We start from the raw sequence: 72,089 nt of genomic DNA on the forward strand, positions 1-72,089 counted from the left end.
TTAATCATCGGCTGTTGGATGTCAAACATTTGGTAATTTTCGACTCGTAGTCTTCGTGGAAACCCGCTACATTTTTCTATTTGCAGCAAGACATCTTTTATATGCACCATCACACAGACAGGATAGTACATGTCACGGCCTTTGTTACATCAGTTGTGGTGCACTGGTTGGAACGAGAAATAGCACAATGAGGCCACAAACGGGGATCGATCCTAAACCGACCGCGCATCAAGCGAGCGCTTCACCACTGCGCTACGTCCCGCCCCACACATTTGGATAAGGTTAAATCAGCGAGAAGCTTGTCTGTGACGTTTAAACGAGAAAATACCATCTAAAAATAACTAGAGCTTGTATCGACAATCATTACTTCTCAGACGAACGTGCGTTTTTAGAATTATGAAAAATGCATTTTGAGATATTGCAAACTAGAACCACTTTAGGTGTACAAAAATTAATATTCTAAATAATAAAATGTAATTGCTTCTAATTTAAATTATCACAAATGTTTTTAATAATACGTAGAGTCTGTCAGTTTAAAACCTACTTGATTTTAGTAGCAACTTAAAGGTCCTATGTCAAAGTTGAAACTACAATATTTCGTTATTTTCGCATTCATTTGTAATAAATAATTACCAATTAATCGATCCCACGTATAATCTTTCCATAATTAACTCAAAAATAATATTTTTTAAAGTCTTGTACTAGACGACAAGAGGGGATTCCCGAATATATATATATATATATATATATATATATATATATATATATATATTTATATTTATATTATTTTTTTATTTTTTTTTTTTTTTTTTTTTTTTGTCAGCTGTCTGGAAATAATTTTTGACATCCATTTTGTTTTGTGACTTAAGTCGAAAAGACGAGACGTAAGTCTGATCAGCAGGTGGCTTAAACGTTAATTGAAAAAAAAAACCCCAAAACCCCAAACAACAACAACAAAAAAACAAAACAAAACAAAACAAAAAACAACCCAAACAGACAAAACTTAAATCTAAGTAGGTTAATAAATATAACTTAAGTTTTCTAATGAAACGTAAATCAAAATCGTAAAAACTTAATAATTGTAGCTCATTTAAGTCTTTTTTATCACTTAAGTCTCTTGATAACACATTGATTTATTCATCATTGGCTACTGGATGTCAAACATTTGGTTATTTGACATATAGTCTTAGTGAGGAAACCTGCTACATCTTTCCATTAGTAGCAAGGGATATTTTATATACACCATCCCACAGACAGGATAGTACATACCACGGCCTTTGATATACCATTCGTGGTGCACTGGCTGGAACGAGAAATAACCTGATGGGCCCACTGACAGGGATCGATACAAGACCGATCGCGCACAAGTCGAGCGTTTTACCACTGGGCTACATCTCGATCTTTGATATATACGAGCCCGTATGTTTTTAATTTTTAAAATATATTTTTAATGTATAATTATTGTTTATGTCAACGTAAGAGAAAAAGAAAAACAGTGTTGGAAAAAAATGTCCTATTTTCGCTGTGAAAATTGCATCAAAATTTATATGATGATATCATAGAAGGCTATCACGGGAATGTCATTTTGGCTTCAAAAGATATCTCGTATATATTTATATATTGTGTCATTTTGGTTGCCACTAGACGGCGCATATAGGCTAGTTCGTCACGTTTGACTGGTTGGTTATCTACAATCGTTTATGACATCATTCACAGTACATGCAGACAGACAGACAGACAGACATATTTTTTTATTTAAGTCTCGCCATATGTATACAGGTTTAAAAACATTAAAATATAAAAAATACAGGGATAAAAGTACACACGCCACTCCATACGGAATTACGAGAGACTGACATTAAAATAAAACCTATATATATATATATGTATATACACACACACACGCACGCACGCACGCACGCACGCACGCACGCACACACACACTATATTAATATAATGCTATATATACAAACACACCAAATAATTATTAAATGATATAAAAAAAAAAGAAAAAAAAGATAGAGAATAAAAAGGAGGCTTGACGTCGAGTTGAAGTAGAACATCATTTTGTTAACCATATTAAAATATAAATAATACAAATTTACAACAGTGCGCGACATCGGGCCAAAATAAAACAAAACAAAACATGTGCATTTCTGATAAGAAGTCATACTGATTGTCAAAAAAATCATAGCTAAATATATTAAATTAAAACATAAGTCAGTATACATGGGACACACGGTTAAATCATGGACCTCGTCTTCCACACAATTATTTTGACACATAGGACATATGCGCTGTTCCACTGGAAGGTTCTCATAGCGCCCAGTCTCAAGACGATTTGGGGCAACCCCGCATCTAAATTTTGCATAAGCACTCCTGTATTGTTTGAGCATCATCACAGTAACATAATGTTCAATACCGTATTGGTTTTTGAACAAACGGTAAGAGCGCAACCTGCTAACGTTATTTGCAATGGCATTAGACCACGTGTCGTTTAATTTATGTATATACGTTTCTAAAACGTTGTTAACCAATGCTATAGGTATTATACTATTTACATTAAACAAGTGATCCATATTGAGTTCCTTGAGGAAAAGGCGTGTTGTGTAGTTTGAGTTTGTACATTGTCTTGATTGTAGGTTTTCAGCCCAGATAAAAACGTGCCCGTTTAACCTTCCCTGGTTCATGTTGACGAGCCTCCTCCACTGACCCAGAACTGCTTTCCACTGAGACACAATTAAGTGCTGCCAACCAACATCACCGTTTACCGCAGCATTTGGTGTATACATTCCTACACCCAGGGAATATCTGGCCGCCCGAGTTTGGATTTTATTAACAACACTGTACTATCTAGTTCCCCATACCGATGCACCGTATGTAATCACTGGTAAGACAGTTGCATTATAAAGTTAGGTAAAAACTGTGTACGGCATAGCGCCCATTTCTTTACATCACCGAGTGCTCTGCTGGCTGGCATTGCGACTGCTTTAGCAGTGACATTAAAATCTAAGTTTTCATCTAAAAAGAATCATAAGTATTTATATCTATCAGCCAAGTCCAACACACTATATCCCCGCATGTAAACACTGTAGATATTTTAACCACTGAGTTTTTTCGAAAATGAATTACATTCGATTTGTCAACATTAATCATCATTTTGTTTTTCTGACACCATATATTCAAACAATTCAACAAATGACAATTCAACAAAGCTTGCAAGTCTGTTTCATTCTCTGCTAAAAACACCAAATTATCGGCATAGAGTAAAACAGAAATTGTATCAGAATCTATGTTTACACCTTTTCTGAGAGCTTTAATGAATGTGGCTAAATCGTTAATGTACATAATGGAGGGAATGAGCGAAAGTAAGCAACCTTGCTTTACACCACAATTAACGGGAATCCATTCCGTGTTAAAACCGTTAATTCTTACACAGCTCGATACGTTTGTCCACCGTTTGTCCACCGATTCGGAAGGAGACAGAGAGGGAAACCGCGACCCATTGTTGTGAAGTTCCTGTACTATAAAGAACTCCAAATTGTTAAAGAACATGCATATCAACTGAAAGGTAAGCCATATGGCATTAACGAACAGTTTCCTGCAGTGATTGAGGAACGCCGGAGAAGGTTGTATCCCACGGCAAAGAGACTCAGACTAGGCGGCCATAAAACAAAAATGGTGAGAGATAAACTGTTTGTCGACGGAAGACCATACGACGAAACGACATTCACAGACGGCCGTTCATACAGAGACGTTGTGCAAGGCAGCACGAGTGAGCCGCGACAGACAAATCAAAGTCGACAGATTGAACAACCACAACAAAGCAGAGTTCGCGACGACGGCAGAAGACCGACACCAAAACGACAGCGTGCTTCGTCAACACCAACCGCTGAGAATACCACCGAATCAGAACTGAGACATGACGTAAACAAGACCGACTAGGGGTGCGCGGAGGGTGACTTGTCTGTACTCTCATGGAACGTTTGCAGATCACTGGAAGACAAATTAAAAGACTCACAGTTTTTAGAAATAATAATTAATTATGATATTATTTGTCTGTACGAATGCTGGACAGAAGCCGGTGAACTTTCCTTACCTAACTATATTACTTATGATGTACCACGAAAACAGGGAAAAGGGGGAGGGATAGTGATATTTATCAAAGAATGTTTGAAAGAATGTTGTACGTTAGTTGAGAAAGGGTGTGATAGCATTGTTGTTCTAAAAATCAAATGTAATACTGGTTGTTTTAGTAGATCAAGAGAGAAAGACGTTTATTTATTCGCTTGCTATATACCACCTGTCAACAGTACTTACTATGATCATAATGATACTGACTTATTCATAACCCTTGAAGCCCAGATAGGGATATATTCTGAGTTAGGAGATGTTATCGTAATTGGAGACTTCAATAGCAGAACTGGCACTGATCTGGACTACATTAGCAATGATATACTACCGGATTGTTCAATTTCAATATTAGGAAATATATTCGAATACTTACCTGATAATAATGATATCGCAACACGCTTCAGTGAAGATAAAACTGTCAACCATTTTGGTAGAAAACTGTTATCTATTTGTAAAAACAGCGGTTTACGGATTGTGAATGGTAGGCTTGAAGGAGATAAGAATGGTAGTATTACATTTTATAACACAAATGGCACAAGCCTCATAGATTATTTACTTGTTGGTGAATCTTTTTTCAGACACATCAAAAATTTTCAATCCGGATTATTTAATTGTTTCTCAGATCATTCTCCTGTTAGTTTTAAAATAGCTCATTTAGTTAAAAATTCGATCACCGAGATTAACAAAATTCAAACACACACCAGTATAAAATGGAATGATGAAAACAATTTTATAATCAGTGGCGAAATCGCTGAAAACATTGATATGTTACTAAATACTTGTACTATAAATGATAAAAGACAGAAAAACGTAAATGAATGTGTAGACACATTTGTACAAAAACTTAATGAAATAATTTTACCTTATTGTTCTGTAACAGAGTACAAATCAAATTCAAAGAAAAATGCGAAAGCCATCGTTATACCCGATGACAAACCCTGGTTTAACGAGACGTGCAAGAAATGCTATCTTGATTATAAGAAGGCTATACAAACGTTTAATGCAAATAGAACTGCTATTAATCGAATTGAACTTGTGCGTGCGAAGAAACTATACAAGACATTGCAATATAAACTTAAACGAAAATATAAATGTCAACAAGGTAATATGCTTAATTATCTACGAAAGCATAACCCTAAAACATTCTACAAACATTTTCAAAAACGTAAGCAAAAGGTTAAAACTGATTTAGGTAATACTGATTTTTTAACGCACTTTGGTAACCTTGCTTCGTATGAACCAACTATTAACAATGAGGTGGATTATTTTTTATCTAATTTTGATAAAACTACCTACGACCTAAATTGCAATGTGCTGGATAGCGAAATAACAGAGAAAGAAATAACTATTGCAATACACAAGCTGAAGAAAAATAAAGCATGCGGTTATGACAATGTTTTAAATGAATACTTTATTAATTGTATAGACGTTTTAATGCCATGCCTGCTTCTACTGTTCAATGGTATTTTTAACTCGGGTCATTTTCCCCAAAACTGGGCTGTGGGATCTATCGTTCCTGTTTTTAAGAAAGGTGATAAGAACGACCCGGACAATTATAGAGGGATCACGTTAGTGAGCTGCTTAGGAAAATTATTTACCTCTATATTAAATGAAAGGCTCCTAAATTTTGATGAACAAAACAATGTCATTACCGATGCTCAGTTTGGTTTTAGAAAGCAGATGTCGACCATTGACGCTATTTTTGTATTACAATCTTTAATAAACAGAACTCTGAAAAATAGGAAGCGATTATATTGCTGTTTTGTAGACTACAAAAAGGCTTTTGATTTTGTAAACAGACAAAATTTGTGGTATAAATTAATTCAACAGGGCATAGGAGGAAAATTGTTATCTCTTATAAGATCTTTATATGATAATGTTAAGTGCTGTGTAAAATATAATGACGTAGTTTCTGATTATTTCGTATGTAGAAACGGTCTATTACAGGGAGAAGTACTATCACCAATATTATTTTCCATGTACGTTAATGATTGTGAAATGCAATTTTTATCAGACAGTTGTCCATATGTTGAAATACAAACGTTAAATATATTCTTAATAATGTACGCTGATGATATGGTACTTTTCTCCGAAACTCCAGGCGGATTACAATCAATGTTAAATTCACTTGCAAATTACACCCAAAAATGGGATCTTACCGTCAATACAAATAAAACAAAAATAGTTGTCTTTAGAAATGGGGGAAAAGTAAGAAAGAACGAGAAATGGTCATATAATGGCCACCAATTAGAAGTTGTAGATGAATTTAATTACCTTGGATTATTACTTCGTTTCAATGGCAAATTTAATAGTACACAAAAAAGACTTGCTGAACAAGGACTCAAAGCCCAATATTGGATAACAAATATCTGTAGTAAGAATTTCTTTAATATTGAAACAATGTTAGCCGTGTTTGATACTTATGTCAATAGCGTTCTTAGTTACGGATCTGAAGTCTGGGGTTTTCACTCAGCTCACGATATTGAGAAAGTACATATACAATTTTGTAAAAAAGTATTGGGTGTGCATAAAAGAACATGCAATTATTTTGTTTATAACGAATTAGGGCGATATCCTTTAGCAATTATCAGAAAACTTAGAATTTTTAAATATTGGATAAAGCTTAGTAGTACCAGTAACTGTATCTTAAAAGCTATATATGAGGAAATGTATCAGTACGGAGATACCTGGTTAACGAACATTAAACAAGAACTAGATACGCTTGGGCTAAGTTATATGTGGGACTCGACCAATATCAATTCTAGTTTTTATGTCATAATAAAAGAACGAGTATATGATGTTTTTAAGCAAAATGCCTATAGTACAATAAGGACATCGCCAAAGGGATTGCTATATCAGCACTTATTATTAAATGGATTTACTTTACAAACCTACCTTACAAAACCAATAGAATCTCGCAATTTAAGACAAATAACAAAAATGAGAATTTGTGCACATAAATTAAATATTGAGTCTGGTAGGTATAAAAATATCGAAAGGGCACAAAGAATATGTACTTTATGTAACTGTAATGAGATTGAGGACGAATTTCATTTTATTCTTCAATGTCCAAGATACGAAACTTTAAGAAAGAAATTCATTAAAAAATACTACTTTAAGCATCCCAGTACTTTGAAATTAATACAACTCTTATCAACCGGAAACAATAAAGAGATAAACAACCTAGGAAAATATTTATTACAAGCAAACAGAACTAGGGATCAACTATTACTGGAAATAAACTAATATGTTCTCATTTTATCATTACCCTAGCCGCTGAGGATAACCTGTAAAATAACTTATCTTTATTCTGTTTTGTTTTGTCTATTATATATGTGTGTTTGTGTGTTTGGGTGTGTATTTGTGTCTGCGTGTGTGTGTGTGTGTGTGGGTATGTGTGTGTATCTATGTATATATGTAAGTCACTCTCCACCATTGTTCCGCACTATTGTATATATTAATGTTTGTTCATTGTTATAATGCTGATAAGTTGAACAACTTAAAGCAATAAAAGAACTTGAACTTGAACTTGTATACAAAGCCCGTAGCGCTTTCATCATATGCCCCTTCACTCCCATGATGGCACACACTCCAAACTCCAACCCCACCCACACTCACGATGGGATTTTCGATTGTATTTGTATTGTTTGTCTTTTAAGAACATCTTAAAGGTCCTATGTCAACGTTGACGCGACAATATTTTCGTTGTTTTCGTTGTTTTCACATTTATTTGTAATAAATAAATACAAATTAATCCTTCCGTAATCAACTCAATAATAATAAGATGGGTTTCCCAAATAACTTGCAGCTAAATATAGCGTGGTTACAATAGCTGAAGCTATTAACTTTGTTTCAAAACAAAATTGATAAATATTTTTGGCGGGAATCGACTTTATTGCAACTTTGACATAGCATCTTTAAAAATAATATAGTACAAACTACTGGTGGTGAAATGCTAACGAACTTTTACCTAGGTATGAGATATTTCAAACTGTGACTTAAACTTTTGTTAGTCAGCAACATTTTAAATGTCACGTATTGATTTACACACACAGCCGGAAAGCAACAAATCGATATTTGCAGTAAACCTAGGTGGGTGGTTTTTTTTACATTTTACACGGAGTCGCTTATGTCCTTTTTTGTTTGTGTGCGCGCGCGCGTCTCTCTCTCTCTCTCTCTCTCTCTCTCTCTCTCTCTCTCTCTCTCTCTCTCTCTCTCTCTCTCTCTCTCTCTCTCTCTCTCTCTCTCTATATATATATATATATATAGTGGGACTCTGTCTAAACTGGATTCTGTGTAATCCGGATCTCTGCGTAAACCGGTCCATTTCTAAAGCCCCGTCCATCTCTTTGGTATAAATCTCTGCCTAATCCGGTTTCGGTCTACTCCGGACTCCGGATCAGAAATTAAGAATGAAAGAACCGTTCATGCATTAATTACCTCTGTCTACACCGGATTGGAACTTGACTGAATGACGGGCTGCTTAATTAGTTGAACAATGATCGGCAATTGCCAAGTAATCAGGACGCCGTCGCAAGATCAAATACAAAATGTCAACGCACTCGTGTGAAGTTTACTCTAATTGCGGTAGCCCGTTATATCAATCAGATTAATATTAGCGTGTGTTGATACCTACCCGTATTTAACTGGAAATAAGCCCAGGGGGCCAAGACAACTCATTGTGAGCTTAGCATGGGTGGACCACTTTTGTTTAAAAAATAATTATTTATTTATTAAATAGAATTGTGTTTATTACTAGTATCTAATTATCACAAACACACCTTCTATGTTACCATTACTTGTCAGTGTTGTTTATTTACATGCAAAATGTAATGCTGAGAAGACTTACAACAACAACAAACACAATAGCATATACACGTTTGTGACACAGACAGCCAGCTTACACTGTATGTATGTATGCCCACAAATAACTGTCAGGTCAGATGTCGGGAATTAACGTGCTTATATCAATTTAATGTTCAAGCACGCTCGTTGCGAACACGAGTTATGTAACGTAGCGACAAAAAACTATATAACGTGGGTAATGAAAAAGAGGTGCGACTGAGGCTGAGAGTGTACGTATTGGCTAAGCTAGTGATTATATTACAGTAAATAGTCGTGCTAGTTTAAAGTTTGTCTTTGTTTAACGACACCACTGGAGCACATCGATTCATTAATAATCGGTTATTGGATGTCAAACAGCAAGTTGTTTTTAAATGCTATTACACAAAGAGAGCTTACCTTTTAAATACAAAAGGCTAAGATTAGCTTTATAATATATTTCTTCTGTGAGTAAGCGGGTGTGTGTGTGCGTGCGTGCGTGCGTGCGCGCGTGTGTGTTTTGAGAGTGCACCGACTGTATCACTGGTTTGGCGAAACGTTTTCTGTGCCGGAAAATTATATAATGTATTAATTTGCACTATGATGTGCCTTAGATGCCCAATGTCGTTAGTTACATCTGTGTTCCAAACAATCTAGGAATCTGAACTATAAAAAAACGTTCCCGGCGTATCACTGCATAACGCAGCGTTGAAGGAATATTTGGCAAAATAGTGGTTTGATTCTATAAAGATGGTACTCATCACTTAAGGTTTGCATTTACCATAGTTTGACAGCCAATAGCCGATGTAATTGTCGTGCTGGGGTGTCTTTAAATACCTATTCTATTCTATTCTATTCTATTCTATTCTATTGATTCCATGAATGTCTACCTAGTACACCATCGGTTTGAGGACAGGCACTCCCGAGGAAATCCACTTCTGAACAATACATGATATATTGGGTAATAAAACTATGAAGAGGCAGTCAGCAATTTGTTCTTAGTGGTGATTAAATTCGTGAACACAAGTGTCCACTAGATGATAATCAAACACTTAACTGCATTTAAACACCAGTAGCTACATGGATTTGACAGTCGTTTGCTTCACTAGAAACATTTAACACATCATCATAATATCGCGACATTATCTTCGCATCAATTAGTTGTGCGTTATATTTGAAAGTTATTATTTACATCTTCCCAAATTAATATAAAGAAAGAAAAAGAAAAGAAATACGACGAATGAAACGTGTTTGGCTGGGTGCATCTTGTTTAATATTCTGTTTGAGGTAAGTTGTGTACATGCAAGCAACGAAACATTTCAAAGTTTATTATTTGCAATATTACCTTCCTAGAAGGTTTTTGTTTATTGAATTAATTATTTCTATTCATTTATTTAATTAAATGGAAAGCTATTCCAGTGTTGTTTTAGAGTTAGCATATTTAAAATACCAATATGTTCGACGTACAAATATATTGCCGTAGGAAATAAATGACATAGATATATATTTGGATGATGATTTATTATTTTAAGATTACGACGCCATGGAATTAATTAAACGTTCTTTAAATCTATGACTAGATGAAATCGGTTAAAGTTATATTTTTGGCGTGTATTATTTTATCGAAAATGCTGTATACTTGAAACAAAATACGACACAATAATTAATTACCAAAATAACGACATAATATGCATATGTTTTATTTCTTTTATTTGTTTTTCTATTTTTGTGCTTATGTGCAATTAAAGTTCATACTCGCTGTCTTGAACAGATACCGCAGCTATGATAACATGCCCTGCTTCTAATTTGTAACTATTATTCTGCCAGAACTAAACAGGCTAATGCCATTAAATCAGATAAATGTTTGCAACTCATGTTTGAATATGTTTAAGGGAAACCAGCTTGCTTTATGAGTAACATTTTTTTTCTCCCTTCATCAATTTTAAGGGTTAAATAAATAGTTACTCAAGGTAATACAATGCAGTTAATCGATTTTTCTTTTATTAGCTACACATTAACATTGAATCATCACGGACGTTAATATTATACAATGTCACGTTTAAGCGATACACTTCTTGATATGTAATTATCTCTCTATCTATCCATCTATCTATACACACACACAAACACACACACACAGACACATACACACACACACACAGACACATACACACACACATATATATATATATATATATATATATATATATATATATATATATATATATATATATATAAACGTGTTTTAGATTTTCGAATGTGTATTCTTATGCTACTTTGCTTGATAATTCCTCTTTATGCAAACTATCGATATTTTAGATATTCCTAAGCATTAGAAGACTGTTCTTTTATGTTGTCATTATATTAATAAGGTATTAATGCAATGAATATTTTGTAGAGAATTATCATATAAATATTAGGAAATGTATGTATGTATGTATGTATGTATGTATGTATTAACACATTTAATATTACTATTGAAAACTGGATTTCTCCGGAATAATGACTTACAGGTTTATCACCTGAAATTATAATCATATTACTGATAGCCCAGTCGATAAACACACTAAAAGTCTAGACAAATATAAGTAGGCGAAGTTAGCTGTTTGAAACATAAATCCAAGATCATTGTACATTAATTGAGCTGTATCTTTGCCAAAAAATGCACAAATGCCGCCACAATAGGTACATATTAACCACGTTTCACGAATCAATGACATATACCATTTAACATTATTACATTACTTTGGAATTATTGGTATATTTTAGTATGTACAGGGTTTAGTCCAAATGTAAACTTATTTCAATTTAAAACTTCCCATCAAACCACTCACCACCACAGTTCTATTTTATCTCAAAACAATGAGTAAGTATTCAGTTTTGGAGTTTTAGTGTGCATGGATTCATATTGTTGCTACTAAACTGGCTTAATAAAACAAAATAAATGTATTCAAGTATACGTTTTTGAAATGACTACACGTTGTAGTACCAGTCATGTTGTGATAAATGACAAATTAACCACAACTCACAACCAATGATTGGTGATTAGCTAAGAGTGGAATCGGTTATAGTCTTTCTTGCTGTTTTTTCTTAATATTAAATATAAATGTCAAACGTTGACAGTGCTTTTTATCAACCATGACAATTTGTTTAAAACACACGGGAATCCATCTGACACCAACATTTCTCAATTTAACAGCACACTTAGTATTTAACGTGTTGCTCTTACTTACAAATGAGTGGTCATCACCAAAAAAAAACCCCACAAAATAAGTAGGCCAGAAATACCCGATTGGTGGCATTACAATATAATTATGTACACTACAAGACTTAACTCTAGCTAGAGTAGTTACTGGTGAACGTGACTTCCCATTTTCACTAACCAAGTCTGTGGTATCTGCATGCGTATGGATGTTTGAAAATGTGCGTTCATCACTTTATCAATAAAGGCTTCTGATTTTATTGGAATGGATTTCATTTTTTTTCTTCTGTTCCTTCACCTCTCCCAATTCATTTTATTCACGTTTGATTTCTACATTTTAAGAGAATATCTTTTTTGACACTACCTTATCAGATAACAACACATCCTTTAGCTTGTCACGTTTAAATAAATATATGTTATAATATGCATATGGATTGAACGTTGATGATTATTTCTTCTTCTTTTTTTCAATCCCTTGTGTCTCAGCAGCAATATTAATCTGAAAGCGCATTTCCATAGAGCAAATGGAATGCAATCATTTGTTATGTTTGGATAAAGTTACTTTAGAGTGAAAGAAGAGTTTGTAACGTTAAAACGGGGAAATATCCTTAAAAATAGACTATAACTCGAATCAATAAACCGCTACTTCTCAGACGCAAGTGCGTTTTAAAAACTATGGAAAAATGCAATTTTGTGGTATTAGGAACACCAGGATGACCAGAAACACTTCTGTTCTATGGAAATGGATAATCTAAACAATAAAATATAAGTAATGTTTGATTTCAGTGATCATAAGCGAATCTAATAGTGAAAAATATGCTTTAGTGTTTAACAACTAGGGTAAACTGGATACATTTCGGTAAAAAACAAACAAACAAAAACAAAACAACGACAACAACCCAACAACAACAAAAACTCCACCTTTCGGTAAAAAGTTGTCCTTTCCGAAACATTCTATTTGTACCCGATTTAAAGGATACGGCAGCTGGCAATGTTTTTTGTTTTGTTTTCAATTTCTTTACAGTACAAAATAATGATGTATGCATACAGGTAAACAGTGGTGGTGTACATAAATAGATATAAATATATTATACCAGCTGTGGAGAGTACATATAAAGAACTATTAAATAGAGCTATTTCTCAAATTTGTCGCAAGATAAAAATATTTACCTACATTGCACATCTGCTTAAAGGGACATTCCTGAGTTTGCTGCATTGTAAGATGTTTCCGATTAATAAAATATTTCTACGATTAAACTTACATATTAAATATATTTTCTTGTTTAGAATATCAGTGTGTTTCTGGTCGTCTTAATATTTGTAAGAAGCCCAAACTGGATTTTGTCTTCAAATAATTTCGTACGTACGAAAAAACATATTTTAGGAAATAAAATGAAATTTAACCTAGTACAAATATTAGAACGATCAGAAACTCGTTTAATATACAGCCACTAATATTTTATGCAGAAAAATATATTATTGTATTATATATTAATGTAATTACAATCGTTAAAAAGTCTCTGTTAATCGATAACATCTTACACATTGCAGCAAACTCAGGAATGTCCCTTTAATATTATGTACAGTAAGCAGTTAAATAAAGTGAAAGACAGAAGGCTTTTTCCAGTAATATTGCTTAATAAGTGAAACTCTGAAATTGTTATATAATGGACAAACCAGTATAAAATGATATTCATCTTCAATTTCATCAGCACATTTAAAACATTTTTTTTCTCATTTATCAATAGTGTGATATCTGCCAGTTTCTATGGCTAGACTATGGGCTGATAGGCGGTATTTAGTAATATGTTTTCTAAAATGTACAGGAAGATATTTACTGAGGTAATATTGCAAACCATATATGTTACCATCAATGAAATATCTATAATATTCATTAAACGATTGCTCCATATATCTGAGTAAACTGTCACAATGCTCAGCCTCCAACAACTTGAACTTTACTTTATGGCAAAATATTAAATCCATTATGAACTACATACAATAAAAAACGATAGTTTAGGTACAAGATTCACTGGCATAAAATACTAACTATACGTGCCTATAATATGGCTCATGAATTATCTGTTAATGATATTACAATTTAATTAGAAAATGTCCTTTCCTGAACATAAACTAGTATTTTACAGCAGCCTCTACATACTCATATTTAGTTTAAGTGAAAATCTATGGGCCATTCAAACATTATTGATCAACATTTGCACACATATAAAAGAAGTATTTTAAGTAAACATGTTTATTTTTAAATGAGACCTTAAACGCAGACCTTTTGAGTATGAAAGTTTGATTAAAAAGGGCATTTATTTTAACACAATATATGCTGAATGTGCACTTCATTCACATTTATAAAATATATTATATACCCACGCACGCACGCACGCACGCACGCACACACACACACGTATATGTATTATGTATATGTATGTGTATATGTATGTGTATATATGTTTTTGTTTGCCTTGATCCCTCTTCATTGGCCATGGTGTCCTCGCATTTGGCTGACTAACCGAAATAGTTTACATCACATTTTCCATATAACCAAGCCAACTTTTATGACTTTGGCTTTGCCCACAAATGACCTCATTAGGGCCCATGGTATGTTACAATATTACTATTTGAGTGGTGCAACATTATGTCTGGTGTAGATAACGCTGTTTAAAATTTGAAAAAAAGTTGACGCGCAGATCAGAATCGACTTGATCGTTGACCATAGACCAGAAATGTATATATATACTCTTCAAAAAAAGAAACGCAAAAGGGTACAAATGGGTTATAACTCCGATTTTATGTTTCCTACCGGTTCATGCTTTGTGAATATAAGGTCATTGCATGTCCCAAACACATTCCCACGGTTACATTCGATAAAACGCAGCTACTGTACATTAAAGTTCCAAAATGTGAATATTCGCAAAAACGCAGCCACGTGCAAACCATGTCACCACTGCACGTGCGTTGTCTGCACGTGCAACATGAACACCGACAGTATAAAAGTGCAGGGTGTTCGCTTGCCTGGCCTCTGTATCTGGCCGACAGTTGACAATCCAGGACATGCCACGTCTCAGTGAACCGCAGAGAAACAATGCCATCGGCCGACTAGACGCAGGCGAATCCAGAACGGCCGTTGCCAGGGCATTCCATGTGTCCCCAAGCACCATCTCCAGACTGTGGGACCGTTACCAGCAACATGGATCAACACGTGACCTCCCTAGATCCGGTCGACCACGGGTCACTACCCCCGGGCAGGACCGCTACATCCGGGTACGCCACCTTCGGAAACGATTGACTACTGCCACCTCCACAGCCGCAGCAATACCAGGTTTGCGCAGGATATCCGACCAGACCGTACGGAACCGCCTACGTGAGGTAGGAATTCGTGCCAGACGTCCAGTTCGAGGTGTCATCTTAACACCACAACACCGTCGACTCCGACTGCAGTGGTGCCAGATTCATCGACAATGGCCTTAACTGCGATGGAGACAGGTGTGGTTCAGTGACGAGTCCCGATTTCTGCTCCGACGTCATGATGGAAGATGTCGCGTGTATAGGCGTCGTGGTGAACGTTATGCGGCAAACTGCGTGCAGGAAGTGGACAGATTCGGCGGGGGTAGTGTCATGGTGTGGGCAGCCATCTCACACACTGGCAGAACTGACCTGGTCCACGTGCAGGGCAACCTGAATGCACAGGGCTACATTGACCAGATCCTCCGGCCACACATCGTTCCAGTTATGGCCAACGCCAACGCAGTGTTCCAACATGACAACGCCAGGCCTCACACAGCACGTCTCACAACGGCTTTCCTACAGAACAACAACATTAATGTCCTTCCTTGGCCATCGATATCACCGGATTTGAACCCAATTGAGCATCTATGGGATGAGTTGGACCGACGCCTCCGACAGCGACAACCACAGCCCCAGACCCTGCCCGAGCTGGCAGCAGACTTGCAGGCCGAGTGGGCCACCATCCCCCGGGACGTCATCCGTACTCTGGTTGCTTCAATGGGCAGGCGGTGCCAGGCAGTTGTCAACACACGCGGAGGCCACACCCGGTATTGACTCCAGATGACCTTGACCTTGGTGGTGTGTCCTATCACTTACTCACAATGGACTAGAGTGAATTGTGAACAATCCTGCAACATTTGATAATTATCGGACTCACCATTCAATAATTAAATCAATTCTCCAAATGTTACGACAATGTGGTTTTGCGTTTCTTCTTTTGAAGAGTAATATATATATATATATATATATATATATATATATATATATATATATATATATATATATATACATATGTATATGTATATGTATATGTATATGTTGTACTATTAGATATGTACTTAATATCTAGTGTACAGACTAATGATTTTTGTCCACGAACACCCTTTTGTTTTGTTTTGCTATAGTGAGTTATTTGTCCCAAACATATGGATATTATGATGGAAGTTTGTAGTCGTAGGCCATTCAGCACGAGTCCCAATTTCTCTCTCTCTCTCTCTCTCTCTCTCTCTCTCTCTCTCTCTCTCTCTCTCTCTCTCTCTCTCTCTCTCTCTCTCGTTATTAATTGTTTTATTAGTTATGCCACTGTTTATCAGTTGCCTGTCGTTTTATTCTGTATGAGATAATACTGAAAGGTTGTTTTTGTTTGATTTGTTTTAAGAGAGACCCCAAAATGAAGGCTTCATTCTGGGGACAGCTGAAGTCCTTGCTGTGGAGAAATTTTCTTTTAAAAATGAGAAATAAAGGACAGCTATTACAGGTTTGTTTGTTTGCTTGTTTGCTTGCTTGCTTTCTATTTTCCATTTTTTAACATAAAATAGAGAATTTATTAGAATATATGTAATGTATGAATGTATGTGAGTGTGTATGTGTACATGTGTATGTATGGATTTATGAATGTATGTGTGTTTGTATGTTTGTGAGTGTATGTGTGTATGTATGTATGTTTGGATGCATTTATACGTTTGTATATGTGCGTATGATTGTGTTTGTCCCTGTGGTCCCTTTATGTGTATGTGTGTGTGTGTGTGTGTGTGTGTGTATGTGTGTGTATACAAGAGTATATGTGTGTGATTAATTGTATGTGTGCACATGCGCACATGTGTGTGATTGTGTATATGTGTATGTGAGTGTGTATACAAGTCTATGTGTGATGGTGTGTGTGATTAATTGTGTGTGTTTGCGTGCGTGCGTGTGATTGTGTATGTTTGTACATATGTGTGTGAGTGTGTATGTGTGTATACAAGAGTGTATTTTGTAATGGTGTATGTTTTGTGATTAATTGTATGTGTGTGCGTGCGTGTGTGTATGATTGTAGATGTGTGTATGTGAGTGTGTATGTGTGTATACAAGAGTGTATATGTATGATGGTGTGTATGTGTATGTGTGTGTGTGTGTGTGTGTGTGTGTGTGTGTGTGTGTGTGTGTGTGATCTATGTACATGTATTGCAATGTATAGGGTCTCCGGGTAAAACATGATGTCCACATCTGCTCTAATCGATATTTAATATATGCAGTTTGTAACTGCAAAGTGACAGAAAACTCATGATAGTCGAAAACAACACATTAGAGACAGACTGGGTCAGTAATAAAATTATAGACATGTAGTAACCCAACAAATAAGTATACCATTATTCATGTAAACTGCACCCACACTCCTGGGTTACACGTGTTTGAACTGTGTGACTATATTAATATAGCATGCTCATTAATACCGACTGTATAAATTAGTGTTCGGTCCGAATATTTGAATAGTATTTTCAAGTATTCGAATATATTATGTCGATTTTTTTTAAGGTCCTATGGGAAAAAATAATCAATGAAATTTGTTAATGCAGTTTCTGTGAATTCTGCTTACCATGTGCATTCAAGTCGAGGACATAAATGACGCCTTCAGTTTCATAATAAAGTACTAGTAGTGACGTCATGAGGATGGCTGAAATTCATAACAATTGTTTTCGATAACACGTGAATAGGGTTCATCTACACTTTTCAATATGTCAATGTCAAATCTTGTAAACAAAACTTGAAATAAAAATGTGCAATCAATTCACACAACAGTGTTTCTTTTCGGATATTACAACTGTATACTATAGAACTAATCCTAAAGTGAAAGGTATGTTGTTTTTGTGTAATGCATCGTTATTAACCTTTCTTTATTTATTTAAAAAAAATTATTAAAAAAATATAGTCTTCTGAATTGATGGTTTTTTCCTTCGGACGATTTAGCTATTTTGAGTACGTATCCGGTTCTCATTGTTAAGTAATTGCTATTTTGTGTTCTCGTCATGTATGTTAACTGTATATTTTTTTTTGTAATTTTGTTACATATTGTAATGTGACTGAAAGGAGTTAAATGAATCCACCATAATCCGTTCAGTCGGCGTTTTCAGAATGCTATATTGGGGGTGGGGTTTGGGGTGGGGGTAGGCTGGGGTTTCAATGGAACTGGTCTGGGAGTAGAATGGTTTTACTTACAATTTTGAATCTGTTTGTATTTTAACAATATTTAACCTATCGGCCATATATCCATAGAGTAATGAGTGTGACATATACTAATTACGGTCCCCATACTTTGTATCCTATTTAATACTTAATGGGGTTATCGTTTATTATTTATTTTATATCACACACACACACACACACACACACACACACACACACATGCGCACGCGCGCGCGCACACACACACACACACAGGTGTATATGCACACCTGGAAATTAGTTATGAACCAACCAGGTTTGACAATGTGAATTACACCTCGTAAGTTATTGTGACCAGTTCATGGATATACAATACTGATTATATGTTCTCTATATACAGATGGTATCGAAAAGAAAAGCCGACAAGTAACAACGTCATTACATGAATATTTAACAGAAACCGTACATATGCTTGAAAATGTGTGGTGAATAACTATACGTCTGGAATCACATTGAAGTGGTTGGCATAAGTAATTACTTATAGATTATAAGTAATTACTTATGCCAACCACTTCAATGTCATCACAGTAATTACTCTGTTAATGTTGAGTGTGTAAAATTGTCAGTATCTGGTGCATGCATGTAGTATGTATGTATGTATGTATGTATGTATGTATGTATGCATGTATATGTATATTTAAGGATTGTCTGTTATTTCTTTTACGTTCATAGGGTTATGAACCAAAAAACAAACAAAAACAAATTATCCGCAAACTGTATGAATAGCCGAAGCGGTTCTCACATAGGCTTGCGGATGATTTTTTATGTTCATACCCAGATGAACGTAAAAGAAATAACATAGAATACTTATAATTCAATATGAAACATACTAACTAATAATGACATTAAAACTTCATATTTTATTTTGAATTGTTTTTTTTTTGGTTAAGACAATAACACTCAGTAAGACAAATTACCAATATAAAATGACGTCATCAGGTATGACGTTCCCTAACGACGTATATTTTACATTCATCTGGAAATGAACAAACTCTCATTGCTACGACTGGACCAATGGGATGACGTTATGTGGTAATGACTGTAACGGAAATATATATATATATATATATATATATATATATATATATATATATACGCATAAGTATAAGTGTATATTTTTTAATCTGCTGACATGTTTTCATCATGTTCTCTGTTTTACCAACAGGAGATATTTTTCCCAGTCTTATTTGTGTTACTCATGGCGATGATCAAGGCATTTAGCGAACCGAAATCATTCTCTGCTGTTTCGTTCCCTGAAAATCCGCTTGCGAATGGCAAAGCTGATTTTAATACTTCAAACAAGTTATTAGTGTCGCCTAACACACTTCATGTTGAGGGTTTGATGACCGAAGTATCGCGCCTTCTCGGTGGTATTGAGTATAAATTGTTTCCCAATCAGTCTGCGGCAGAAGAACAGTACATAGCAAATCCAAAGGCTGTGGCAGCTGGTATTATATATGGGTTTCGAGGTGGAACGAACTGGAATTACGCAATTCGAATGCCATATAGATCACTGCCTACTAGCAGTGATATGTTTACCCAGGCACAGAATCAAGGTTTGTATTTCTCTCACTTTATTGCAGATTAAATAAATACATACTAACAATGGCTATGCGATGTTTTGTCTTACTGATAAATGTACTTCTTTTGCTATCGTATACACAACTAAAACAACAAGAATAACAAAAGAAAACCTACAATAACATAAAAACAAAACAATCCCCTCCCCCCCCCCCCACCCCCCCCCCCCTTCCCCCATCAAACGACAAAACTCCCTACAACTCAGAACAATAATGAAAAATGCGTGTGCCTGGGCATTATCTTCAAAGTTCAGAACAATTAACAAGAATAAAGAATATATAATAAAAAATTTACAATATTTATAACTTTTCTTCAAGATTTAAAATGTATACACATCTTGGACGTCGGTTTAAGAATTCATTACTGATAAATATTTGTCTCGGTAATTTTATGTTGTAGGTCAGTGTCGAAAGGATCCTAATGGAATCGCATCTGGAACAGAATGTCAAGCCAACCAGTATCTCACAACTGGATTTGTCTGGCTCCAGAATGCTATTGATACTGCTTTGATTAAAGTAACTAAATTTCATTACAATAATAAAAATAAAAAAACATATTAAAATGTAAATCATAGACCAGTTTATAATATTCATGTCCAAGGGACCCTGTATTTGGAGCTAGCATATGGATACATGCAAGCCATCTATTTTCTTGACCATTTAAGATCCATTGGGCATATGCATACTCAGTATAGTTCTTTCACCATACTGAATATCGGGGGGCGGGGGCGGGGGCGTACCTGTAATACATTAGGGGCATCAAAGTTCATAAATATTGTAATATATTTAGGGTATACAAAATTTTACATTCGGGGATTCACTGCGTAAAAGCATTGCAATATATATCTTATATAACAAATAATTAAAAAAATCGAAGTAAATTCGAATGGCAATAAAGCGTTTGGTCGCTGTGCAAATAAGTATCGTGCTATATTAGATTTATCTCTTTTCCCCCCATAATTAGTTTTTCAGTATTTCTCTAAACTAAAAATATAGGATAAATGTAATTGAAATAGGATATTTATTGAAAAGAGATGCAATATCGGATATGTAGGGTTTTGTTTACTCATGCACTATTACAGGTATATATCAATTTCCATAGCAGATAACAGTAATATGTTGTAATGCATTGACATTTGTATAACTAAGTTACAAATGATCAAATATTTTAGAGACGTGGCCCCTTAGTTGCTTGTCACAAGCTTATGTATGGATAGTATGATCATTTTAAATCACCGGTAAACAGTACCCATTGAATGTGTTTTGTAGCATAATGCTTTACAACTGTTGTGTAAATATAGTTGTGATGTTGTGTAACAGAATGACACAGTAGACTATAGCTTTCGTTTAGTCAACGGGCACATGCATAAATCAAAATTTCAAATAAAGTAGTTGTTTTTTCGACACAACCACACACGAACTACAAATACATGTCTACATTAAAATTCGTTTTAAGACATCCAATAGGAGTAATTTCCTTTTTGTTTTCAAATCATCCCGCCTCCACTGTATGTCTCCATGTGGTTATCCGTTTTCTCTCCATACATTGACAGCAACTCAACCCAGCATTTCGTAAGCCGAATGTTTCAGTTCAATTGATGCCAAAGGATACATTCACCGAAAGTCTTGACGACATTCAAATTGGATCGACCATCTACATTGTATTGGCGTACTCTTTCTTCATCAACTTTCTGTGTGTTAATTTGGTAGCGGAAAAAGAGAAGAAGATTAGAGAAGGAATGAAGATGATGGGTTTAAGAGATTCGGTTTGGTGGTAAGCTGTGTTAGTGGTAATTCCGTCTTAAATGAATGCTAAAGCAAGGCTTTTGGACTGGTGTGCATATTCAACGATACATAATGTACATTATTGCTTAATATCAACAAATATAATCGTATAGTTAATTATTAAAACGGTTAAATGTGACGGCTATTATATATAACGGACGCAGCCATTTTGTACCATCCCAGTGAATACGCCCTCTGGCGAGCTGGTGGTTACGTAATACCTAACGTGTCACGTCAAGAATTAGTCTACGAACTGAAGAAACAAAACATACCTGATTTTTGCAGATGCATCTGTAATAATATCTATCCCAGTAACACAGCAATGTGTATATATGGTTTATTTTTCAATACAAAATAAACCACCATTGTCAAAGTGTTGAAATAACTGTATTATATTTTGTATATAAATTAACCCACGTACTGAAATAATAGTCGGAGTGTTTTCTTGCTTAATTGGTCTTTTCTTTCCGTGGCCTGTACCTGTGGTTCTTGATTGGCAGGTGTATATTTAGACGGTCCCTAGACACTGTGTCTAGACACACTAAAAAGGCGTGCCTCTTTTATTAAGATCACAGGGTATTGTGTGATAACCTCAAATCGTAATGGACTTTACCAGTTTTATTACTGTAAGTAATTCTGTAAAACCCTTGATTAACTAGACTTTCCCATCTAAAATCACAAAACTGACCAACTACTTAGTCCCAGAGAAAAGAAAATTATCACTTGGGTATCGTGAGTGGTCGTGTTTGCTCGAACGTATCCTACCAATAGGCCTAATAATATGCATTTTTCCTTTGGATTTTTTAAAAGAAAAAATACTATAACTCCATTTCGTTATATTGCTGCAAATTGAAATATATTTAGTTAAATAGTTTATTATACAATCAAGTCATTTATGTTCTTTTACAAGTCAGGTTGATGAAAGCGAAGCGCCTTGTCGTAAATTAGAGCATTTGTTTACACTGTGCATAATAGAGAAGTTGGACCTGAGCTGACGTCACTTCGGCCCAAGCTATACCACCGGACGTCACAAAAACGAAACAAAATGGCTGCCCCCAGTTAGCAGGAATAATCACGGTTTTTTTTTATTAATTCTAAAATTACGCGTTTTTCATTTGTTAAAGTGTCAGTATATGTTGGTGGTCCGGGTATGCATCTTTCCAACACATAAGGCTCTTGTTGGAGTTTAGTTTACCTTTAAAAGTAAACAATATTCTTATTTTTGTAATTTTGTCTTATATTAAGTATATCACATTCCCCCTTATTATGTTATAATATTAATATCATACATGCGCTTTAAGGGACTACACAGACATATCCTAGAATCGATAATTACGGTTAGCAATTTCAAAACGATATCGATAGTTTCTAATGGCAAACAGCCCAGGTGTTCATTGCAGTTAATTATAGGATATTTTAGTATTGTATGGTGTATGAAGTATGTTGCATAGTTAGAAAGAAGCACGTGTGTTACTCAATAACTGATTTATTTTTCATGCTGATGTGTAGCTAACCATTCATGCATACGAAATATGAAGCACTGAGATTCAGTGGTATAACAACTGGTACATCAATGATATGTACTGACCTGTTTATGGGAAAATGCATAAGTTATGGTAGTTTTTTCGGAAGGATAAGTTAATACCGATCAATTAAAATAAGCCAGCTTGGCATTATAGTAGTTACACGAACGATAGGTAGCACACAAGCCATGTGCTGTTAGCCAGTCCTCTATTTTCTGGACGATTTAAAATTCACACGTGCATACTCAGCATAATTTTATGACCATTTTAAATATCGGGGAAAACGTGTAATACATTGGTGGCATCGAAGAGCATTATTATTGTAAGATATTTCCACTATAAACAATAAAGTAGAGGATTCGAAGTTTGTAAGCATTGTAATATATTTCTTGTAGAAAAAATAATACAAAATCGAAGTCAATTTTAATGGCAATAAAACGTTTGGTCGTGGTGCAAATAAGTATTATTTTATATTAAATGTGATCTCCCTTTATGTTTTACAAGAAACGTTTTATAGTATTTTGTAAATTAAAAATATTCGATAACACTAATTATAATTGAAATATGGTATATGAACTCGTGCACTATTATATATTGGTACATATCAATTTCCATTGCTGATAAAATTAACATGTTTCAATGGATTGAAATGTGTATAACGAAATTACAAATTATCACATATTTCAGAAATGTGTTCTATTAATTGCATGCCACTAAGTTACAGATAAATATTTGGATGGTATGATCATTATAAATCACTAAATTTGTTTTGTATCATAATGTATCATTAATACGTTGTAAACATGTAGAAGTGGTTTTAAAAAGAATGTGTAATGTAGGGCACAAAAATACTCGTTGTGAACAATTTGAACACATAAAAAGCAAGACCTTTAAACTATTTGGATTCATTCATAAATATTTTATTAATAAACAAATTACATAGTTAATGCATGTAACATAACAATGAAAACAAAAAAAGTTTAGTTTTTTTTTTTTTGGGGGGGGGTGTGTGTGTGTGTCTTTTAAAAAATATTATCTATTATTATGATTGCATTGCTAGTTACATAATTTATAATGGAATGCCACAGCCATGCATATTTGGTATAGCAGCTTTACAAAAATGTACTGGCATAATACAGTGCTGTTTTAAATAGGAATACTGTGAAGTATACTATTAAGTAGATCAAAGTAGATAAGATGTTATGATGGGCAGAGACAAAACAAGTTGGAAAAGAATGCATATTGCTGGACATAAAAGGAAAACTCTATTGGAAAACCTATGTCATAACTTCAATCAGGCTTAATATTTTTATTTCCAGGTTGTCATGGACAATTGTCTACGTGGTGGTTATCCTTTTTGTCACTGTTCTTGTCGTCATCATTACTATGGTAACATCATTTTTTTCCAATAATAGTTTGCTAATTTTCTTCATCACGCTATTTCTGTATGGATTGTCGATCATAAACCTGGCGTTTGTTATGACTCCGTTCTTCAAGAAAGCACAGGTTGCCGGAATTGTGGCAGGTTTCTCCACTATTGCCATCAGCTTGCTGCATTTCATCGTGAACACGACGAGAAAAGCCACCCTATCTGGCTACGACTACAGTATATCCCCATCTGTTCGCTGGGCACTCTGTCTCCTGTCTCCTGTATCATTCGCCTTGGCCATGGATCAGGTATGGTTAATTGTTTTGATTATAATATTAATTCGTTGCCTAAAATGTGCACGCTCCTTCACCTTGCTTTTTATACAGCGTCTAGTTAACATGACTTACGCCGAGTCAAACACATACATATCCAGACACACAAACATCTATATACATACACACACAAGCAACATACACACAACATACAGACACACAAACTATACAGACACACAACACACGTCCAGACCCCCCCCCCCCCCCCCCCCCAGAGACAAGAGACATACAGACATTACATCAGACACAAACGGAGACCCACACATGCACCCAAACGCATATAGATATAAACAGACAAATACAAACCACACAGGAACACGCACTCCCGAGACACACTGACACAAACTCGGATATACACACACGGTACTGGAACACAGACAAACACAGATACATAGAGTCAGACACACAAGCACACGCATACACAAAAAGACTCAAACACACACACACGCGCAGACAGGCACACACACACACACACACAACCAGGTAGACAGACAGACACACACACACACACACACACACACACAACCAGGTAGACAGACAGACACACACACACACACACACCAGGTAGGTAGACAGACAGACACACACACACACACACAACCAGGTAGACAGACACACACACATACACAACCAGGTAGACAGACAGACACACACACACACACACAACCAGGTAGACAGACAGACAGACACAGACACACACACACAACCAGGTAGACAGACATACACACACACACACACACACACAACCAGGTAGACAGACAGACACACACACACACACACACACACACACACACACACAGATATACAGACCCCCACAGAGATAGACAGACCCCCACACAGAGAGACAGACCCCCACACTCAAACACACACACATGTAGGCAGACACACATACAAACACTGGCAGACAGACAGACAGCCACACACACACACACACACACAGAGGCAGACTTTTAGTTGGTCAAGTACCATGTAACGCTGTGTTTATTATTATCATCATAATTACATTTGTAGGGAATATATTTGGATATTGTAAAAGGAGGAATGACATTTTCAACCATTACCATGGGGGAATTTCCAATGTATGCACCGATTATGATGTTACTACTTGACAGCGTTCTGTACCTCTTCTTGGCAGTCTACTTTGACCACGTTATTCCTGGTAAGATTCCAAATGCGTGAGAAGAAAAATAAATCTAAAAGCGACCCCCCTCCCCCAACCCAGCAACAAAAACGGAATGTCATGTAGTATATATGTATTTGTATGTATAAAATTTGTAGATCCCAGTGACAAAAATAAATACATAAATAGAGGCTATTTCATGTTATGTTTTTAATACGATTTTTACGTGAACGAGTGATGTGTGAAAACCATATTTTCACGAATTGCGACGCAATTCGTGAAAATATGGTTTTCACACATCACGGGTTGATATAAAAATCGTATCCGGAAAACCCCCCCACCATGAAATGATCTATTTATTATATACATATTTCCTAATTTTTTACAATATCTTTCGCTTTTTGGTAATATCTTTGGCTTATCCTATCGAAAACACGTAACGCCATGTTATATTTCTTCCAATGGAACCTTTCCAGAAAATGTAGTTGACCATAGACTTTTAAACAGAAATTTTAATAATAAATTATCTTTATTAACATTTCTTTAATAATATTGCTGTGCAAAAATACCTGACAAAGCGATCCTCCAAAACCTTCCACAAAACAAAACCAATCGAACGCCGTTAAATTCTTACACTTACACTCAATGACACTACCTTGTGTCATCATTATTTAGCTTCGTATTCAATTCGTTTTAGATATTTTATCGTAATTGCATTTCGTATCCCTTTTTTATAGGTACAGTTGTTTATATTACTTTTTTTATTTTTCAAATACGATCAAATGCATTGATAATCGTCAAACTTAAATACGAAGAAACGAGACAAAGGGAGATAATTTAAACATGCACTTTTATAAAAAAAGTAAAGACGATTTCTATACTTTCACTGTAGCTAAAATACAGTAAAAATATGACATTTCACCGGATACCACTTTTATGGTTTGCCTAGGTGTAAAAAAGAAAAGAAAAAAAGAAGAAGATACATTAAATAATACGATTACACTCAAGTAAATTTGTAAAAAAAAAAAAAAAATCAATAGTAGTTCGCATCAATAAATACTTAATTGCTGAAATCAGAAAAAAAGAAAAAAAAGAAAAGAGGTCTATATATTGCATTGCTATGTATATAATAAATAAATAAATTAGATAATACACAACAACATCAATTCAAGAGTGCAAGATAAACGGTATTGCCTCGTAGCTCGTTGGGAATTGTATTTATTACCCATTATAATTTTTTATAATTTTATGGAAGATTTTCAAACATGCTGTGTTTGAAAAAAAGTGTGCAAGTTGAGAACGAGAGACAGCGTTGCGTCATAGCTGTGACGTACGTATTACCGATGACGTAAGTTAGTTTTTGATAAATCTGACTGAATGGGTAAAAATAGTTACGGTTGCTTGTTGTTGCCTAACCAATGTGACGTAAAAGTCTATACTGATTATCACTTCAAAATCTATCGATGGGAAGAAATGTTTTTTTTTGTGTTTTTTTGCTTCCTAGGGAAAAATAATTGTTCGTGTCCTAGTGAAAGATACCCCCTCTGCCCATAAGGGTACTAATAAATGGCGATGTTTAGAAGAAGAAGGATGAGGATGATGAAGATGATAAGTACAAAAACAATAACGACAATGACGACAAATAAATCATGTTATTAGATTGTCCATGGAAACCCGATCCTCAATATTTGTATAGTACACTTTTTATTATAAACAAAATAATGATGTGGCTTAATTTTAAGGGTTTAAACCAAATACTTATTTCTATAAAATAAATATTTTGGTTTGAATGACATATTTACATAGCCAGGCTTCATTCCTGTATGTAACATTTCAGGTGAGTATGGCCCCCGTTACAAGCCTTGGTTTTGCTTCACGTCGTCATACTGGTTTGGACAAAAGAAGACAAAGATAGCCAGCACAGTGGACGAAGGGGACAATATTACACTTCAAGAAGTGGACCATATACTGGAGCCAGTTTCTGCTGATCTGGCAAAGAAAGTTGGCATTCGGTATATGTATTCTAATCTTGCGAGCTATAATTTTATTATATATTAATTTTCATTTTTTGTTGGAGAATCCGAGTAACAACTAATAAAAAGTTATTGCCCCCCTCCCTAAATGGATTTTCTGGATCCGCTGCTGGTACAGTTTATTTACACTGCATGACTGCCTTCTGATTCCATGATATGCAGATACCGTGTGTGTGTGTGTGTGTGTGTGTGTGTGTGTGTCTGTGAGCGCGCGCGTGTGTGTGACCTTATTCACCAGTGCGCAATTACTTGGCGATATACGGAACTTGATCTTTCGCATTCAGTTGTTTAATTATTTGTTTTATTTTGTTGGTGAGTTTTGGTTGGGTTTTTTTTTTTTTTTGCAGTCAATATTATCACCAACTTTCATTTAAAAAATGACATATACGATGCAGTATTCAGCTATTAATTATGGACAGCCTGACCAGTTGTGGACAGATTTATATTTTGATAATAAATATAACAGACTTATATTTGATACATAAATATTGGATTCATGTCAGTAATGCCAAAGAAGGTTGTCCAGTTTAAGTGCGACAATGTGCTACTATATTACTGTTACCACATTTAGGTGAAATGTAAACTCATCTCAAGAAAACTAGAAAAAATATATTTGGGCAAAGAAATGTGATGCAATCATTTTGATTCCATCAGAACCTTTATTACAATTTTTACGTGACACCAGTAGCGGATCCGGGGGGTGGGGGGTGGGGGTGGGGGTGCAGGGTCCGGACCCCCCTCCCCCTTTTGAAAACCGACCATAATCTTTAAGAGAAAACGATAGTATCGCACAGCGTCATTACATTTGGCAACGGTACACTGGTTAACTAGCAGAAGGACAGTGGCATGACGTCACTAAAGATAGGTTCAACACTGAAACATACACAGTGACGTAACAAAATACCGTCACCCATCACATTTGCCCCCCCCCCCCCCCCTTTTAGAAATCCTGCATCCAGGCCTGGATACCGACTTTTATTAAACAATTTAATATTATCTATCTGTGATATTTGTATTTTACACAGTTCTTTACACTGTGGTTTTATTAACTTTTGATTTTTGATTTTGATAATGTTCATCACTTACTGTTTGCCTTGATTATAGTTTGACACCCAATAACCGATGCATTTTTCGTGCCGAGGTGCTGTTAAACATATATTCTATTCTATTCTATTCTATTCTGTTATATATTCCTGTTAATACGCATAGCGTACGGGCTCCCAATTTTGTAAAGGAGCAGGCCGATTTTTGCCCGAATTCAACGAAAATTCCCGAATCTGTATAACCACATTTATTTGTATTAGCAATACTGCCAAGCAGCTAATTAGGGTTGCAAACGAATCACTATGCATCTTTATATAGATTACATCCAATATTGTGGCACGAATCATGGAAACATATGGTGAAAAGGGTTCAGGTCAGCCCTTTTTCCCGTGAATTACTCTATTGTTTTTCTCCAGCACTGGGGGGGGGGGGGGGGGGAGCAGTTACCCCTTTGCTTCCTGTCTCGTACGTTTATGTTAATATAGTTAACAATCCGAAGAGTGTAAACAAGAGCACCGTAACTACATCACAGTTCTAGTTAGATACACGACTTAACACCGTATCAAATCATCTCTGTATACGATTATCATACATCTAAAGCGAACTAATATTTGTTTTTTTTTTTTTACAGAATTTCTAATATTTCTAAAGTCTTCATTGACAAGAAGACTACTGTGACAGCCGTGGATGGTAAGCCACATTTTACATCGCATATTATGTAACATGTTTTATACAAACACTGCATGGCAAACGTTGTTTGTCTGAAAGTAATATAATATTTGAAACATTTTGTATTTGCCATTTTAATACAGGTTGGGCTATACTATGCATTAGATTTCCAAATGTTTGAAATGCAATAATAACTGATTAATACACCAATGCGATTTAGTGGTGTCATACCATGAATTAGATATGTAATGTGCATTTAATGTTTTATTGTTCACTATTTGGAAATAGCTGTTATCAAATTGTATGCTTCTAAATGATATTTTGCTTGACATAGGTTTTTTAAAATATGTATGCATACGAGTGGTAGGTTCTCTCACGTATGATGTCAGCAATGTCGAAACACCCGTTTGAGTAAAATAGTAGTCGAAAAGAAAATGATACAACAAAACAGGTTTCTGTTCGGCAATGGTTCAGATGTTTGTGGTTTTAAATATGAGTATGTATTGGATGAAAATTACACCATTTGTCATAGAAACGGACGAATCATACAAGTGTAAGGGGATATTAAAATTAACACACATGCTAGTCATCGTTTCTATGACACATTCTGCTTCAAAATGGCCTGCATGATATATTGTACTGTGGTTTGTCATGATGTAAGAAGCTATTATATTAACAGTGTCTTTTTAGATTTTTTTTCCAAATATGCATTAAGAGCATTAAGTAGACATATATATATATATATATATATATATATATATATATATATATATATATATATATATATATATATTAAACTAGATTTGGTATTAAAGCATTTTGTTAATTTTAAAGGCATATGTCTGTAGCATAGCTACTTGTGAGATTAAATGAATGAACAAAAGTGCCAAATGTTTAAAAAAATCATATATCTTAAATATCTTGTTTCTCAAAATACTTCCACATTATTTCCAAATAGAACAATAACAAAACAATGAGATAAACAAGCACCGGTAAAGCCTTGAATTGGTGACGTATTGGAACCTCTTAGTAATTCGGCCGTTTTACATGTATCCTTAAAAACACTAAAACGTTACACCTTCAGGCTTCATGGATACTAATATCAGTAACTTACCCATATTTATTTCACCAATTCAAATAGGATAATTTGTTAAACCAAAAGGACCATAATTTATAAAATGTCAAATGGGGGTGTAACATGCCATATTTTATGTTGCAATTCTTGAACACTGATCCGTAATGCCACACTGGTGATGTTAGCATACAATAAATATTTGTTAAACGTTTTTGTGGGTTTTTTTTCAGAACTGACGTTGAATATATATGAAGACCAAATTACAGCACTGCTTGGTCACAATGGAGCTGGGAAGACAACTCTGATTAATATGCTTTGTGGGCTATCCCCTCCGACATCTGGGACAGCAACAATAAATGGCATGGTAGAGTTACTATCTGTCATTGTTAAGGCGAATGCATACGGTTACTATTAATTACCAATAGCGTTATAAATTTTAACATATTTTAATGCAATACTACATTTACAAGTAGTAATTCTTTAAAAGAACACACGTTAAACTTAAATGTTAATTGTTTTAAAATTTGTGATGCATGCTGAATAATATAACTATTGTTGTTATTTCAGGATGTATCTCACAGTAGAGATATGGAAACAATTCGATCAATGACTGGGGTTTGTCCACAGCACGATATCCTGTATGATGATCTCACGTGTCGTGAACATCTCAGTATATTTGCTGGGATTAAGGCAGTGAAAGATGAGGACAAAGATGCTGTTGTAAGTATATTACTTTTTTTTTACTGAACAGTAACAGCAACACTGTTATCTATTTCAGAAACTGTCTCTTGGGGAGTCTGGGATTACTATCAGAAGTATTGCCATGTGCGTTGTCTATAGGTGGACAACCGCTCGTTTAGACGATGACTCCGTAGTAATCTACCTGCAGGGATCCTTCCACTATCAATGTCTGGTCGGGAAATGTATACCTTCACAAGCAAGAATTCATGTATATATACCTATAGAACCTTGATGTACTGAGCGATCACTGTGAAAATGGTCATGTTAGGTATTCACAAAATATAAACATGTCCTGCCCTGTAGTTGACTTGCATCACGAGTGCAGCCACAAGTTGTTATATCCGTTGTTAAAAGTATGTACATTTTCAGTAACAGTTGAAAACATATAAATAAAACCAAAAATAGTATAACACTATTTTTGTTAGTGATGCGTCATGTTGGAAAATTGTTATAATGTCTACCATAAAACAGTTTGAAAGCCTTCAGGTGTCCTTGAATGTCATAACTCTGATAAACGAACATCTGTACTGAAATGATGCAGCTCTGTTTGAAATCAGCAACGAGTATGGCTCGAGGAACCTTAAATTTATTGATAAATACACATTAACCACTGCAGGAGAAGATATGTTGCTTTGGTTGATTTTGTAACAAATGGAGAGACAAAATCATGAATTTGTTTATTCTGAACACCCATGGGCCTGACGGGAGTGGCCAAAATGTACCAATATAGTCAATAGTACCTACCACGTGTTCCCGAAATATTGGGAAGTAAAATGTGGTCATTCTGATCCCAAATGGGCCTGATAGGCTGGGAGCAAATGAGTAAAAAGTAATCCAACATTAAAATATTAACACAAGCGGCAGTGGCGAGGTCAATCCTCGTGTGTTTACTTTATAGTCGGTTTTGTGACATCCCGAAATTTTACAAGATTCAAATGAGCTCCCATACCCTATTTCGACCAAATTGTGGCTTGATTGGGTTCATTCGTTTTTTGTGTGTGCTTATTCGGGTGATAGCCAATACTCGATGATCCCTTAAACTTAAGAAAAACAACAAATATTTCTTTTTCGCAAACTTAGCATTTCCAGAGAAAACAATTATAAAATAATATGTTTTATTCAAGATGCCAGCCATGTATGGATAAAAAGTATGTACCATTTGGTTGATCCTATGCAATTGCAAACAACAAGAATAAAATGGCAATACTGAAAACATACGTATGCATTTTTGCCACTGAAATCCATTATGGTCCATGTACCGATTTGTGAGTGGTAGAGGGCAGCCACATTGCCTCAGATATTTCAGAAATACATTAGCATTCTTGAGTGATCTGTCGTTCCATATCATTTCCCTAAAGTTTTAGTTTGATCGTCTAATTAGCTTATATATATATTATTTGGCTGCCATAAATTCAATATGGCCACCAAATAAAGTTTAGTCTGTAAATAAATATTATTATCCATTCAAACTCATACTTAGGTTTGTTTGTTATGATCTCTAGAAACAAAAATGTTAAACATACTTTAAAATCCATATATAATTAAAATATTTGCTGTGAACTTGGTCATTATTTTTTCATGATCTGCAATAAACCAAACCAATTCATTACGCATACCAAATTACCTTGCAATTGACTAAATACTTTCAGAGAGAGAGAGAGAGAGAGAGAGAGAGAGAGAGAGAGAGAGAGAGAGCGTAATGCATGAATTGTCATTGCCACCATTCTAGGTAACTTTATTGTTTTCAGGTTGAAACAATCATGAATGCTGTTGATATTATTGACCAAGCCGATATGTTTTCCAAAAATCTGAGTGGGGGTCAGAAGAGGAAGTTGTCTGTTGCAATTGCCTTAATTGGAGATCCTAAGGTATAATCCTCAGTTAGCATGTTTATCTAAATTAAACACAAACACCACTACTGTGTTATACATATTAAAGTACCAAATACCACCGTGTCACATTTTGGAGCACCCCTACCATTCATAAATGTGTAACACGTTTTCTTGTAATTCGATTTGATCAAAAATTTATGCACCTGGTACTTTTGTGCTTAAAACATATGCATGGTCCTACAAAAGTAGTCAAAGATGCTTCCCTCTAGCATCTTAACCCATTTGGTTTTATTTACTTTAAGGATGAGGGGTAGTAGTATTTGTATTTACGGTATCTATAGTGCTGATTGCCAAATTTGTTACTATTTTGATCTATTTTATTTGATTTGGTAGTAAACACTCTGTAACAAAATATCTACTTAGCTCACATTGAGCCATTTCAGTTCGACAGTAACCTTGATCTTCACATCCACAGCTGTATTCATTATTGAGTTAAAGTAGGGTTTGGTGTGTATGTCAAATTAAAATGTATTGTAAACTTGTTACTCACCACGTATATTTCTCTTCTCTATTCATTGGTTCAGTAACTCCATCGACATGCTCCCGATCTGGGCCACGACCACCTTTCTTCTGTCCACTTCTGCCTTTCTAGCTTTTCACGGACCCTCTCTTCACACATGTACTATTTTCTACACATCTGTTTTTCCATTGTTACACAACTCACCCAATAATAAGAGGCGTCCACATTATATATTATACAACTATAACTTATATATCTGTTATACTATTATACTATCAGTGTTATAGTTGCTTCAACACAAAAATCTATGAAACACTGAACATATATTTTTTTATCTATCTATCTTTGTATGTATGTATGTATGTATGTATGTATGTGTGTGTGTGTATGTATGTATGTATCTATACATATATACACATACACATACACACACATACACATACACATACACACACACACACACACACATATATATATATATATATATATATATATATATATATATATATATATATATATACACACCTGTATACATGTTGTATACAATTTTATATAAACAGTATGTAGAAGTGCATGTCTATGACACATAATCTACCACATGGATTTTATTTACAGAATATGTACATAATCTTTCAAATGAATTGGACGGATTATGGTCCGCCCAGACCGTGTACGCCTAACAATCTGGTACTTCATTATGACCATGAATATGATATAAAATTAAAAACTAGTATTTGTTATAAAATAGATATATCTTGCGTTAAAAATAATAATGTACAACATCTTGAATTGGTTTACTTTCCTCCATTAAAAATATCTACTTCATATAATAACTTTCAGATGCTAATCCTTGACGAGCCAACAGCAGGTATGGATTCGTCCTCTAGACGCCACCTGTGGTCACTTCTGAAGAACCTCAAAGATGGAAAGATAATTCTACTGACAACACATTTCATGGATGAAGCTGATATATTGGCAGGTATGTAGATAAAAACCGAAAACAATAATGATATGTGGCATGTACATATATGTGGTCAGAATTATTACCATTATCAGAATTATTATTTCAGGTTATGTTATGCATCACAATGAAAAAACCCCACCCTATTATATTATTCCTATATTTGGCATTGCTTAGTGGTGTATGGATGTATTTGTGTGTGTATGTGTGTGTGCGTGCGTGCACGTGTGTGTGTGTGTGTGTGTGTGTGTGTGTGTGTGTGTGTGTATATGTATGTGTGCATGTGTATGTCATTTGTATTACTAACAAGAATAGTAAGTTTGTTAATCTAAAATATTTTCATGTGGTGTCATCTAACTGGTCCAACCTTAAAAATAGTCTACCTATTGTATGACACACCAGTTTGCTATATTCCTGTGTTTGTATATTTTCAGATCGGAAAGCTATTATTAATCACGGCAGACTGAAATGTTCCGGATCGTCGTTATTTCTGAAACAAAGATTCGGAATTGGATACCATCTGAAGTAAGAATATTCACTACTGCTGTCGGTTTTATTATTTATGTATTAATTTAGTTTTACTGAATATAATGCCCACCAGAAAGCTAGCTTTAACAATAGTTACCTAACTTCAATATTTTGTGATTGTTTTTTAAATCATAATTTCTTTTACTAATAATTAAGTATTACGCGTAGACATACAAAGAAATAGCTATAAAAATGTATACATATCTGCAAATCCATGCTTAATGCTCGACACATTGACTATATAGATTCAAGTGAGTTTTGTCCTGAATCTGAACAACAAAATTGTTATCCATGATTAAAATCGTATATTTGCACAATGCAGTGACGAATGGCCATTTAGCATACTAAAGTACTAATCAAAATTATACCCAGGTGATTTTCCAGTCTTATATATTAGTTATGAAAATCCATGGAATAAAAACCATAAAAATGTCTCAGTATTATCATGACCTATTACGGTATTCAAACAATCGGTACAAAAAATGACAATAAATGACCTGTTATAGATAGAAATATGAGATGTATTTACAATTTTACTGCAAAACATACGTAATTTGAAACAGACTATAACACCCAGGTTGATATTGATTACACCTGACGGGTGAAATCACAAGTACTAAGCTAAGCAGAGGGGTGGTCTCAAACTGTATTGGTCCCCTGCACTGCTTTCATCAGTTTGGCTGTCAAGGTTAATTATAACTGGGCCAATTGTACTAACATTGACACCATCTCTTTCACGGTACTGGCTTTCTATGGCTATTACGTCTATGGTGATTCGCCCGAATGATGGATGAACCAAAGCCTTTACATCGGACAGTTTGAAGGTGGTGTTATTATTGACAATAAACAGTTTACAGTTTGCCCAAATAAGCTCGATGGGATTGAGCTCACATTGACGAACTGGGGTTATTAAAACAACATGTTCACATCCAGGGATTACGAGTACCTGCATGGAATATGATCAGTCGTCTACCTTTACCAGATGGAACCTTAGGTGCATGTGATAACACTTTTGGCAACCACATTCTGTCTGTGGAATGATTTTTTTTCACCCATGTTTCAACTAAGTATACCACGTCAAACCCTAATTGTCTACATGTAGTAATTTGTCTTATGTAATCACAGCGCTGTTGAATAATGAACCGTTCTTCTTTAATGGAGACCGGACACCAAAAGACATGTAGTGTGTAATGGATTAAGTCAGCGTCAAAGACCGCATTACTCGAACGCACGGCTCGCTGCGAGGCACCGCTCAGCTGCGCGTCTTAGGTTTGGGGTAAAAACAGAAGTCGGCGGGATTATGCATAGATCTGAACGAAACGAGGCAAACGTCATCGGTGAGCGTTATCAAGCAATACAGGTACACGTGTTCATTCTTTGGTTGTGCCTTTTAGTCGTCTATTTTTCTTTTCTTTTTTCTTTTTGTCTCCAGGTTTATCGGAAATTTAATTTACAAGATAATTAGTGTTATTATATACTGTCGACGTAATTATTGATGGTTAACTGCGCAGCGTTTAACTGCAACAGTAACAGCAATGTATCCCAAGAAACGGCCAAAATCGTGGTTTCGATTTCAAAAAAACCCCGAGTTGTTTTAAAACATGAACGCATTATTGTCGTCGAACACCAACTAAATACAGCAGGTTATGGTACATTAACACAAATATGTACTTAAGATATACAGAAATAAAGTTATTGCAATTTGTTCACACACGAATATTGAAACTTCACATTTATTTACCTATAATTACCAAATTAATTTTCACCGACAGCCCATAACGACTGCATACTAACGTCTCTTGATCTCGTTGGTCTGTTAACCTCATAACAAAACAGCTTGAAAACATGAATTATTACGTTAGTTAACAATGTTTATCGTCAGTTCAGTATATTGTCATTAAAATTAAAATGCTAACACTGGCAGGAACAACATATGTACTCTGGCCAGAAGGAATGATGGTTAATTAGTTTTAAAGCTAATGTCGATTATTAAAGCATAATAAAATTGTACTTTTCAATGCTTTCTGTATGTCATATTAAAAATACTCTATATCAAATGATTGTTTACCAACCCTGGTAATTACGCCGTTGTCGAATTGTTTCAACCTCTGCCAAAGGTACCAGGTGTGATGGAGAACAAGCCCCTAGGCCCGCCCCTCCAACTTTAAAATTTAAAACGGCGAAACAACAAGTTTATTACGTACCACCCAGAGGGTGCGGAGGGTAAATGTACATGTATGTAATCTCAGAAATTAATGTGTGTGTGTATATATATATATATATATATATATGTTTAAAATTTGTAAAAGTGCATGAAATAAAATGTCCAATAAAAACCCATTTCAAACCTACAACTACCCAATATACTCCTTTGAATATATTTAGTCTTTACAGGCCCGTGGGAACAACTTTGGGAGGTGGGGGGAGGGGGGCACTGACGGACCGGGTATAAACTCTACATCAGATTTTGGTTACAATGGCAAAAATTAATGTGATAAAAAAAATGCTCGCACGTGTATGTGGGCGGGGTGGGGGGTGGGGTGAGAGGGGGGGGGGGGGGGGGGAGTCTGTTTTATTAGTACCCTCAAATTATTTTCTGGCAGAAAACCTGGTACCTTTGGCAGAGGTTGAAACAATTCGACAATTTTCGACTGTTACCATAAAATAATATAATTAATCACTTTTGGCATCTAGCAATTTAAAGCAAAATTAACAATAGTTACCACATGGAATAAGCATCATATATTATTTTGTTTTACCTGTAATTTATTTTCATCAGGACTTCCTTCTTCCTCCATGAATGATTAAAGAATATAACACTGGATATATTGTAATTATTTTTATTTTATTCCAATATATAACAAATGTGTTTTTTGTCAGTATGTGGAGCAAACTACCTGAAACAGTCGGTTTGAAATCATGGTTACAAAATCCTAAAGATAAAAGGAACTGGCTCCTAACCTCACCTTCTATATAATATGAACATTTGTACAGGTCTGTAGGAACGATATTTGAAGTGTGTGTGTGTGTGTGTGGGGGGGGGGGGTACATTCTCTAGTGAAGGATACAAGCAACATTTTTATCTTTGTATCATCTTTATTTATGTAGAGTAGTGAAAATTTAAAACATACATTTTCATCCTAGAGTGTGTGATGGAGAACAAGCCCCTAGGCCCGCCCCTTCCCAATTCCTACGGGCCTGTTGTATTTTATATTAATAAATGCAAAGCTACATAATAATATTGTCAATAAGACATATTAGTTGTAAATTGATTGTCAGTATGTGGCAACAGTATAATATTTCCCAACATTTTTGTGTTTCTGTACCCGGACCGGCCGCGGTGGCGTCGTGGCAGGCCATCGGTCTACAGGCTGGTAGGTACTGGGTTCGGATCCCAGTCGTGGCATGGGATTTTTAATCCAGATACCGACTCCAAACCCTGAGTGAGTGCTCCGCAAGGCTCAATGGGTAGGTGTAAACCACTTGCACCGACCAGTGATCCATAACTGGTTCAACAAAGGCCATGGTTTGTGCTATCCTGCCTGTGGGAAGCGCAAATAAAAGATCCCTTGCTGCCTGTCGTAAAGAAGAGTAGCCTATGTGGCGACAGCGGGTTTCCTCTAAAAACAGTGTCAGAATGACCATATGTTTGACGTCCAATAGCCGATGATAAGATTAAAAATCAATGTGCTCTAGTGGCGTCGTTAAATGAAACAAACTTTACTTTTTACTGTACCCGGCTGTGGACAGTTTCGGCAGACTGGTAACACATTTTCTTAATAATTAAAAATACACGGTTTAACCAAACACATTAAAACTTGAAGAATAACTAATTAAGAGAACAAAGAAAATTGTGCTTATTTTAGTTTTGTTTTGTTAAATTATTATATCATGCTTTGGTGAGGAGAGGACGCTTTTTGCAAATTTGCGAAATCGGCCTCTGGAATATCTACTGACGTGTCATATTTACATCTATGCTGAACAAGATTTTTGATGAAATATTATTACATTTTGTGCGTTTTTCTTCTAATTAGGTCCATTTGCTTCAGTTTACATTAAAAAAGTCATAATAAATGCTTGTATGCTAGTGTATGACCGTGTGGCTTCCTCGTCTTCATCGGCAGTTGATTCATCAAAATTTTCGTCTAAGACAACATTTCCAGGATTAGGGACAAAGTCTCTGATAAGTGGTTCAAACTGATACGGTTTGATGCCATTAGCACCAGCTGGACACAATTCTTCGTCACTCGAATCGCTAAGTTCGTCCATGCTGCTTCGTAGTTTCTTCCGTTTTCCTCGCATCGATGACGTCACGGGTCTAACTCATCAATTGTCGACAGTTTCCGGCACACATCGGAGATCGGCGAAAAAAAAACACCCAACCAAGTCTGGCACGCTTAACTTGGTCAATAAGGGGAGCGCGGTAGTTGCGTGTTGTGGTTTATGACGGCAAACAAATTCATTACGCCGTATATATGGTTTGGTGTCCGGTCTCCTTTAAGCAAATGCCGATTATCACCCCTTTTTTTATAAATAAATCCCATATAATTTAATGTTCTTGTCAAAGTAGCATTTGAAGTATGTATACTGTCACCGATTTCTTTCTGCATTCCTTTTACAGTAGGTGGTAGCCTATTTTGATATAGCTTGTAAACAAACAGCACCCTGGATAACCTGTTTGTCGAATTCATCATCAATATGTTTGCGACCTTTGGAAAGTTTTAATTTTGAGATAGCCCCTGGGTTTTTTTTTTACCTTTCTTTACAATATAACAAATCTGTGCTGGCGATATCCCAACCACTCTAGCTGTTCTCTCAACGACTCTACTTAAAGTTATAAGCAATTTCCCTCTCTTATTCTCTAGATGAAAAAATTAATAAACAACGTTCTCAAGTTTACTAACTGTAACTGAGATTGCAGGTCATCGTACAAATAACCTGTCCTTTCCAATACTATGAAGTTCAATGAACTGCTTTATTAAATTAAGATTTTTAAAAATTATTTATTAGCACATTTACTATATGGACACAACAGAAGTAATTAGAAGGCCTAGTAACTTGCCTGATCCATTTGGGTTTTTTTAAAAAGCAATAAAATATGTTTCAATCAGTCAAGTCATTTTGTTGTTTATATAATTATTTTAGTTAGTTATTTGATTACATATGCTGGACTGCTATGTATTCTTACACTTAGTACATGTGATTTCACCTGTCAGGTGTAATCAATATCGACCTGGGTGTTATCAGTGTACAATAGAAAAATATTAAGAATTAACTACAAATATCACATCGGAGTTATTGATTTTAAAAATCTCAAATTAAGTGTTTGCTTTAAATGTCCTATGATATAATTGTGGATTTCAGTGGACTCAATATTAAATGTTTCAGCATGGTGGTAAATCCTGAATGTGATGCTCAGAAGGTGACTACTCTGCTGAAACAGCACGTGTCTGGCATTGAAATGAAGAGGTCACATGGTAAGGAGCTTGCCTTCACCATGCCCATGGCAGAAGTAAACAAGTTCCCAGGTATGTATTATATGTATCCTAATACACTACGGGTTCCTTATTGTATTTTAATGATAGTGATATTAATGTGCAACTGTGTACTCTTTGTTTTGTATTTGTGTTGTTTGTTTTGCGATTATAAGTAGACCCTGACTTACTCTTGTATTTGTTATGAAAAAAACACAAAAAAATCAAAGAAAACCCACAAAACCCCCACTCTCCCTCCAGGTAAACATATGAATTTGTGATAGTATGCTTGACTGAATGCATTTCTACTTATTTAAGTGGTAAATATACAATGCTAGCAATTGATAATTACTATCGAGTTGATATCGTATTTTGATAGCAATATTATTTTTCAGAAATGTTTTCTGAACTTGAATCCCCTGTCGGTGCAGGAAAAACTCGGGCACAATCACTAGGAATTATGTGTTATGGTGTTTTCATGACATCGCTGGAGGAAGTGTTTTTGAAATTTGGTAATTATGCGTAATTAATTAAACTTGTAATACGAAGTCTTTTGCCTTTTCCAATAGTGTAATATACCATCCAATATAATACTCAAAGTAAACACCACAAAATGTTTTCTGTTAGTCTAAATATTTTATGAAGAAGAAATTATGTAATAACAATATGGTCTTCTTTTTCATTAAATTGACTTAATGAATGATTGTCTCTTTAAAAGTAGACCGGCCTCGGTGGCGTCGTGGCAGGCCATCGGTCTACAGGCTGGTAGGTACTGGGTTCGGATCCCAGTCGAGGCATGGGATTTTTAATCCAGATACCGACTCCAAACCCTGAGTGAGTGCTCCGCAAGGCTCAATGGGTGGGTGTAAACCACTTGCACCGACCAGTGATCCATAACTGGTTCAACAAAGGCCATGGTTTGTGCTATCCTGCCTGTGGGAAGCGCAAATAAAAGATCCCTTGCTGCTAATCGGAAGAGTAGCCCATGTAGTGGCGACAGCGGGTTTCCTCTCAAAATCTGTGTGGTCCTTAACCATATGTCTGACGCCATATAACCGTAAATAAAATGTGTTGAGTGCGTCGTTAAATAAAACATTTCTTTCTTTCTTTCTTTAAAAGTAAGACACAATTTCTTGTTTAATGTATATAATTTCACAGGATCAGGGAGACAAGAAAATGAAAACACTGACTCGTCCTCCGAAAACAGGCATTATAGTATACCAATGCCGAATTCAGACGAAACTGTGAAGCTTACGTCTCAGCAGTTCTGGACATTGCTCAAGATAAGATTAAAGTTAAAGATTCGGAACACTGCCGCTTTGGTGTTCCAAATATTGATTCCCATTATCCTCGTCATCGTTGGCTGCATTCTCAGCAAAGACGGTACAACTGAGGATAAGTCAGTGACAGAACCAGTGACAATAAAACCATTCTATGTTGTTCCGAATGAAGTACCTTTTCTCGCTATTGATTCAGCAGGTAATGTATTAAAATTACGTAAGTGTTGCAATGTTTATGACGTAACAAAAACAATCAGAGTTATTTGAATATATGATTATAATCATAATTATCGATGGCATGTTTAGTAGACCGTGCACACTTTTGTGTTTTTTTCTTATTGTTTTCGTTTCGTTTCGTTTTGTTTGTTTTTTGTTTGTTTTATTTTTGTTTGATTTTGTTAAAGGAATGAGATAGGATAGAACAAAAGCCACTAAAATTGTTAGCGAAAAGGGTTTAATATGTATCACTGTTACATTTCGTAGAGGAATATTATTACAGTCCCAAAACAAATTTACGGGAGAAAGGTTTGAGTTTTTTTTCATATCTTCAAGCCTTCTGTATAAAAGTAGCGGGGGGTGAGCTTCTCAAAATTATGAGCTCACTCCTGCAGGTGGCGAAATCCAAGAAGATACGAAACTCGACTTCAAACCTTTGTGCACGTAAACCGGTTATGGAAGTGTATTAATTGGCCTCTACTATTTAGAAGTTACATTGTCACAAACCACTGACATATTTAATGGATCAACAAAGTATTACCTGAAAGTATTTAATGTTTTTGAAAGCAAAAACAATAATTCCATAATGTCATATCAAAGATGCTAATAGTTGAATGTTGTAACAAATGCACATCTGCATTATTTATCTAACTTAGAAAACGTTTTAATAATAATAATAATAATAATAATAATAATAGCACCGTTGTGGCTATATTTTTTCCATCTATGCAGGTGTATACAGGAGTCAAATACTGTTCTAATTCAGTTAATGAGCGCAAAAAACTCCCATTCTACACTTTAATGAATAAAGAAAACTTAAAAAAAAAATTTGATTAATTTGTATAGCATTTGTGACTGATTAAGAAACGGTACAAATAAATTGTATAGAAACCAATTTATTAAACTATGCATGACTTCTCTCAAATATATATTTCTGTTTCTTTAAGACACATTAGCTTCAAAGTCGTTTATACATGGACTGGAGAGAATATATGATGTTCATAAGGTCAATGCATCTGTCAATATTTCTGAATTGTCAACATACTGGATGGGTGTCAATGTTCGTGACATAAAAGCAGTAAGTATGCTTTTATTTGTGTTGTCCTTTTTGAAGACTTTTATTGAACAGATACCACTTTTTAACTCCTGTTAAACAGGTGATCTTAACTTTTTGTCACTAACCTTGAGTGCTAAACAAGACGTAACATATAGTTAGGGAACTAATCTCTAATTTATATATGCACAGAACAAATGTATATTCAGTGGACTATTTTCAGGATATATTAAGTAAATATAGAAGAAAAAACATGTCAGTTTGTATTTCAGTCATTTTGCAAATTGCATTGAAGAATTTGGCAATTTACAAACAATGCCCAAACAAGAAAGAAAGAAATTGTTGACATTGTATGCTGATAATGCATCTCAACGGCATCCAGTTATAAAAATGGCTGATGGTACTAAACTTCCCCGAACACCTGGTATCATCACTCTTGTACAGTGATTCATAAGTGTGTGCCATTACAACTGTCTATATTTCATTGAGCTCTATCCTGTGCACGTTCGGATTTTAAGCTAGTGTTGGGCGTGCCAGTCATCCTCTAGGTGGTGTAAGGTGGATGAAACATCATGTTATGGATCACCTAGCGAAGTGGCTGTCCTCTCCGAGACGAGCACCTGATAGTGGATTAGTGAAGCAATAACAGCTTTGTCTAAAACTCGTTTCGACTGCCTTTTATTACAGTATATTTAGTTAAATACTATGTTTTAAAGTTTGTCTTAATTTCTCACTGTGAAACCTAAGTCCGTGAAACTTGGTTTATAATTGCAGTTATTAAAATGTTTGCTTTGTTTAAGGACACCATTAAAGCACATCGATTTATTAATAATCGGCTCTTGGATGTCAAACACATGCTCATTTTGGCAGAGTCACAGAGAGGAAACCCTCTACATTTATTTTTTCATTAGTAGCAAGACATATTTTATATGCACCATCCCACAGACAGAATAGCACATACCACGGCCTTTGATATACCAGTCGTGGTGTGCACCACCACGTGTTCTTAGACGTGTTTGCGGGAATGAGTAACGTAACTGTCTCCAAAAACATTTCTCCTCCTGCAGTTATATTTTAAAATGTTCTTAATTGTCCAAATTAAAATGCACAGAAAATGACGTCAATTTAACTAAACAAAAGAAAAATCTCCATTCTGGCCTTCAAAGTCCTTTTTTCTCACTGGCTTATTTTCACACTCACGACCATCTGTCACTATTCGCCATTACAAAATAAGACAAACATGGTTTTACTTCGTGACACATCATTTGCATATAGCAAAGTTCAAACTATGTTTTCGTAATATTTCAACCAACAGAACAAGCCATCTACAAAAATTAGTTTGCTGGCTGACACATTTGCATATACCAAAGTTCAAATTGTGTTTTCGTAATATTTCAAACAATATAAAGAGCCATCTAATTACACATGCTCAGTTGTTCGCAATAGTTCCCTTGAGATGTTTACAGCACGATACGTCTGTCAAAAACATGCAATGTTCGGAACTGTAGTTAATGTCGTAGGGGTGTCAACTACCCCCTATCCAATAAATTCGCATAACTTAAATTATAGTCATTAAATATTATCTCTAGTGCTACACATAAAAGGTTTTTTTTGACGATTTAAATATAAAAATGTTCTCGGAAATAGCACTTTAGTACTTATTTCTCCATACTTTTCCCATCCTGAGAAATATAAACTACGTCCCTGAGTTTTAATATATTCCAATACCAGTAGGCCTACAGCCCTAACACACGCTGATAAAATTGCATTTGCACGTGCGGCACGAACCACTGAAATTGACGGTTTTACTGCTCCAGAACAAAATGTGAGGCTCACCACATCTGATCCCCGTTATTTTTGTTTCATTATTTACTGCTTTCTAGTTATTGATTATATTAGCCACAGAACTAATATAATAATACACTCGACCTTAAGTGGGGTATAAGTCAGTTATACCCACACTTACTCGGTGTATCGCCTCGGAGGCCCCACGACCAAAACTGTAGGGATATTCACCGATACACCTAATAAAGTGTGGGTATAAGTATTACGTATTCACCACTGATTGGTGTGGTGCTCATTGGTAATTAGTAGAGGAAAAAAACAAACCCTGCAACGTAAGGAAGCTTGTTCATAATCTGTTATTTTTGCATTATTTTGACTTTCATATCCGGAAAGAAAGTACGGTTCAAAGCACCAAAAACGTGAAGTTTGTATCACAGGGTGGAGAAATACTGGAATGATTTAATTACATGTAGTGTCCAGCAATTCAGAACAAACATGAGTAAATGGACATTAGTGGTCATGATTTATAATAATTATTGTCAAGTGGCGAAACAGAACAATTTAGTGCTACTTACTAGTATTTAATATTTGTGAACATATCTGTTACATCGATACATTCAATGATAATTATTATGACTGTAATTTGTTTTTATTCATGGTTTACTAGTTTATAGAAAATCAGACACCACATAAGCGCACTCTAACCTGGAAAATAATGCGAGCGTATACATTTCGTGACTTGAGGTTGAGCGTGAACGAAGCGAAATGAATCTGTACATTGGATGGTGATTTCAGGAACAGAAAACCAATGAGCAATGTCCGATTATCAATCCATTAGGGAACACTTAAATAGTACGTGGGTCACCTCGGTGACCTGGGTTAATTGCTATAGAAACTGGATAGCCTCGTGGGGACGCTACTTTTTCACGGCAGCTGTCATCTGACCTCGGTGACCTAGGTGATTGGGTTTGACAGCTGCAGAGGATCTGGAAAAGTGGTATCGGGTTACGAGAGGCTGGTGTGAGCGTGGGAACCTGAAACGTACATGGGGCGTAAGTGACTCGCGTACTACTCACTTACCTCAACTGAATGCATAGAAGTAACTACTTCTCTTGTGACATTTGATGTCAGTTGTCATGAGTTTAGCCTGTAGATTCTGTGTGTTGTTTTTGCTAATACATTAAATCACACACACACACACACACACACACACACACACACACACACACACACACACACACACACACACACACACACACACACTGTTTTTCAACATTGTGGCAGCCTCCTTAATGAAATCGTGTGGAGTGTAATATCACTAGCATTGGATATCATCCACTGTGTATAGCTAAATTCAGAAATCCCATAGATATTAGATATACGTATTACCTTCTCTACATCCGTTAGCACATACTCTCCTACTGGCAACATACTGTATATAACCTCAACATCTGTCATCCATGCTTGTATGTTTTATTTTCCCACTTCAGAACATGGGTTCGACGTACACTGCACTGTACAATGACTCAGCTATCCATTCATTGCCGGCAGTGATCAACGTCATTTCAAATGGACTTCTTGCATTTGCTGAGAATATAACTGTATCCAGTTTAATGTGGCCATCAGTTTTGCAATCAGTCCAGGCTAAACTGTCGTACAACCCCAATGCCTTCTCAGCAGCGTTCGTTCTTGCCGTTGCATTTGTTGTTGTACCAGCGGGCTTCAGTGTTGAGATTGTTGCTGATCGTCAGGTACTACTGATTCATAGTAATATACTAGTTAATGATTTGGCCTGCACATGTCTTCATTCATTCTTGCAGGCAGCAGGATTCCTGAACTAGGAGGATTTGCTGTTGATATTATGCTACACCAATAGCTAGTATTGGGAGTAATATGAAAATGTTTGACAGGGACTCCATTAGGTTCAAAAGAGTATTCATGGGGCAGCTGTGTGATAAAAAAAACCCGAGATGTTCACTTCTAGCAAAAACCACAAAACTACATAAAATACAGGGCGAAAAATGAGTTCATCTGTTTCTAATTAGGTTAATTTCAAAATCGCCGTCAATATACAATTTTCAACAATATTTTACCTGACATCTACATGAAATGTTAAGGTGATATAAAATGCTAGTACATATGGTTTTGTAGTAATGGAATATAATAAAATAACATGTTATAACTTCTAATTTGCATTAATCCAAAATAGCATCCAAACATAACAGGTCAAGGGACATTCATGCACTCATTCATAGGTTATGGTGCACTGAACTGCATACAATAGGTTTCAAAATATTTGAATCTGTATTAACATTTGACTTTTATTGTAACCATCCCATCAAATAGAAATATATTTGCTGCGTCGTTAATGCAGTGCACTTTGTCACAATCACCCACAAGTAAAATACACTTATGCCATTCATACAGGTACACTGTACAATACAGAAACACGGGACACCACTCGTCCTTTTTACTTTGACCAATCCCAGTCTGCTGGTGATGGCAACATTGGTCTTGCAATGAGAGCCCGTCACCGTATGTGACCTGTCTTGTACACTGCCCTTTTTTCATATGCTGAAACAAAGTAGGCTGAGTAGGTGGAATGGTTTCTACTCGTATCTGGTGATTCCCATGTGCAAACAAATGTTTCATTCACCACAGATAACTCTGAGACTTTTCTGTAGAGCTCAAATATAAAGTATTCTATTTCATCCACGTCCTTCTCTGTTGAATGTCATCGTACTATATCAATATGATCTATAACCCTAAAACCTATATTTTAGGTCATGTTAATATATGAACAAATATAATTTAATAAGGGCCATTTTGAAATTATTCAAATTAGAAAGGGAAAAATTATTTTTTCAGCTTGGCACTCTTTTGTATTGATCATGTCTTAAAACCCGTATTTCCAAAGTTTTATACCTTGTGCCAGAAGTGAACATCTTTTAAAGATATAATCCCTACTATATAGTGTACAGATAAGAAATTAAATGGCATCTAGACGACTGCTGTGATTCGGAATAATGCATCTGTTCTATTTTAGACAAATACACAAACTTCCATAACTGATGAATGATATAAACATATTGTTATATGACTTTTTTGCTTATTCAATTTTATGTTTGTAGGAACATATGGATTACAATCTGTTATTTAGTAGAAGCATATGTTTAGAAGGAGACATTTTCATATGCATTTACCATGCATACACAAAAGTGTATAACACATGAGTAGGATTCATCTCCATTTATTTAATTCACATATCATATTCACCGCTGATGCATCTTTGTTGTTCTGAATATGTCTGGGTTTCTTTTTTTATATAGATCAAAGCTTACAATCAGCTACGAGTTTCAGGAGTTTCATTTCCAATGTACTGGATCACACTATTTCTGTTCCATCTCGGCATATATCTTATTCCAGCAGTCATTAGCATTGTAATTGTGCTTGCTGTTCAGGTTAGTATAGACTTATTGTTCTCGTAAGGAAATCCACTTTTGAAACTAACAAATGTGTGGTTTTCCAATGACAATATATATAGCATGTATTTACTGGCATGTTTGGCTAACCATTAATACATCCCTCCTTCCATCTCCACATCTATACCCCACGCGCTCGCACATTATTATATATACATCTGTACATACACATAATAGGACATTTTGCAGTTTCCGCAATACAAATGTTTCACTTGTATATATATACATGTTCCTCCATCCACACCACCCATCTATCCATAAAAACACACCTGTCTATGTACACACATGTATACACACACACACGCATAGACACTCACAAACACGTACGCATACACACATCTAGTGATACATAATGGTACATTTGCTTTTAATACTTTCATTTCAGATTCCATCGTTTTCCCCTGCAGGTGCCATGTTATCTCTAGTGTTGCTCTTCGCAGCGTATGTTCCTGCCAATCTCTTGCTTTCCTATGTTGTTTCGTTTGCCTTTAGCAAATTCGAAACATGCCAGGCAGTCCTGCCCAATGTTTTCATCTTTGTAAGTAATTTTGCATCCATTTTTACTGATAAACATTATGGTGTCGTCATAATTATTAACACCATGATCAGTTTTAAAGTGACAGGTCCTAGTTTGTAAACACTACGACGGATGCTTTCACTATTAGAGCCGTTTTCGATAATTTAAGTTAGAAGTTACATTTCATTGTTAACAATATCTGGGGGTTTTTATACTCTGAAATACCTTTTTCATAATTCTAAAAACGCACGTAACTTTGAGAAGTAACGGTTATTGAACCAAGCTGTAGTCTAGTTTTAGACTATACTTCCCCATTTAAACATCAGCTGGTTTAGTTTCATTATATTATTACTTTATCCAGGTGTTACATGTTTATAGGTCTGTGTGTGTGTGTGTGTGTGTGTATGTCTGTGTGTATTTATGTATGTGTTTGTGTGTGTGTGTGTGTACGTCTGTGTGTATGTGTGCATGCATGTGTCTGTCTGTGTGTATGTGTCTATGTGTGTATGTCTGTATGTATGTGTGTGTATGTGTATGTATGTATGTGTGTCTGTGTGTATGTGTATGTGTGTGTGTGTGTGTGGGTGTGTGTATGTATGTATAGATGTATGTATGTGTAATATATGTATATATATATATATATATATATATATATATATATATATATATATATATATATTAGCTAACATATCCTGTGTAATCAAAGTATGCGTAATTTGTCAGATCACACGTTCAGAATTTGATAACTTTGCAAATTACATGTAAATCAATGGAGGTCTCGGCACTACGTTTATTGACATTTAAAGAAACGTACTTCTGTTACACTCCATAACTGACTTATGCATTCATAGTAATCAAGTAAAAATATTTACACTGAAAGCTGTCAAGCGTTCAGGATCCCCACCCCCACCCCCCAACAAACCTTAAGCACTAGTCTATTTTCATATAGGGATATACAAAATGACGTAATTCGAGTTTCACATCATTTCCATTCAAAAATACACGACGTCACATATTCGTACACCATTTGAATATCTAGTAATGGCTGACTGGAATTAAAGTTGCATGTACAGTTTTCAAAAACACGTATTTCATTTCATTTCTACTTATTTTTGTGCTTATATCCAATTAAGGTTCAAGCACGCTGCCCTGGGTACACCTCGGCTATCTGGATTAGTTGTTAGTTTATTAGTCGTTAGTGAGAGAGAAGAGGGTGTATTGGCCTTACACCTACCCACTGAGCCCGAACGAGCTCGCTCTGGGTTGGAGCCGGTACGGGCTTGCAAACCATGTACCACGTTGTTTTAAGCTTGAGATATCTGATAAAGAGATTATTTCCTTTCTGTGTTTCTGTATCGTAAATAGCATATATTAGAAGTAAAAATAGTATATTATGCTCGCCATATATATCCTTATAATAGACTCAATTTAATGATTAACATATAATTACGACGTGTTACATATAATAAATACACAGGTGTATATACCAACCACCCATGGTATACATTAATTTGTTTAATATAAATACATCCATGTCTATTTTTTCAGTCGGGAATTATACCCTACATAGTGATATCTCTGATGGATATGTTGGGTCAACCAGACGTAGCACAAACAATTCACTACACGTTGTGCGTCATTGATCCACCATATATCATCTTTGGCGGCATCTACTACATTGACAGAGTAAGATTACATTTATTAACTGACATAGTGTTCACTATTTTCTGTTCACTTCTATTTAGTCTTTTGATGATGTATGGTTTTGTCTCTTGTAATCTACACATATATTTTAAATTACGTTAGACCACCTTTTTGTAATTTTAAATTTAATATTTTTTTATTAATTATTTTGTCTCTGTTGGAATAATATGTGAAAGAGTAAGTTTTTGTAGTTTCATATTGAGGTGTTTTTTTATGGAAATACTGCTTTTCATTGCTTTCATTGCGCGCACACACACACACACACACACACATGTATATGTATATGTATATATATACGAGTGTGTGTGTGTGTGCGTGTTATTGCGTGCGTGTGTATGTGTGCACAAAACATATGTAAGTTTGAGGTGAGTTCTTTTGTTTTCAGATCTCACGTGTATCTGATATTCTACAGAAGCCAATAACATTTGATATGTACTTTGAGTGGAATAACAATATCATCTATGCGATTGTTATGGTATGTACTTTAGCTTATTAATGGTGTCGAGTTTGACATTATGAACAGTACAAATACTTGACTGAACATGTGGGCCATGTATAATAAACTGCGATTGGCAATTCAGTTAACTGAGTTTTCTATATATCAATTTTGTTTTCTAATGGCTTTCTCGAATATCATCACAAGTATTGTAAATACTAGTTATCGTATGCGTTTTGCATTCCAAGTCATGCAAACCAAACACGTTTGTTAGAGTGAGGTCAGTGTGCAGTTATCATTACATCAGTAAAACTGGTCAAAGAAAGTACATATAATCCTCCAAAGTATCTTAAATTGGTTACACAAAAAATACTGATGTGTAATATATGAAGCTCAATTGTTTTGTGATTGTAATTTCCAGAGATTTGAAAGCTGTGCGGAAACGCATAAATGCACTTTTCCATTTCGTCTAAGAACAAACAAAAAACATGATGTTCAATACTGTTGACCACACAAGGTTCATTTGCATGTTTTAACGGTTTCAAGTTTATGATGTGTGCCTTATATTATAAGATATAACCCGATTAGATTTATTAGCATTGATTGCAATTTTTGGCAGTTCCAGGGGTTGCAAACAACAATTTACCTGGACCCCGGCTGCAGTAAGCATTTTTATTCCAGGCCATCTCACATCCCTGCATTTTAAATCAAGAAGAACCACTTGTGTGAAATACGCATTTGTAAAAAGCATGCCTTCAATGAGATGACATATAGTACAACTCTAATATGTATCTTTTAATGCATTTTTTTAACTGTCTGATAGCAAAGTGAAAATTTCCACTTCTAGACCATTATTGACTTATTGTTATTAATAATAATGCTTTCGCATCATAAATGACTTATGTTATGAGATATTGTAAGTAGAGACACAACTGTCATAATTGTATCACATATTTGTGTCTACATCACATGGCATTACACGTGTGTTAAACACATTGGTATAGTCAGGATATATGGCAACTGTCATAATTGTATCATGCATTTGTGTCTACATCACCACATGGCATTACACTGATGTTAAACACATTGGTATAGTCAGGATATATGGCAGGGTGGAGCAAAACATATTATGTCCCCCCTCTACCATTTGCAAAGTAGTCTTGAAAAGCCGTATTCATCTAACTATGCCACCAGTACATCATATATAACTAGTTAATAAAGTGTTGGCTATGAGCATTTTCTATTTGTTTTTCAGTCTCTGTTTCACATTGAACTAATGATCATCCTTCTAAGAATTGTGGATATGTACAGTAGGGGCAGGAACCTCGCTTCAGCAGCAGTAAAACATTGCAAATCACAGGTGCAGGATGTCCCAGAAGAAAACATCGATATTCCAGTGGATGAAGAGTCCGATGTGACAGAGGAACGACAACGTGTATACAAGCTTCAGAGTGATGAAGATAAAGACATGGCATGCAATGATTAAATTAATTTCGACAAAACGCTTAACACAGAAGTGGGGTTGGGTATAACTAATTATGTTAATGCTTAAATGCATAGAATATATTAACCTGGCTATCGTTTAAGTGGTGATTATGATTCTGGCAGATGTTTACTTGTACATATCCGCGTGCCTGTTAAAGTAGCTTCTTAAGTATCTGTCTAAATATGTAGGTCATTTGCGAATTATGTATATTTCCATAAATTATCATGATACCTATTCAAACTAATATCAGAGAAATTCCTAGAAAATATTTTTATATTGATGTTAATATCTGATGTTAATTGTAGTGTTGGTTTGTTTGTATTGTGCAAACTATGTAAAAATCATGGGAAATTACATTGTTCTTTCTAAACCAATGTTTTCCACAAATATATATTTATACTGCGACAGCTGTGATAATTTAGCTAGAATCAGTTTAATATTAAGGTTTATGTATACTATTTTATTTTTTGGATGCTGAGGTCAGAATGTAAGTATACGCGGATAGCTTTTGTTGTTTTTATCAAGTTATAGATTTGTTTGAGTTCTGTTTGTGGTTTGGTTTTGGTGTTTATTTGTTGTTTTGTTGGGAGTGGGGATTGGGGTGGAGAAGGGCGTGACATTCACAAAGTGTTAGCAACAGGAAGCATAGTTTCTAACATTTTACAACACTCGTCATACGTTTATTCTCTGACAGGTTCCAGTTGCATATATTAAAAATCTAAGAAAAGAGTTTAAGAAGCGAGGCAGAACATGTCACCAGAAGAAAGAGAATTTGCTGAATGTTGCTGTACGTAATGTGACATTTGCTGTGAATAAAGGAGAGGTGTTTGGTTTGCTTGGACCCAATGGTGCTGGGAAGACAACTACATTGAATATGATCACAGCGGAGATTTCGGCTACTAGAGGAAAGGTCAGAACAAAAAGGCTGCCTACTATTATGTGGCGACTGTTTAGTATGCTCAATAGGAGCAGGATGATAAAATGTTTGATTTGCCAACTGATAAATTGAATAGTAAGGCAAAATTAGAAATATTTCCATAAAACTGTCTATTTTCTAACTAAAGTTTCACTGTAATTTTCAACTTATTTAAGATTGTTTGCATTCTAATGACATACAGTTCACTTTTTTTCTTCAGATTATTGTAGCAGGTCACAATGTTCATTCCAGTACATCCAAAGCATTTCAGGCACTTGGCTACTGTCCACAGCATGATGCATTATGGGATTCCATCACACTGAAGGAACATTTGGAATATTATGCAGCCATTAAAGGAATACCAAAAGGACAGATTGAATCACTGATCAACCAGTAAGCTTACTTGTATGTGCAATATCTGAGAGTAGAAATAAGAATTGTCCACTTGCAGAGTAAACCAAGTTAACTGATGTTTTGTTCTTTGTTTTTTTTTTGAAAGTGTGCAACTACTTAGTAGATAGCACATATTTTATCGTAAATATTTATACTTTAAAGTAGACAATTATTTGCCTAAAACATCCATTCATTCAATCAACATAATGTTCCATTATTAATTTCAGCTACATAGAAAATCTGAAAGTAGGAGAGCATGCAGACAAAAAAGCTAAGAAATTGTCTGGCGGAACTCGAAGAAAGGTAAACTGATGTAATAAAATAAGTTACATCTACACTTGAAAACTGTTTTAATTCATGGGTTCCAATAAAATTATTCTCTTGCATTCTGGTCAAAATAAATGAAAATTTGACACCATCTTATTTGTTTTCATGTTGGTGTTAAATTAAATATACCTTACATTTATTACAATATAACGTCATCCCATTGATCCAGCCGTAGCAACGTCAGGGAACGTCAAATCTGATGACATAATTTTATATGGGCAAGTTGTCTTATTCAGCGTTATTGTTTACGGACCAAACATAATTCAAAATAAAGTATGAACTTTTAGTGTGTTTATTAGCAAGTATGATTCGAATTTAATTATTAGTATTGTCTGTTATTTTTTTTTACATTCATCTGGGTATGATAAAAAAACAAACATCCGCAAACGTATTTGATTTATACAGTTTGTGGATGATTTTATTTTGGTCATTCCCATATGAACGTAAAAGAAATAACAGACAATCCATAAGTGACTTGTTTCTTCAGGTTAGCTATGCAATGAGTATGCTGGGCACACCACAGGTTGTTTTGCTGGACGAACCATCTACCGGCATGGATCCGCAGTCCAAGCGATTTCTCTGGTATTGTTACATAACATCATAGAACATTTTTTTGGGCAATTCTGGATCATCGGCAGTTTTGGATTACTTCACAAGTTTCCCCGATTTTAAGACCCTTTTGAAGTTATAACATAAATTTCACAAATGTGTTTATAAAATACAAAATCAAATGGATATTACAAGTGAAATGCATAGAAATCCAGAGGTTTTTTTTTATCGCGTATATATGTCAGTGTATTGTCCCGCACTATGGCAGACAACGATAAACACAAAAGAGATAAAGGAAGCGAAACAAAAACAAACCCAAAACACTGACAAAACAACACAAGACACAAACACATACAAACAAGAAAATATTTAGGCTAAAACCATGAATACCTTGTACGGTACGAGAAATTAAATTACCACCCCCCAAAAAACAAGAAAAAAAACCCCAACAACAACAAAAAAACAACAACAACAAAAAACCACAACAACAACAACAAAACAACCCCCCCCCAAAAAAAAAAAACCCCAACCCAAAACAAAACAAAACAAAAAACACACACACAACCCACCACCCAAAAAACTATTACTCTCGCTCTTGAAAGGGATACAATTATTACGTACACGTGTAGTGAACGAAGTAATGTTTTCATTTCAGTTAAATCGCCCGTAACATCAATATCTTTCAACTGTTGTTAGTATAAAACAAAGCCAGCAAAAATGAATGTAGTACTAGTCCTGAATTGGCTGTAATGTATGATTTTTGATACAGCCATTGGTTCCATCTCATTTGATATTTGTTTTTTAATTTCCACAAAAACAAATACAATGGAAGCCACAATATTTGTCACTTAACGCAGAAGGAAGGAAGGAAACGTTTTACTTAACGACGCACTCAACACATTTGATTTACGGTTATATGGCGTCGGACATATGGTTAAGAAACACAAATATATTGAGGGAGGAAACCCGCTGTCGCCACTTCATGGGCTACTCTTTTCGATTAGCAGCAAGGGATATTTTATATGCACCATCCCATAGCCAGGATAACACATACCACGGCCTTTGATGAACCAGTCGTGATGCACTGGCTTGAGCGAGAAATAGCACATGTGATCCACTGACGGTGATCGATCCCAAACCGACCATGCATCAAGTGAGCGCTTTACCACTGGGCTGCGTCCCGCCTCCTTAACATAGAAGTATGATTTGAAATATATATTTGATCATGCATCTCGTAAATCATGCAACCATAGACGACATGTATCGAGGATAACAGGATCAGCACGTTCATTTTATGAACCAATCATCGTTCAACCTACAATTATTAAAACTACCCTTACGGACACGACCAGTATAGCAGAAACAGATTTTATGAGGAGTCTAAATCTCGCGGGCTTTGCCCATATAATATAGTTGTATGACGTGATCACATTGCTAGTACTACTATGTTGAAATATCCTAACTAAAACAAAACCTGTACACCAATTCATATACACACAGTACAATAGTATTAATAAGTTATCAATTATAAGTACAAAATTACACTATATGTATATCAGAATATGAACGTTACCATATCGAGTAGTTTAACCATTTATTTTATTTATCTTTGTGGGTGGGTGAGGTAAATGACTGTGCATCACATAACGATTGTTGGATTGGAAATAACGTTTGGTATATGTAAAGCACTTTGATACATTTAATTTGATTATTCGATCACTATTAACTTCCGATTGTTATTTTACTTGTGATTTTCAACAAATTATTTTAATCTTGATATTATTTAATAGCTATTTAACTGAATCGTATATAATCCATGTTATTCGTAGTTTGTGTCTGTATTTAAAGGGACACAATCAGCTCCAGCTTTAAATCAAGTGAACGAGGGGCGATACTGACAACGCACTACATGGAAGAGGCTGATGCCCTATGCTCTAGGGTGGCCATCTTGGTTAATGGTCATATTAAGTAAGTTGTCTTGAATTAATTTGTAACTAGATAATACCAAACATATCTCAACAGCCCTGGTCGATAAAATTATCATATCGTTTGAGGGATTTGTGTGAAATATTTACATAGTGATTTTGCGACTGTCGTGCAAAAGGGCTGTACCTATATGTCAATATTTTAGATGTCTTGGATCAACACAGCATCTGAAAGACAAGTTTGGAAGAGGCTACCTGTTAGAGATCAAACTACAAAACACAACTCCTAATATTCAAAAGCAAATGGATAAACTCGAATCTCGCCTGGTCAGTCTTTTCCCAGAGATAGAATGTCTGGAGCGTTTCGCAGAACGTGGTTGGTACAGGATTGCCAAGAGCAAAACGTTGCTATCGGAAGCATTCTCTGTATTAGAAGAAAGTACGTTTCATTTGTTATTTATTGTTTATTTATTTATTATGTTTTTTTTTAATTTACTGTTTATTTGTAATATATTTACTGTTTATTTGTAATATATTTATTTGCAGTGGTCAGTTGCATAGAATAAATGTCATTAAGGGGACTATTCTGAATTTAAGTCATGAGATATGTTTGCCAATACAATTACACAATAAATACATTTTCCTGTTTAGAAAATCAGTGTCTGTATGTCCAATATGGTAGCGGCCGTGTGCTGATGTGTGTAGCAGTCATTTTTTGTTTTATTTCGAAATAAAACATTTTCGTAATTACGAAATTATTTGGATGTACAATCCTTTCACACACAGTCAGACGACAACAATCACATTGTTTATACAGACACTGATATTCTAAACAAGAAAGTATTTTTATACATAATTTGAGTCACACACGTGGCTCTGTATATCGTAAATATGTTACAATGGCAGAAAACTCAAGGTAGTCCCTTCAAATCGTGTTATTTGAGAACACATTAAAATTCGAATTTCAGTTCACAGTTGGTGCCTAACTGTACAGGTACTGAGTGGCTAGTGCAGTAAATAATATAGGAATTTAAATAATATTCTGTACCTTGGTAAATGTGTACCATTCTTATAACGAGGGCAGTTTAGATTACTAATACTTTGTCATGATCATTGGCCCTTAGCAGTAGATTGTTCAGATGAGGCACAAACGGTTACAGTTATATTTAAATCCATGTTCTGTACTGTCCTGTCTAGGGGGAAGTGTACATAAAAAGGCCCTTGCTGGTTTTTCGGTAGGCCCATTGGGCTATTTCTTGCTCCAGCCAGTGCACTATGACTGGTACATCCATGGCCGTGGTATGTGCTATCCTGTCTATGGGATGGTACATATAAAAGATCCCTTGAAGCTAATCGAAACGAGTAGCCCATGAAGTGACGACAGCGGGTTTCCTCCCATAATATCCAACGCCATATAACCATAAATAAAATGTGTTGAGTGCGTCGTTAAATAAAACATTTCCTCCCTTCCTTATTAGACACCACTGGCCTCGGTGGCGTCGTGGTAGGCCATCGGTCTACAGGCTGGTAGGTACTGGGTTCGGATCCCAGTCGAGGCATGGGATTTTTAATCCAGATACCGACTCCAAACCCTGAGTGAGTGCTCCGCAAGGCTCAGTGGGTAGGTGTAAACCACTTGCACCGACCAATGATCCATAACTGGTTCAACAAAGGCCATGGTTTGTGCTATCCTGCCTGTGGGAAGCGCAAATAAAAGATCCCTTGCTACTAATCGGAAGAGTAGCCCATGTAGTGGCGACAGCGGGTTTCCTCTCAAAATCTGTGTGGTCCTTAACCATATGTCTGACGCCATATAACCGTAAATAAAATGTGTTGAGTGCGTCGTTAAATAAAACATTTCTTTCTTTTATTAGACACCAAACAGCCATAGTTCAAAATGTGTTGAGGTGTCATGAAACAAAATTACTTCAGGAAAACCCTTTAATTTTGAGTGGTATGTGTTTATGACATATTTTACAATTTACTAACACGAACTTTTATCCTTCTAGTGAAGAGTTCACACAGTGTAGAAGAATACAGCTTTAGTCAGTCTACTTTGGAGCAGGTATGTTACGAGATCCAATTTTTGGTCCAGTTCATTTTCGTTCGGGTACTAAAAATAAAGTAAGCTAACATTGCATATTTTAAAACATTAATATATTTCTTTAAACGTTAAAGCTATGCATGCTTATATAAATACAAAATCATTGTAATATAATTTACTGAGTATAAAATACCGCATTGTAAAACAAATTTCATTCAGGCCGGTCTAATAGAAAATAAAACTTGACTTCCTTCATTTGTCTAATAAAATCGCTATTTTTAAAATCCCAAAATGGCGTTACATCGACAAATTAATTTGTTCTTTTTGTCTTTTTAGCTTTTTTTAATAGAACATTTTGATATCAAAAGTATTCGCGTTTCTATTTGATATTGTTTTCAGTCTTTAAATCATACGTTAGAACTAAAACTTCATTCATCTGCACTTGAGAGTGGGGTCACAATTTCAATAGAGATATGACGTTAGCATGATTATTTTTCATTAACTATTCATGTTCGAGCATCAGAAAATGTATGATGCAAACAATATATATTCCTGTGCACCCTCCTACCTATTCTGAAAACAAAGATAATATTTTAAGAAAAAGGTTTGTCTAGGTAAACAGCGATATATAACGTAGGACTATGTCAATAGAATTTTAGGGAATAAGTCTTAAATGGATTTGATTGATCTGTCACCATTCAAATTCCTCCTCCTATGTAGTTTGATTAGAATATCTGTTTTGTCCAACAGTACTCATGTTTGATGTGTATTTTTCATAAACATTTCATTCACCATCTGTTTTTTCTCGTAAATATGCTGTTATTATAATCACAAATTTGTTTTGCATTAGGTTTTTTTGGACTTCGCCAAGCACCAGAAAAACGAAGAAATTGACCAACTCGAGTGAAACCAAAAACCAATGCATGAATCAACAGTACACCTGGCGTACAATACACGAACGAAACCATTCTCAGCTGTGAGTCAAAGGGAGGACATATTTTCACTTTCCCGTCAATAGAAAATGAGTAAAATGATCTCTGTTGATTGCAAAGAAGTTGTTATTATAAGTTAATTGAAAACTAGTCCCCGCTGTCGGTAAACAAAAAAATTACAACATCAGTCTTACTGCTGATCAGAACAAAATGAATGCCTAGAAGGGAAACAGTTGCTTGTAATAAACTGGTATATTTTAAAAGCAAAATTGTAAATCAGAACCACAATTAGATTTGTTACAATACAGAAATTTGTGTATAAAAAATCCCTGAAATGATACGGACTATTAGAACACGTTTTTCGGCTTCACACTAATTTAATGTCTAATTGTGTGAACAGAATATTTGTTTTTATTTGACATCCGTGTGATTGGATCAACAATTACACGCAGTCGTCGAATCATAATTAAATATTAGCACTTCTAACGAATATTCAAATGTAATGTAACTAGTAGGATGACGTCTTGTTATATACAGTAGTTCAATACCAACCCGTTTATCAAATTTGTTATTATTATTATTATGTTATGTATCGTATTATGTTGGGTATCGTATGCATACATTTAAGATTTGGTGTACAATGTTTACGTTCGAAAGAATGTCAAAAAATATTATGCATTTCAATACAGAAGAAAAAAATGGAATTTACAATAAACCTAAAGCATTCATCTGAATCAACAGTGTATTTAAGATTATTAATGGTATGGTTTGAATATTTATAGCACTAAAAGTCTGCACAATACGTAAATTTACCGTACAAATATATAGATACTAGTTGACTGGTATTTTTGTCTAGTATTCAGTAGTGCATATTGTATCGTTTTATCTACGTAACACATAATGTTAATATGTAAGTTAGGAAAGGAAACATAACAATATATAATCATATAACAGTGTTTATTTTAAATGCTTGAAATATATATATATAAAATTAAATTTTCTTTGCGTCTATACGATTTACGGCAGTCTGATTGGTCCGGAGGTGCTTTTTTTTTCCCGTTCATATCTCGATGAACCAACAAAATTTAAGCCACGCCTACTACCCCCCCCCCCCCCCCCCCCCTGACTTGCACTATTTTTATACAACAAGCCGAATTATTCAGGCACCCATATTTAGATATTTTGAAGAAAACACACGTGAAAGCTACAAATGCAATAGAAGAAACGTATACGATAAATTAATGGAAACTGCTATAGCAGAGTAGACATGTACATCTTTACACATTGATTTAAAAAAAGCCCTAAAAACCACCTCTTCTCTAATCATGACATGACATGAGCCTCGGTCGGTGGCCAAAGAAATCATGTAGGAAAATTCATGCAATGTTGGCGAAAATTAAACGGTTCTACCGACAATAAATGTTAGACATGTTCCCTTCATTTACTTTCATAAAATATAAACTAAACACATATAGGACAGTTCCTTCCAATCTAAATAAATGATCCGTAAAAATGCACAGTAGCTAGAGGAAATGGCGTCACTCATCAAAATTACGTCATTTACCAAATGACATCATTTACGAAACATCACCTGATTCAAATAATAGTCAATGAACGTTTACATTCTTACACGACATAAGTATCAATGGAGTTTACAGAAACAATACCACACGCGTATTTAAAGCTAAATAAAAATAAATTCAGCTTTGGTTTGTTAAAGTATGCATATAAATTTAATTATAAGATTTAACCGCAATTATATTTTGGTTCATGCAAGTATGAACCGAAAAACCCCAATGTGCACACTTTTGTATGACTCCCTACGCGGAGTCATACAGTGTGCATATCGTTTTTTCGGTTCATACTTGCAAGAACCAAAAATAATTGCGGTCAATTCTTATATGTCAAATCCATCGTTACGGGTGTTACATTTTGAGGGGGGGGGGGGGGGGGGGGGGGTAAATGTTTTAAAGTGAAGTTGCAGAGAATATTATTTGTATCACTCTCCCCATTATTTGATATATATATATATATATATATATATATATATATATATATATATATATATATATATATATCTTTATTCCTCTTGTAGAGAGTTCGAACAGTACAGATTATCATACATACATAATACATAAAAGGCAATGCACAATGATTAATGGATAATACATATACTTGATACAAAATACATAATAGGTAATATATACAGTGGCATGGGAATAAACGCATGGCGAGAGAATTACATGAAAAAGGTTATTGGTTGATCAGAATCACGCTCATATAAATTCACTCGCCACCCTGCCATTCCCCCCCCCCTCTCTCTCTCTCTCTCTCTCTCTCTCTCTCTCTCTCTCTCTCTCTCTCTCTCACACACACACACACATCGCTATAAAGATCTGCACATTGCACAAGAACAGACAGTCATGACTGTCTACAGTATATTGGTCTTCATATTGTTAACGTAATATATTTGCGTTATTTTATAAATGAAGTATATGACAGTTTCACTATATAACATAGATGATTCATCATCAATATTTATTGGAAGTTTACAGGACAGGAGTTTTGTAATAAAAATATCATCGGGGCAGTTATGTAATTCTACACTGAGGTCAATAGGACAGATATCAAGAAGCGTTGTCCAGAATGTATCTCTGGTTGTTGTTAAATATGTTCACGATTCACTGTGAAAACAGTAATGATATCAGGTTTCCACAAAGGGTGAGCATATCCTGCCACACCGGTAACACCACACGTCAAGTCCGTCACTTTATCTAAAACGTAGAAAAAACACAAACAAATGAGATGAAAAGATATACAAAAGCCGAAATAAGCCATAAGCCATCATTTTGGTCAGCGATGCAAGGTAGATTGTTTCCTAATTACTAGTAATATAATGCAATCATTTGCAAGAACTGAAAATAGCTGTCGTTCATACTACACGGGGGGAAAATTGTATATTACATTTATTTAAATAAAACAGACTTAGCCCTAAATAATTTAATAATTAGACTTTGTGTAAGAACCCAGTAACCAATTGTGAGTAAGTAACAATTATATGACGGTTTATCGGGTTGTCAAAAATATTGAAAAAAGAGAATATATTTATTGCAACTAAATAATATATTTCGTTCTATGGAAAATATAAATAATTACATTCCCTTACATCTAGATACACTGACGATATGCATGTATGCATACATGCAACAACAGTGCATTTAATAACATACGCTGAAAATTAGCAGTAAAATAAAATGGAATTCGTTTTGAATTATAATATTAAAACCGTTATCACAACTGTTTTGATTCTTTTACTAGCATTGTTTTTCTTTTGTAATCATACAGTTCAGCTTTTTATTATGATCGACAGCTTGCTGGTTTTTATAGGACCCTCTAGATATTATGTGAATGAACCCGCAAATATGCGAATTAAGCTTTTATTTTTTAAATGAGTAATTGAAGGAAAATGATATATATTATCATTCCATTGAATCAGTGATTCGACTTTAGTATGGTTTCCATACAGACTTTCCTATATTGTATCATATAATTGAGACAAACGTACTTTTTAAAAATATCCAATTCAGAAACCATACCGGATCTATTTTTCCATTACAATAGGGTTCGAAGCTTAAGAAATAAAAACTGTGCAAAACTAGAACATTGACTCAGAAGACATTATAGTTAATTTCTGTTAAACAAAATAATGTCTTGTTTATTATGGCTAATAATGAATAATGTAACTATCTTAACATGTTAATTGTCAACATAAAATTGTATATTTATGGTACAAGGATGCAGAAGAAGAGATTAAAGGTTAAGTAAAGTTAAAAACAAACAGAAAGTGCTTTGGCAAGTTGCAATAAAATATCAGGAAATACCATCACGTATATTTTCATTTCCAATAAAGACTATTTCAAATATATTTTAAAATATTGAAAATCCCTCAATGACAATCCTAAGAGGAAAAACTTTCTTGAATAGTGAATGTGAATGTGAACTATTTTAACATTCCTCTATACCACTAAGTTTTCAGACATTTTCATCCCGGGTCCCGTCTCTGGATGACCAGGGACTTGACCTGGGACAGAATAATTTAAGGGGACAATTTTGAAATGTATAACCGAATAGGAAAGGGGGTGTCTTGAATAGTGACGTAATTTGTATGATCCTCCCCATCTTGTTTATAGGTATTTACTCAAAACAATGTAGAATGACTTAACCTATAAGGCGTTATTTGTTTTTCCGATACAATTTTAGAACGTTTGGCATGACTATTTTTTTTTAAAGCGCATTGTGGTGCTTACCTGAAATCAAAGGAAAGAAGGAAAGAAATATTTTATTTAATAATGCACTCAATACATTTTATTTACGGTTATATGACGTCACACAGATATGAAAGAGGAAACCCCCTATCGCCACTTCATGGGCTACGCTTTTCGACCAACAGCAAGGGATCTTTTATATGCATCATCCATCAGACAGAATAGTATATACCACGGCCTTTGTTACACCAGTTGTGGAGAACTGGCTGAAACGAGAAATAGCCCAATCGGCTGGAATCGATAATTGATCGATCGCGCATCAACTTGAACTGAAATGAAGGAATAACATTTTTACTCGTCATTGGGAATACAAAGTACACAGTAACATACATTTAATCCGCATTGCTTATGGTTTATAATTTTGTTATAAAATGAACTTTTAAAATAATTTGGAAGATAAGTTTCCAATAGAAATATTTATTCTATTAAATAAAAGATGCAATTGTGAAAGATGGACTCTATGGATTAAAAAACAAAATGTTACATAGGTGTATGTAGTTAAACATATATACAAGTATTATGATGCTAGCTTTATTGTTTCATTATATGGCTTGTTTACAGATGATTAGAATGCAAGACAAACAAACATACACCTGGTGGGTGAGCGTGTCTTCTACTTCTGTCTCGCATATCTTGTCTTTCTTTGTTCTTTTGTATATCGCAGATAAAATTACTTAGTTATGTGTATGTACTTCTCTAGTAGACATTAACGTGCGTGCCCTTCTTCTTTACGACAAACACAAAAAAAGAAGGAATTTGCGACATAAATAGCTTACCAATGTAATTAGTAACAAATATAATATAAAATACACGACATGGTAGCAAATACCATTTGTGGTACGGAATATAGCATACGGATATATGAGAACTCGTTAGTAATGTGTTTGGTTTATTCAAAGGCTTCAACACGAATTTCCTATTGATATACTAGTATTTTTTGAATTTAGTGTTACTTTATTATGTACATGTATCTATATATCTTTTACAATAGTACCTAGAATAAGTACTATCCCAGTAGCGACTGTATATTCATATTCCATAGCAAATTGCAACGTTGTCCTTTATGAAAAGTCCTAAACCGTATAAATAGTATGAAATAATGTATTTGTATTATATTGCCACGTTGGTGTCCTATATTTAAGTTGATTACTTTGTAGATCACGTGTTTCTTTAGTTGAATGTTTCTGAAACATATTTGTCAAAAATTAGATTTATATACATATATATATATATATATATATATATATATATATATATATATATATATATATATATATATATATATATATATATATATATATATATATATATATATATATATATATCAGAAACTCAATAAAAACATTTCAAATATTTGACTATTTTGTTTGTGTGATTTGTGTGAATTGTTTGATTGTTTTATGGCTTTTTAAAGTGGCTTTTTAAAGTGGATTGTGTGTGTGTGTGTGTGTGTGTGTGTGTGTGTGTGTGTGTGTGTGTGTGTGTGTGTGTGTGTTCTTTTTTGTAATTGTTGTTGGGTTTAAAAAAAAAAAAAATTGAGTGTGTTTTTTTCTTCTTCTTTTTTGGGGGTGGGGTAGGAGTGATTTTTATTTCATCATTAATTTTGTTTTCTAGTGCTAATTACTAACGTTAAGCAAAAATGAAATAATACGTAACTATATTTAAGATTGAAATAATAAGATGTTTAGGTACTATTTGAATTAACGAAAAAAAAAGTAAATCGAAAAAACCCCACCCTCCACAACCCTGAACTATGTAAAGAGGGGAAAATAGAATAATGAGAAACTGATATAACAATTTTTTTTTTCCATTTAATAACATTGGCAAAATTCAGCTTTCGATTTTTCCACTTTGTTCCCTACATGTTCAAAAAGGTAAAACAACAAAACAATGCATGCCAAGTTATTTGGTAAAGCAGTGACATCGGGAGGTGCTACACAGGGCGTGTATGTGTGCAGACGGGAAGGATGGGGTGGAGGCACTGATATTTCTAGGGAATAACGAAGGAAGGAAATGTTTTTATTTAACGACTCACTCAACACATTTTATTTACGGTTATATGACGTCGAACATATGGTTAAGGACCACACAAATATTGAGAGGAAACTCGCTGTCGCCACTTCATGGGCTACTGTTTTCGATTAGCAGCAAGGGATATTTTATATAAACCATCCCACAGAAAGGATAACACACCCCACGGTCTTTATATACCAGTCGTGATGCACTAGATGGAGCGAGAAATAGCCCAATGGGCCCACCGATATGGATCGCTTTATCACTGGGCTACGTCCTGCCCTTTAGGGAATAACAATGCGATGACAAACCAAACAATGTTAAGTCAGCGATGGTTGTATGGGAGGTCATGGCCTAGAATATGTTGAACATAAGATGTTCTAGAAATCTCTAGAAAAACACAGGACTTTCTGGACACATTTTTGTGCTATGGATAGGATATCTGATACACAGCGTGTGCACCGTCTGATATAATTACGTATGCAGTATGCAAACGACTAACGTGAAATTTGTTTTATTTAAGGACACAGACAGAACACATTATTTCATTGTCGGCTATTGGAATGTCTGACAAGTAGTCATCATAGGAAGCCCGCTACATTAGCAGCAAGGAATCACTAATGTACATGTTTCCCCTGTCAGAGCAGAACATAACACAGCCTTTGATAACTAGTTGTGGGGCACTGGGAAGGGGAAAGCTAAGAATTAGTCCTCCGAGTGGATACGATCTTGCGATTGAAACGGCTGAGGCAAGCACTCTACCGTCTGAACTAGATAGCGCCCGTCAAGCAGATACTGAAAACTAGTTTGAAGCAGCGGCGTAGCGATGGGAGGTGGCATTGCTTGTGACGACTGTACTCGTCACGTGGTACTATGGCGTCACAGAGGTGCTGCCAAAGCTGTATGGGGGATACGGATCGCCAATGCAGTATTTACAGGTAGTAATAGGATCGGTTCTCGCCTGGCAAGGAAGGAAACTCTATTTACGTGCCCATATACAAAAAAGGTTCAGGCACGCCCACTACGGGCTCCGCCTCTGACATAGCCAGTGGCGGATCCTGCTGCTGGAGGGTGAGGGGTAAGAGGTTAATGTGGATAATTTAGAAAAAAAGAAGTAATTTTGTGTAAGTGGCCTAAAAGATAAAAGATAAAAGAGGGGGAGTGTAAAATAGAAGTGTGCGCCACAATTATATTATAGTGATATGACTATGATGATTAAAGTTAGCGGGCGAAATTTCCATCGAGCTGGTCCAAAAAATAAAAATTAATAAGTTAAAATTATAATAATATATATAATTACTCTACTGAGTATTACCAATTAATTTAGCCCTGGAGGTTAAGGCCCAGCAAAGGGGAGGGAAGCTTCGCGCCCAGTCGAGGTTGTGATCCAACAGCCAGGCCACACCCAAAGGTAGCTGGTCCGGATTTCCATGGGGAGGGCGCGCCGGGGGGGGGGGGGGGGGCTCCTAACCAGGCATTCTGCAGCCAAAAGGACCTACGCCCTACCGCACCCAAATAAGCATACTAACACGGCGTTCCACCCTCCCCCCCCCATCCCACCAACCCCCATGTTATCCATACAGCATGTTATGGGTATAATAATTAAGATGTTGGTGAGGGTAGGTAAAGGGTAGGATAGGGAAAGAATGATTGGAAAGGAAGAGGAATGATGATGTTGGTGAACAGCCGGCCATCCGTCGTCTGGAAGTTGATGAGGAGATTGGCGGAGAAACGTATCTGAGTTGCATGGATTGATTTGTTGTTATCTCTGGAAATTCGAGGTGTCCAAAAGGTTCCAAGAGCATCCACGCGCATATCACTCAAAGGATGTGTCACGTATACGGATGACCCGTAACTGGTCATTGCTATATAAGCCTCAGCAGCATTCGGGGGACCACTTAATCGTTCGACGAATGCCACTGAGTATCGGTCAGGCTTGATTATTAAAACATGTCATACGCATATATATAAAAAAAAGATGGGTTAAAATGCTAAGAGGAATTAAGTACTAGTATACATAATATTTAATTTTAATAATAATAAAAGAAAAGTTAAGAGGGGCATGTAAAACATATAAGAAATAATTAAAGTATGATAGAAGAATATTAATATTTACAGTGAGGAAGTGCAATGGTCAGCTCCAAAGTCCTGACCTTCCTCTCTTCCAATCTACGCAGTAACGTAGAATAGCAGGCCCGTACGCAGAAATGTATAGGGGGGGGGGGGGGGGGGGGGTACGTAATCGAGGGCCCAAAGGGCCGGAGTTGCTAGGGGGGTCCGGAGGCATGTCCCTCCCCCCCCCCCCCCAACTATTAGGCAGCGTGTTTTTTAATCTAGAATGATGCAGGAAATGCATTTTCCTGCATTCTGTGAAGTAAATTTGTCACATCGTCGGACTATTTTAATTTTGTTACACATCCACGGATGGACCTCGGCAGATTATGGGGGGGGGGGGGGGTGTGTGAAACGAGACCACCACTGTTACTTCGCAGGCTCGTGTGTCGGATGGAGAAACCACAGATACTTCATAGTCTTTTGCTTCTGGGCGTCGCTTGGCAGCAGTTACGTGTCCGTCCATCTTTTCTACTTCATTCACAAGACACTCTGGCCGTCCATGACCTACGTCGACCTGTTCGCGCCGTGTGCAGTATTGCGGTGCATTATGGGAATTATGTCACTTCCTGTGGTCATTTATATTTGCTTGGCGACGTCCCATCTCTACTGCATTCTGCTTGGTAAAAATGTGTGGTTGAACACTTATACTTGGTGACAAAGGGGTTAACGACGTTTGAGAATAACCCCAAGAGGAAGGGACTTCGGGTTGTTGATACGAGGACGGTTAATGACAAATTGAGAAGTGTTTTTGGTAAATACTATCTACTGGTTGATTCCCACACATCGTTTCTTCCCGCCCGTTGAAGATCCGGTAAATTGGCCAACCGTTAAAACATATTGAAGACGAACATTGGTGGGTTCCTCCCAAATCATCGACTACAGAAGCTCCGGTAAATTGGCCAACCGTTAAAACATATTGAAGACGAACATTGGTGAGTTCCTCCCAAATCATCGACTACAGAAGCTCCGGTAAACTGGCTAACCGTTAAAACATATTGAAGACGAACATTGGTGGGTTCCTCCCAAATCATTACAAATTGGCCAAGTTAAAACATACTGAAGACGAACATTGGTGGGTTCCTCCCAAATCATCGACTACAGCTAACCGTTAAAACATATTGAAGACGAACATTGGTGGGTTCCTCCCAAATCATCGACTACAGAAGATCCGGTAAATTGGCTAACCGTTAAAACATATTGAAGACGAACATTGGTGGGTTCCTCCCAAATCATCGACTACAGAAGCTCCGGTAAATTGGCTAACCGTTAAAACATATTGAAGACGAACATTGGTGGGTTCCTCCCAAATCATCGACTACAGAAGCTCCGGTAAACTGGCTAACCGTTAAAACATATTGAATACGAACATTGGTGGGTTCCTCCCAAATCATCGACTACAGAAGATCTGGTAAATTGGCTAACCGTTAAAACATATTGAAGACGAACATTGGTGGGTTCCTCCCAAATCATCGACTAGAGAAGCTCTGGTAAACTGGCCAACCGTTATAACATATTGAAGACGAACATTGGTAAAATGGACATTAAACTTACCAGTACATGGCTCAATTTAAGCTATTTGTTTGGTGTTGTTTTTCTTCCCTCCAGTCGGAGATCCTGTTCAATAAAATACCAGTCACAAATAGACGGATTCCCCTCATGTTTGTCTCGTTTAACCCTTCTAAGGATCTGAGAGTTGAACTAATATTAAAACAAGCCAGTGATTGGCATTTTACCAATTGACGTGTCGGAGTAAATGGAATGGGGTGTTGTGTTTTGTTTTGGTCAAAGCAAATTTCCACTAGCCACAGTCCAGACCCCCCCCCCCCCCCCCCCTGCATAATTTTCTGAACATAAGCCTACGTTGTCAATTTAACACATTTTCAAAAACTAATTTGGTCTGATATATGACAAGTCAGACTCTGGGCTCTGTTATTTTTTAGTCCGAACCCACCATATGATCGATCAAAATATGTTGAATGGTTTTCATTAAAGTTTATCAATTAATAGAAATACCAATGACGAAGAGTGGGTTTTAACAGCTCAATTAACCTACTAAAACGAAATAGTAACACCTGTAAAAGTATCATACTGTTAATAATATGCATGCACAATTTACAGAGGTAATTTTAAACCGACTAACTACTCATGATACTGTTAAACTTGACAGGTTTCGACACGATAAACATGCAGGCTCCCTTTCTTGAGGGGGAGGGGAGAGTGTCGGGCTGATTTCCCCCCGAATGAAATGAAAATGTCAGAATCTGCATAAAAGCGTATATCTATATTTGCATTACTACTAAGAAGGTATGGATATTATATATATGTGTGTGTGCTTGCGTGTGTGTGTGTGTGTGTGGGCGTGTGTGCCTATATCATATATATATACATTGAGACCTACATATTGTAGTCAGAAAACAACGTCATACGCCTACTAAGCTCTCGATCAAACCTGCACTCAATATATACACATAACTAGATGATAATGCACTAACCGTAATACCACCCATAGAACACGTATATGTATGGTATAATGAGAAAACGGTGCAATATAGATACTAAGCAGACAATCGAACCTATATACAGCTTGTATATCATTCAATCTGACACTAACCGTAATACCACCCATAGAACACGTATATGTATGGTATAATGAGAAAACGATGCAATATAGATACTAAGCAGGCAATCGAAGCTATATACAGCTTGTATATCATTCAATCTGACACTAAACGTAATACCACCCATAGAACACGTATATGTATGGTATAATGAGAAAACGGTGCAATATGGATACTAAGCAGGCAATCGAAGCTATACACAGCTTGTATATCATTCAATCTGACCCTAAACGTAATGCCACCCATAGAACACGTCTAGTGCACATGCGTCAATCTGTAAGACACGGAATATCTGCTCTGACTAAAATGTAAATTTTTGTCCTTTTAAAGACAAATTTCTTGACAAAATTATACTGAAGAAATGTGCACACGGTGTAGAATGTATTAGAAAAACAAAAATGCCGAGTTTATACGTGCATTACGTTGTCTCTGAGTATAAGACATTTGGTGGTTTGTGATCGTGGGAGCAAGCTGTGCAGCTGTGCAGCTGATTGGTGAACAATAGAGCTGGAGTTATACTGACTAGCAAAGAAAATGGATAGTTCGGAGAGCGACGACGGTAATAGTCGTTACCTAACACAGAGAGTGCAAGATATTGACAGTGAAATGTTTTGTAAAATTCACGAAAAGTATGGACAGCTAGACCGAATATCTTTTGAAGGTGAACTGTTAAAAGTATACTGTGGTGATGAAGACCAGGTAAATTCAGTGCGACACAGCTTGTATGA

The 72,089-nt window shown here is 35.5% G+C and overlaps 1 protein-coding gene across 1 annotated transcript; it reads left to right on the forward strand.

The window, feature by feature from the left end:
- Positions 1-2,249: 2,249 nt before the first annotated feature.
- On the forward strand, positions 2,250-60,265 carry LOC121377842 (cholesterol transporter ABCA5-like). Its single transcript, XM_041505940.1, has 30 exons — positions 2,250-2,403; positions 3,440-3,927; positions 19,824-20,214; positions 20,639-20,754; positions 21,792-22,012; positions 24,866-25,223; positions 26,259-26,406; positions 28,205-28,379; positions 30,076-30,134; positions 31,419-31,552; positions 31,756-31,905; positions 33,678-33,797; positions 35,122-35,260; positions 35,677-35,767; positions 41,135-41,298; positions 42,403-42,723; positions 43,688-43,818; positions 47,070-47,330; positions 49,447-49,599; positions 51,127-51,264; positions 51,668-51,757; positions 52,974-53,189; positions 53,899-54,114; positions 54,341-54,513; positions 54,741-54,816; positions 55,328-55,422; positions 57,238-57,357; positions 57,521-57,753; positions 59,324-59,379; positions 60,209-60,265. Exons 1-30 carry the CDS (start codon positions 2,250-2,252, stop codon positions 60,263-60,265), a joined length of 5,244 nt encoding a protein of 1,747 aa, XP_041361874.1.
- The last annotated feature ends 11,824 nt before the right edge of the window (positions 60,266-72,089 follow it).

The sequence above is a fragment of the Gigantopelta aegis genome, chromosome 7 (genome assembly GCF_016097555.1).
Source record: "Gigantopelta aegis isolate Gae_Host chromosome 7, Gae_host_genome, whole genome shotgun sequence".
NCBI classification, from domain to species: domain Eukaryota; kingdom Metazoa; phylum Mollusca; class Gastropoda; order Neomphalida; family Peltospiridae; genus Gigantopelta; species Gigantopelta aegis.

What these genes read in the sequence shown, in the direction of transcription:
- LOC121377842 (XM_041505940.1), top strand. Translation starts at nt 2,250, where the DNA reads ATGGACCTCGTCTTCCACACAATTATTTTGACACATAGGACATATGCG. An exon ending in TGAAGCTGATATATTGGCAG is followed by an intron (nt 35,261 to 35,676) that starts GTATGTAGATAA and finishes GTATATTTTCAG; the next exon opens with ATCGGAAAGCTATTATTAAT. An exon ending in TTTCGGCTACTAGAGGAAAG is followed by an intron (nt 54,115 to 54,340) that starts GTCAGAACAAAA and finishes TTTTTTCTTCAG; the next exon opens with ATTATTGTAGCAGGTCACAA.